Source organism: Musca domestica, unplaced genomic scaffold (assembly GCF_030504385.1).
Source record: "Musca domestica strain aabys unplaced genomic scaffold, Musca_domestica.polishedcontigs.V.1.1 57, whole genome shotgun sequence".
Lineage (NCBI taxonomy): Eukaryota > Metazoa > Arthropoda > Insecta > Diptera > Muscidae > Musca > Musca domestica.
In genome coordinates, this window is record NW_026712358.1 from 2,400,334 (window position 1) to 2,472,422 (window position 72,089).

At 36.7% G+C, this 72,089-nt stretch overlaps 6 protein-coding genes across 7 annotated transcripts; 1 reads left to right on the forward strand and 5 right to left on the reverse strand.

Annotated features, from left to right (window-relative positions):
* Positions 1–13,091: 13,091 nt before the first annotated feature.
* On the reverse strand, positions 13,092–17,799 carry LOC101894644 (uncharacterized). The gene has a single exon (XM_020035654.2). It carries the CDS (start codon positions 16,334–16,336, stop codon positions 13,472–13,474), a length of 2,865 nt encoding a protein of 954 aa, XP_019891213.2. The 5' UTR covers positions 16,337–17,799; the 3' UTR covers positions 13,092–13,471.
* An 8,434-nt stretch (positions 17,800–26,233) lies between these two features.
* LOC101893633 (histidine protein methyltransferase 1 homolog) lies at positions 26,234–27,955 on the reverse strand. The gene is given in 5 exon segments (XM_005180286.4): positions 26,234–26,694; positions 26,757–26,971; positions 26,974–27,176; positions 27,233–27,425; positions 27,776–27,955. Coding segments are annotated over 4 exon segments (921 nt in total). The 5' UTR covers positions 27,310–27,425; positions 27,776–27,955; the 3' UTR covers positions 26,234–26,268.
* A 128-nt stretch (positions 27,956–28,083) lies between these two features.
* Positions 28,084–31,087, forward strand: LOC101893469 (splicing factor 3B subunit 2). Its single transcript, XM_005180285.4, has 5 exons — positions 28,084–28,228; positions 28,289–29,115; positions 29,174–30,140; positions 30,200–30,444; positions 30,512–31,087. The coding sequence occupies exons 1-5, from the start codon at positions 28,208–28,210 to the stop codon at positions 30,876–30,878; spliced, it is 2,427 nt and encodes an 808-aa protein (XP_005180342.2). The 5' UTR covers positions 28,084–28,207; the 3' UTR covers positions 30,879–31,087.
* Positions 31,088–31,105: 18 nt separating this feature from the next.
* LOC101893132 (pre-mRNA-processing factor 40 homolog A) lies at positions 31,106–34,532 on the reverse strand. 2 transcript variants are annotated; one of them, XR_225519.4, is made up of 7 exons: positions 33,807–34,532; positions 33,496–33,743; positions 32,073–33,424; positions 31,951–32,013; positions 31,805–31,894; positions 31,381–31,744; positions 31,106–31,316 (listed from the first exon to the last, which is right to left on the reverse strand). XR_225519.4 is itself a non-coding variant. In XM_005180283.4 (6 exons), exons 1-6 carry the CDS (start codon positions 34,202–34,204, stop codon positions 31,454–31,456), a joined length of 2,442 nt encoding a protein of 813 aa, XP_005180340.2. In that variant the 5' UTR covers positions 34,205–34,532; the 3' UTR covers positions 31,106–31,453. The 2 variants fall into 2 exon arrangements, 1 of the variants encoding a protein (XP_005180340.2); XM_005180283.4 differs by having other exon boundaries at positions 31,106–31,744.
* A 2,162-nt stretch (positions 34,533–36,694) lies between these two features.
* Positions 36,695–41,610, reverse strand: LOC101894483 (uncharacterized). Its single transcript, XM_005180291.4, has 5 exons — positions 40,756–41,610; positions 38,975–39,124; positions 38,643–38,912; positions 38,330–38,586; positions 36,695–37,948 (listed from the first exon to the last, which is right to left on the reverse strand). The coding sequence occupies exons 1-5, from the start codon at positions 41,315–41,317 to the stop codon at positions 36,767–36,769; spliced, it is 2,421 nt and encodes an 806-aa protein (XP_005180348.3). The 5' UTR covers positions 41,318–41,610; the 3' UTR covers positions 36,695–36,766.
* A 5,058-nt stretch (positions 41,611–46,668) lies between these two features.
* Positions 46,669–50,115, reverse strand: LOC131805501 (putative uncharacterized protein DDB_G0271606). Its single transcript, XM_059128706.1, has 3 exons — positions 48,446–50,115; positions 47,480–47,716; positions 46,669–47,354 (listed from the first exon to the last, which is right to left on the reverse strand). The coding sequence occupies exons 1-3, from the start codon at positions 49,916–49,918 to the stop codon at positions 46,818–46,820; spliced, it is 2,247 nt and encodes a 748-aa protein (XP_058984689.1). The 5' UTR covers positions 49,919–50,115; the 3' UTR covers positions 46,669–46,817.
* Positions 50,116–72,089: the final 21,974 nt, after the last annotated feature.

A 72,089-nucleotide genomic window follows, 5' to 3' on the forward strand; every position in this document is an offset into this window, starting at 1 on the left:
TTAAGAAAAAAGAACAATTGTATTTTTTTACATTTAACAAGCTATTTCACATGTTTTTTAATGTGAATGTTGTCCAAAATAATTTATAAAGACAACCACCAACTGGCAAGAGAGCTCTTGTGCTTGAGCAGCCCCGGTGTAAATTCTTGTGTTGCTGTTTTTTAGCATAAAACTAGTGAATGATAGAAATATCGGGTTCCCCCAGAGCAAATTCCATGGTTATATATCTCTCTCTCTTAGAAATATTCTGCCCAGAAAACATGGGAATGAAAAACTAGTACAAATCCCAAAACTTGATGGCAATTTTCCAAAATCAACATATGGGAAACTGGCAATAGGATTGTCGGGTTACTTTTCCTGTAGGAATTGGCCTGCAATTTCTTTCTAGAAAGTAAGGTAGGTTTATTCTCTTTTGTAAGAAAACTGTGAAAAGTAAACAGACGGAAAAAATGTTTTTAAATTGCTTGTTCAAATATAAATTACTGCAAGGAGTAGAAGAAGAGCTACAAGTGATTGCAAGAAGAAATTTGCCCAGCAAGATTTGTCAAACTCTCAGTGAAAGAACTCTCAAAATTGTTCTCTCAAATCGCTCTCTTTTTGCAGATCTTTCATGTAAACAGACGACTTTCAGTAACAATTTGCAACAATTATTACAAATCTTAGGGTAACCAGACACCAAATTTAGAGAGCAAAAAGTTTTGTAAAGAGGGCGCCACTCACTGTCGTTGATATACATTAAATATTTTAAAGTAGCATTACTATTAATGACAACTATATACCATTCTCATTACCAGTAAGCTAAAATATAAGTATATATTCCCATAAAATTTGACAGGCAATATGACTTTTTATATTACCAACGACACAGAATAAGCACATCCGAAAACTAAACCTACAATCTCTGCTTCGAATCTCCGCACCACCGATATAAGAAAATACGAGGAATTGGCCTGTTACAAACCGAATGACAAAGTAAGTATATCCTCCTTTCAAAGTTGAGGGTTTTTAATAATTCTCAAATGGCATGTGAAATATATGTTATCCGGTTTGTCTCATTGAATAGCAAATTAAAGCAATAAAAGCTGCGCCTTCTCTTGAACGCCAATCTAAAAAATGCAGCCATTTTTTATCATCAACAAATAAGGATATACCAGCGAAGCGTATAACAGCAATACCTATTATCATCTATGAATGCAGCAAATGCCAATTAATTTATTTTTTTGAAAGAAAAAAAATCGTTTTTACCTCTTCCATATAATTTGGACAACCATTAAGGCTGGCATGACAAACAACATTGTCAGTAAATAATTCTCTTTTTTGCAGCTCGTCAAAGGGTTAATTTTGGTGGCCAATAAAAAATCACATTCAGCCACGACCAAACATCTACGTACGAGTATGTTTATATGCATGTAATTGGCTAGGAATGGCAGGCAGACAATAACAACAACTGGCATGCAGTCGAAGCATATTGAAAAAGCGTCAAATGAATGTAATTAGTTTGATTTAAAACTATTTATTTTGTCGCTATTGCCATTGTTGTTGCAGTTTTCTTTTTTTTAATTTTTGCAATTTTCGTTTGTTTTAGTTTTCAGAAAATGCATCAACCATGAGATTAATTGCCTGAGATTAGACAATGGAAAAATAAATATGGTCATGAATTTAGTGGCAGTTATTTTGAAAACTAAATTCCAAACAGCGAAATGGCCAAATGGCATGGACGACAACGCCAGGCCACAGGAAATTTCATATCTGATTCTAATTTTCAACAATTCGCGTTAAAGGACATTTGTGACATGGCCAATAATTTGATAAAAATCCACAATGTTGTTTGCGTGCAGTCAGCCAGTGATGGCCTCTAGGCTATGAAATAATTTGCAAAGTTAGAAAGAAAAAACTCTCGGCCTGTCTTTAAACAAAAAGTTGAAGACCATGTCCAAAAGGAGGTCAGTCGGCATGTATTTCGCAAAATCGATAGCCTTAATACACCTTTTGATAATGTCTGTTGTTTGTATTTCAAAGGAATTTGTAAAAAACAAAGGGCACACATACACTCACACTGCCTAAAATAAAAACACTCGTATCTCCTAAGGATACAAAGATCAAAAGCCTTACAGAGCAAATTAGGCATTGCCATGTCCTTTGTATTGTCTAGATTTTTAACATGGACATGAGAAACAAGCAGACACGAATACTTCTGAAGAGGCGGGGGGTGGGTGGTGAGAGAGTGACTGTCCTGTCCTACTTTGTGGCATTGCATTCCTCCCTTTTCCTTACAACAAACACTAACTACCAAAAAGAAATGTCTGGATTGTATTCTTGTTTAGACGCTGGGTTTGAGTGCTGTGCTGATGTTGTTGTTGCTGTTTGGTCTGTGCCTTGCAGTTGTAAGTTGCTGAAATAACTTTCACATACCTTGGGCAACAAATTAAGCCAAGTTACGATGTGTTTACGGTTTGATAAACTTGAAAAGCGTTTAATTCACCAACAACGACGTCGTCGTCGTCATCGTCTTCATCGCCATCGTCACCGTCACCAACATCATCATCATCTGGTTTGTCGTCTTCAACAACCAATGCTGTCTTCAACATCATTATCTCTTTGGCACGGGCATTTAAGAGGAGAGTTATACAAGCAGCCAAATATCTGTTGCCACAAAACGAAGCAACATTTATACAATGTCATGCTTGGCTTACGACAGTTGGTTGTAATCTAAGATTGTTGTACATCAACCCAAAACAACAAAAAAAAAACGACATGTTGTCTCTGCCTCCCTCGCAAAGAAGACTCCAGGAGAAGCAGAAATTCAGTCAGGCAGACCCACAGGTAACACTGTGTTTCGTTGCAAATCCATTCAAAGAAAAAAAGTGAAAATTATTTCGAAACAGAAAAATAGTTACTTTCGGTTAGTTGATCTAATTGAACCAAAAACATAATAGTTTGGAGTTTGAATGAAACCAATTTAGCGTTTAAAAGAAATTAGAGTGTTGGAAAATAAAAACGATTAGCTTTCTGTAAAATTACAAGAAATTAATGGCCAATAATTAACTTGAACATGTTGTTCAAAATCATACATATGGAAAGTGTTGGATGTAAAAACTGCACTTATTTACACACTGGGATTATTATTTTGAAGACACTCTCTCCTTGGAGAGGTAAGATTTGAGCTTTACGATCAATCAACCATTCAATCCTAAGTAATAGAAACCAAAGGAAACGCTTATATTATAATTAAAATTCTTCGAATTACATATGGAAACGGTGTAGAAAAGGCTTGTTCAAAAAGGTCAACCATTAAAACCGGTACTCATTTATCTCCTAGATTTGTGGAGTTACTTTACTTTTACTGTCATTATCAAGTTTCCTAAAACAGGGCCATCCCATACAGAAGCTAAGATATTTCATTCAATAATCTCAAATTTCTTGATATAATTTCCAGAGATAAAAACAATTGGAAGAGATACAAACAATTTACAAAAATGAAGCATCGACATTCGACGAAGTAGGCACCTCACCGAATTTGGCTCCATCATAATGTCACATAGCAATGTAAACGTGTTACCTCGGTTTTTTAACAGCTATGCAACATTTCTTGCCAGTTACCACAAATTTACGCCTTCCATCCAGAACAGTAAATCTATATTTCTATACATATATTCTTTCATATTTCCGATATCTGACTATACAGGGTGAGATGAAAAAACTGAAACCAACTTCAGACTGCTGTCATTTCCAATCCACTCGTCCGACAGCTGTTAAAATTCCAGTGACAGCTCATTATATTGTTTACAAGGTTACAAAAGCATTTTGGTAAGAATTTTCCAGAAAAAAAGTTATTCGTGATTGAATTCATGCGTGGTATATTTCTTTATATTTGGCTGGAAAACCACAAGTTGCTATTGTTAGAGCACTCACTAAACAGCATAAACACAGCATAAATCTTCTGTGTCTCGTACCATTGCTCGTTACCGATTACGTGATACTGGTAGCGTATCCCGACGTCAAGGAAGTGGACAGAAGAAAACAGCAACATCAGCAGAAATGGTTCGAAAAGTAAAGAAGTGACTTGATCGAAACCCGCAGTGGCCAAACAATGGCTTGTGAGCTGAACATATCGCAATATTCCATTCGGCAAATATTGAAAAATTGAAAATAAGCTCGGGGTAAAGTCATTGAAATTCCAAAAAGTGCAAGAACTTACACCGCAACAGAAAGAAAATAAACTCAAAAGAGCTAAAGAGTTGCTTCGCTTGGCTGAAAGCGTTGAACTGCCGAATTTGTCTTTCTCCGATGAGAAAACATTCGTCGTCCAGCAGTTTGTAAACTAACAAAATTATCGTGTTTACTTGCAAAAGAGGTCAGCTGGAAATATGCACCTTCGGTTGGCCACCAGAACTCAAGCGCCGGCCATGGTGATGGTGTGGGCCGCCAAAACAGCCGATGGTCGCTCTCCGCTCGTATTAATCGACCGTGGCACCAGAATAAATGCCGAATATTATCGCGAAAATATTCTGGAGTGGAGTATTAAAACCTTGGACACGCAAGACTCAGCACGCGCCACCCAAGAATGGATACAAAATGAGATTCCTTGCTTCATTTCCAACGCACAATGGCCACCAAAATCTCCGGATACCAATCCGTTGGACTATGGTGTCTGGAGTATTTTGGAAAGCAGGGTTGGCACTAAAAAATACCAAATTGTCGATCACCTCAAGCAAGCGCTCCACAGAGAATTGGCCCAAATACCGCAGAGCAACATGCGGATAGAGTGTGACGGTTTCAGGTGACCAATTCGAACTAATCTAATCTTATTCCAAAATTTGATGTTATTTCTGACATTGTTTGCTTTCATTCAATAAAATTAAAAAAAAAATTAAAAATGATGTTGTAGTTTTTTATCTCAGCCTGTATATGGCACGAAATTATCATTAATGGTCAAGGTCTGGGCATATCAGTTATTTCGTCGGATATGACATTCAACATTAATATTTTCCTGGTTGAACCGAAATTTTGGTATTTTTCACACAAAAGCTATGATCCATTTTACCCTCTACATATTATCCGATGACCATTCAAAATGGAAGGCTTCTGTCCTGTTCTTAACTCATGCTAAATTTTGTGTTAAAGGTTTTTCTATTTACAAGTAGATTGACTGTTTTTATGTTTTGGTCTGATTCAAATATTTTTCTATCATGAAGTATCCCCAACCCTAGTCCAAACTCCATGCAAAATTTCATGAGGATCGGATCGTAATTGCGACCTGTAGCATTTTTACAAATAAACTTGGACAGACGGACATACATTGCTATATCGACTTATCTTTACGAGATAAGAAGATCGATATCGTCGTGGGTCTAGGACCAATAGTTGGAAGTGTTATAAACCAATCAAATTATAAAACCCTTGCAAGCTATAAACAATGATGTGTTCATGTGGGAAATTTTATAGCTCGTAGGTTTCCTATGGATTGAGATAAAGTTCCAGCGACTTTGGCTGGGGAACTTGTCAAGTCTGATGAATATAAATACCGAGAATCAAAAATTCAAAGTTACAGATACATTTAATACGAAATTGTTGCTTGTGAGATGCACAAAATCGAGAAGTAGAGGGACTCAATTGTCCTATTTTGATATATTTCTGCAAAAAAGATTCCTATCCACAGAGCCCAAAAGATTGAATTGTGACCTATTTGAATAAATTTTCTTGCTGAAATGGTGAAAATAAAAAAATAGAAGTTGGTGGATGTAAATCTAAGCTTAGAAATCTAGAACTTAGAACATTTTAATTTCAAACATCAAAGAAATAATACAAAGATCGCTGTAAATTTGAAAGATCTATGCGAAGTACCTGTACTTTTTGCTAATCAACAATGTTACTCCCTTGATAGCGAACCAGAGGTAACCTCCAGCTTATGAGGGTAAATGAACGTACCGTTCCCTAACATGTCTCTTTGATATAATGCAGCATTTTCCACGTCTAGGTCTTATTTAATTTTGAAAAAATCAAAATTGTTGTTTGTCACTACTCACTTTATACGCTTGTTTCTCCGCCTGCCCGTATAGTTCTGCTGAATATCCACTGTGGTAAAAGGCGTCATAAGGTTGGTCCCGCCAGACTATTCTCCTTAATGGTTTAATAAAAAAATACAGTTCCAAGAAGAAAGGTCTAAAGAAACAATGGTTCTTTCCCAGAATTTGACAAAAACTGGACTGCCCTTAAAGAAATGTCCATCATCAAACTTATCTCATCATTGTCACCTGTCTAAATATGTTAACAATTTTCTTATGAAATTTAAAATGTTCACATTTTTGGTTCACATTTCCGTTGTCCTTTACCCGTCACTCATTTTACCAAAAAAAATAATAAAAAAAATAAATTGGAAAATAAATAATTTCAACAACATTTATGCAATACTAGCTAAACCCGGTGCGCTTCGCTACCCCTTTTAATTTTATATGCATTCAAAATTTTATTTACGAATATATGTTGGTTAAAAAAAAAAAACAAATTTAAAAAAAAAAATTAAAAAAAAATATATTGCACTATTTAATGCGTAAATAACCAAAACCATTAGAAAAGCAGTAACATGACATACATACACGAAGGGTTTGTCCTTTGGATTTATTTATTTCATAGCAAATTGCAAGCGTGCAGGAAACTGTAGTTTCTTGAAGATGAGTGGCATTTCTATTGCAATTAGTGAATTCGAGGTAGCAACATACTTCCCCGTAATAAGCGTATTTCAAATTAATTGTTGTGTTGTTCTTTAGTCTTAGCCTAAGGCGTTGTGGGTCAATGGTTCTTATTAAAATCATATCCCAATCTGATCCGATTTAAATATAATTTTAAAAAATTTACTTTTACACCAAATTCCGCCACAACTTTCATATTTCATTGAAATCATTCTGAATTTCATTGGAATCGGTCACATAATATATATGAAATATATATGTTAGCTATACCCAAACCTGAACCGATTTCAATATAATTTGGCAATTTTTTTCTGGTGCCAGATTTCGTCTCTCGCTTTGGATGCATCAAATATGTGAAATCGGCCGAGAATATATATGGGAGCTATAATCAAATCTCAGCGTATTTGAATATAATTTGTCAAATTTATTTTTGTACCAAATTTAGCCACCCATGCCGAATTTTATTGGAATCGGTTATACGTATCGTGTTTTGTGCATCAAATATGTGAAATCGACGGAAAATATATATGGGAGCTATAATCAAATCTCAGCGTATTTGAATATAATTTGTCAAATTTATTTTTGTACCAAATTTAGCCACCCATGCCGAATTTCATTGGAATCGGAAATACGTATCGTGTTTTGTGCATCAAATACATGAAATCGGTCGAAAATATATATGTGAGCTATACCTAAATTTGAACCGATTTTAATATAATTTGACTAATTTATTTTCTAATCAAAATCCCGTAACACATTCCCAATTTCATTTAAATCGAACATACATATCGTGTTTGGTACATCAAATAAACGAAATCGGTTGAAGATGTATATGGGAGCTATATCCAAATCTGACCCGATTTCGATATAATTTGACAAATGTATATTTGTTTTAATTTCCGCTACACATTCCAAATTTCATTGAAATTAGAGATACATAGCGTGCTTAGTGCATCAAATACATGAAATCGGTCGAGAATATATATGGGAGCTATATCCAAATCTGAACTGATTTCAATATAATTTGACAAATTAATTTTTGCTCCCAATTTCATTACTTATTTTAAATTTCATTAAAATTGGACATACATATCGTGTTTGGTGCACCAAATACATGAACTCGGTCGAAATATATATGGGAGCTATATCCAAATCTGAACCGATTTCAATATAATTTGATAAATTTATTTTCGGATCAAATCCCGTTAAACGTTCCAAATTTCATTGGAATCGAACATTCATATCGTGTTTGAGGCATCAAATGAACGAAATCGGTCGAAAATATATATGAAAGCTATATCCAAATCTTAACCGATTTCAATTAAATTTGGGAAATAACTTTTTTAGATAAAATCCATCACACGTTTCAAATTTCATTGAAATTTGGGATACATAGCGTATTTGGTGCATCAAATGCTTGAAATCGGCCGAAAATATATATGGAAGCTATATCCAAATCTGACCCGATTTCAATATAATTTGGCAAATTTATTGTTGTTCCAAATTCCGTTACGCATTCCAAATTTGGAGACTGTATCTGTAATCGATCAATAGATATGTGCATATAAAATCTAAATTTTTGGGAGGTACCTCCGATTCTGATGCTATATCTCCAGTTCCAAGTGGAAATTCTAAAATGTATATAGCCTATGTTACTTTCAGGCGATGTTGCAGTATATATGGAAAATTTCAGGAAAATCTATTCAGCGGTTTTCGAGTCCATAAATTACAAACAAACAAACAAACAAACAAACATACAAACATTTTCCTCTTTTATAGATATAGATGAATGTCATATGGGTGTTGATGGTGGGGGTGGCGATAAGTTTACGTTCTCGGTTTGCGATTATTTTGCCTTCTTTGTGTGTGTACTCAGTGTGACACTGACTGTATAAGTATGTATATGTGTGTATGTGATGACGACAATGATGATTATGTTGAAATGCTACTGATAATAATAATGGCGATGCTAATGATGGCGGTTGTGATGGTAATATAATGTAGGAGAGCGTCTGCCAGTTGTGGGAGAGGCAATGCGAGTGTGTCTGTGTATTTATTTCCACATTAAATAAAAGAAATTGAACTTAAAGAACCGTAAAAATTACGTTTTCTTAGCTCTGTATGTTATTGTGAGTAGGTTTCTTTTTACGTTAACGTAACATATAACGCTTTTGCCTTTACTTTTGGCACGAACGTATAAATTAAACAAAACAAAATGGAAATTCAGAAATTATGTTTTTTGCTTTTATTTTTCTCTCCTTTATTTATAGGCAACTTTCGTTTGTTTCTTGTAAATGTATTTCATTTGTTTTATAGTTGTTTTTCTTCTTCTTTTGTTTAGTTTGGATTTTGTTTTTATTTTCATTTAGCACTGGAAGATGAAATATTTACATACAATCTTATAATTAAATTTAATTTATATTTAATAATTATGTGCAATTATTGTTTTATAGTCTAGTATAGGAAACTTAAGGCTAATGATAATAATAATAATAATAAATTTACAGTTGGTTGGTTGCATCCAAATGCCAGCAATTTCCAGTTGCTGTACAACATGCCAAGAAGTACAAATTCCATCGACATGAAAAAGTTTCCAAAGAGCATGCAAGATGGAACAAGGAAAGTGGTTTTCATTTTCTCAGTTTTAGGAAACTATGTTTAACTAACACTGTCTTCCGTTATAATATTGTTAAAATGTGGATAATAAATATTAATAAGTTCCGAAAAATTAATTTAGATTAGGATATGTTTAGTGAAAGTTTATTAGCTATCATGTTAGCCTTCTAAGACACAATATGGAGAGGCTAACCACGTTATAATTTAGTTTAATCAATAGTTACACATTTTGTTTTATCAAGAAAAATAGCTTTCTTGAGCTTGGAATTGGAAAACCTTTTATAAAATTTAAGTTTCTGATTGGGAATACAATTTATGAAATGTACACGGGTAAATAACAGATGACATCACTTAATTGACCAATAAAATTGACCATAAAAATGTCTTCTCAAAACGTCAACGTATTCAAAAAAGGGGTTTTTTGTTGTAACAGTCGAAACCAACTTACATGGTTTTGCTATTTCGTTCAGGTAAACGACAGCATGACAAATGGAGAGTGATGAAAAAGTTTATAAGTGCGGTTGTAGAATTTAGAAGATTTTCCAAAAGAATTTTAGTTTAATTCAATTTCTTGGTTCCTCTTATATTGAGCTTACGGTCTCGTCATTTGGGTAAAACAATTTTTTGTCATAGGAGTAATTTTAAAATAACTTCTGGGGAGAATATTCCAGACAAAAGACAATGGAACTGATGAATATTTGTTACTCTTTCCGAAACCTTGGTATTCCCTGCCTTACCCCCGGTGAACATTACCATCGTTCTCCACTAATAAACAAACGTTGTTTTTTTTATAAAAACAACAATAATGACATTAAACTATTTTGCAACAACAAAACACTAAGGTATCCCGAACAAACATGCCAACATTGTTCCATAGAAGAATATAGGTAGACGCATCGACACAGCTGCTGGGACAATGAACTGTCAAACCAATGTTGAAATTGAAAATATTGAATGAAAAATTTTTTAAATTTGTAAAAATTGTTGAAAAACCCGTATTATAATAACCTCCGAAGGACGTCGTATAGGAAAACATATAAAAATCTACTTATATTTGAAAAGACATTCAAAATTGTTTGACATAACAATGTTCCTAAGTGTTGACGCATCTACCTGTATTTTTCTACCATATATTGTTCTATAAAAATTAAATTTAAATGTAGTTGAATATGTTTAAACCTTTCGATTGAAGACTATGTAGAAAAATAACATTTTTTCGTTAGCGGCCGTTTCATAAATAATCTTTTAACTTATCGATAAATTTTGCCAACTACCGAAAGCGGTTGCAGGTCGAACAATAGTTAAGCCTTTTTCTGACTTAAAATTAAAAGGTGAAGTACAATTGCAATTTGAACTTTGAACAAAAATATATCCTGAAAAGGAACATAGTTGTCAGATAACCAAACTGGTATAAACCTTAGTGCATATAAGGTCGGACTACTTTTGTCAATAAACTAGTACATATATGCTATTGCCATTTGATGGTCGGAAGTGTTCGACCCTATATAAGATCTTGATTTTCATCTACATAAAAATGTACTATATAATTCAAAATTTATGATTTGTATCGTATTTTACACTACATCCAGATTTCTACCACATTGAATATTTTTAGCGCTTCCGGAAATGTCCTGAACTAAAAGGTTCAGGTTCAGTGCAAACGCGAATTATATAAGGAAACGAGGTAGTCCTTATATAATTCACGTTTGCACTGAACCTAAGTTCAATAGGACTATAATGATGGGAGAAGTCTTGACCAAATCACAGGATTCCTTTTTCCTTGTATGATATGTAGGAGAGGTAAAAACATGGTCATCTTTGTACCGAATCTGACCAAGCAAAATCATAAATAGCATGCCGCCATTGTTCATTTTCTCTCCCCAACTAAAAAAAAATATTTCGATGTGCAAAAAATGGACTAAAGTAGAGATTCCATTGTTTGCTTTACATGCGATTTTGGATTGTACTGCAATTTTGATCATTTAACTCGATATATCTGTCATGTTCCGAACTCAAGGGCTGGATCTACTTAATCAAATAATCGCTGAATCATAAAATATAGAAAATATCATCATAACATAACAGGACCTAACATTAAAGACAGGAAAGTAAAAGCAACAATTCACATGCGATGGATTTAGGTAAATGATTTTTTTTGCTTTCATTAAAAGGATGAGTAATAAGCACGTAAAAATTGAAATATTCAATATTTTGAACCAATTAATATGGATAATTGTTCAATCATTCATTATTTGTCAATGGTTTAAGGTTCAAATATCTTAAAAAGTGTCATAGTTTTGTGATTTAATCCCTCAACACTGGTTAACGTACATTAGTTGGTCTTCTAGTTTAATAAAAAAAGAAAAAAATGGTGACTTCTTTCCGCTGCAAAATATATTATATTTTTTTAATAAACGATTTTCTCCCTTCAATTACATTTTTTAAACAAAATGACAAAATATAAATATAAAATACAGAATTTACACAATATTATTTTTGAAAGGCATTTGGTAAAATTACTACAAGGTTGGCTATATCTACTGAAAATGAAAATTGTGTTTTAGGGCACTCAGAAGAACGACGGAATAGAATTTTGTGATTGAATTGCAGTACGAAAAGTAAATAAATAATAAACAACGCGTAAACAAGTGCGATTTTCTAATATTATTTTCTTATTTATTTATTTTCTTAAATTATCTATCATTTCCAACAAAAACGGTAAAATTCAACCTCAAATGTTAATTTCAAAGTAAAAACCACTTATCAGAACCTTTTCTAACGTTAGCTCCTAGAGAATACTTTATTTTCGTTCTTAACGTAACAATAAATTCCGACAGCTACCGAAAAAGTGGCAAAGTGGCTGCAGAATTGCCGGTTGAACAATAGTTAAGACTTATTTTGGCATAAAATTAATGTTGAAATTCAAATGTCATTTGAGTTCTAAATAACATAACATAAAAGAAACTAAGTTGTCAGCTAACCGAACAGATATAACCTGAGCCCATATAAGTTAGGACAAAGAGTCTACTTTTGACAATAAATTTAGCATTTCTATGCTATTGCGATTTGAATTTTATTGAATTTCAAACCAACGTAATATTTTTATTAGAAAATTTAATGGTCCTTAAGGTCCGATCTTATATAGCTCTTGATACAGACTTTGGTTTTCATACATGTCACAAAATGTAAAACAAACATGCAAACTATCAATAATTTTAGTTGGCTTTAAAAACTAATATGTTTCCAACTTTTTGATATTGTATAGAACTTCACACTAAGTTAAGATTTCTACTACATTGATACTTCTTAGCGCGATTGGTCAACTATCACAGTTAAGGACTTCAATGTAAACGTTGCCTTACATTTAAATCAAATCAGCTGGATTTGCTGCAACCTTGTAATACATATTGCAATCTTTCAATAAGATTGACCATTTGTCCTTTGACCAAACTTGCCCGGTGTTGTGAATACTATTTTTTTACTCATAACTTTAAAATATTCCAAATTTGTATCCCACTATTCCTTGTTCCATCTACCTAAAATTAGTGCTGGAAGAATTGGAATTGATTGATATGTAACAATGATTAGAATTATCCACTTGAACTCACATTGTCTGGAATTGCTGGAATTTGGAATGGAATTTATTTTACCCCCCCCAAAGAGGGTCTTGGAAACATCTTCACTTTCCACAGTTGTTTTTTTTTTACACAAACTAATTTATTTTCATATTTATATATTTATTTGTTGTTTAACTTTCATTCAAAAATTAATTTAATTATTCCTTTACAAAATTATTATCTATTTACGCATACACTATCACATTCCTGTTAATACGCAATACCTTGCATATCTTTACACATTTTTTTTTTTTGTTTTTGGGAGGAGAGGAGGGGTTTATTGTTTCCTCATAATTTGTTTTTGTTGTTGTCGCTTTTTGTTTTGTTTTTGGTGTCCCACATATATCAGTATCAGTCCACACATTCTGACTTATGCCTAAAGAATTTTACAATTATTGCTTAGACCAAAAACAAGTAGTGGCACAGGGTGGCCGGGGGTAGATGCAACTAAAATTCAGTCAGGCGCATTTGAGATGCTGCCACAGCAGCATTCTACTTTCAAGTTGAAGAACAAAGCTTGGTTTGAGAGATTCAAAGAGTTGGGTGCGCTTACACATCTGTTCCACAGCCCTCCTGATATCCTTCGTCAGGCGAATTTCGACTTGTGGTGCTGATCAGGGCCCGTTTTATTGCTGTGACCGGAGGAAGAACAGGAACACCGCCCTTCTGCCAGACACGTATCGTTTTGGCATTGACCGCTGTGTTGTTGTGATTTGTTGTTATGTTGTTGTGTATGGGAGACGTTCGGGACGTTGTGCTGTCGAGGCTCGTGTTGTGAGGCCTCTGACGTGGCAGTGTCCGGCTGGTGTATGGTGGACTACTTGTGCTTGTGGTGCTGGTGTAACTACTTGAGGTTAGGGTGGCTCGACACAGGGGGTTACTGGCACCTGGCCGGCCCAAGGTTCCGCCCATCAGCTGTTTCTGCAGTGGATTCATTTGCAGGTGATGCTGCAGCTGCAGTTCGGCCCCAGGCACAACCGGCAGACCATAATCATTGGGATAGCCACCGATTCCCCCCATAATTGCAGAACCGGAATTGGAAAGATTCGTCGTTGTTGTTGAGGCCGTAGATTCAGTGTTCATCTGGCAACTGCCATCATTCGAGGGGAAGGTGTGATTGAACGAGGTGCGCGGAAAAGTTTTACTAAAGTTATCCGCACTGCTGCCGGTTTCGTGCAAATCATACAGCTGGGTACTATCCATTATCGGAGTTTTGTCAGAATAACGTCGCAAAAACAGATCATCCGCCGAAGATGTGGTACAGGCTCCCGCACTTATGTCTTCCCACAGACCAGAGGGATACAGGGAGTCACAGCCTCCAGCCCGTTTGTACTCGCCATTTGTACTGAGACCGGCTAGTTCCGAGTTCAGGGCTTTCGTCAAAATTGGGGGAATCTTCAAATCGGTAAACTCGTCACCCTCAAAACGTTTGGTGTCGTTGATGAGGTCAGGATTATTGCCTGCGGATGCTGTGGGCGAAATAAAACATGGTGCAGTCGACAAGACGCTGCCATTCGTGGCATAACTCATGTCCGTGAGTCGCGGAGGCTTTTGCAAGGGGTTGGCGCTCTGAGTTGAGGCTGAGTCCTTTTCGCTGAGATCCATTTCATCAGCTATGATTTTCGCATCGCCATTATTGCCATTTCCCGAACCCATGGTACCATTCAGGCCGTTCGCCTGAGTTTTGTTTCCGATCATATTCTGCTGGTTGATGCTGGTAATCACCTCCATGTTGTTGGGCGTTTTCGAGACATTATAGGGTTCCCGCTTAAGGCGCATCATGAGGAACATAACAAACAGGAGGACAAAGATTATCAATATGACCAGGGCAGCACTGAGACCCACAATCTGGCCACTGCCCAAAGAGGCCATTCCAGCAGCTCGCATACGCACATGTAACGTGAAGTTGGCCTCCGAGGAGCCGGCACGATTTTCGGCCACACAGTAGAATTCACTCGAGTCGATTTCTTGGGCATTGGTCATAACCAAGCGAGATGTCTTCTCAAATCCCCCATGCTCCAAAATGTGGAGTCTTTGATGGGAACTGAAGGCTGTGTTATTCGTTAAGAGACGTCCATTCCAGTACCAGTTGACCACCGGAGCAGGTATGGCCTTGGCTCGACATAGAATGGATGCATTCTCTCCCATGGTCGCTTCAACATAATGGGATGAGGGTAAAATTTCCGGTTTGCATGCAAAGTCGTCAATACTCAGATCGGCGAACGATTGATCCAACACACGTTCCGGTCCTCCACCACATACCGGCGCCACCGGGTAGGGTATGTTCTTTTGCATCAGCCATAGCTTCGCATCGCGCAAACGACAATCGCACATCCAGGGATTGTCGTGTAATTCGATGCCATGCAAGCGACTCAAGGTCTCTATGGTCTTTGGCACCAATTCGCTCAGCTTGTTGCCGTTCAAACGCAGCAGTGTAAGGCCCTCCAGCCCCTCAAACGCCTGGGGCGCTATCGTCTGAATGTCGCAGTGGGACAGATCCAATTTATGCAGAGCCGGGGTATCCACAAAGGCATTCGGTTCTATCTTCTGTATCCGATTGGAGGCTATGGTCAGGTCTCTCAGCGATGAAATGTAACTGAGTGCCATTGATGGAACGCTGAAGAGGAGATTTTGAGACAGATCCAATTCGACAAGATTGGTGAGGCCCTTAAAGGTCTGTGGTTCAATGTGTTCGATGCGACAGTTACGCAGATACAGCTTTTGCAGATTCAACAGATTCATGCGCACAAACTGTTCATTGAGCATAGTCTGGAGCCGGTTGCCTGACATATCCAGAACTTGGGTGGACGGGTCGATATTGTCGGGTATTTGCTTCAGCTCGCGATCGATGCACTCGACGGTCTGTTTGCCGCCCTTCCATTTGCAGGCGCACACCGTTTGACAGGTGCTCATCTGTTGATGGTTGACGATGACAGTGTTGTCGGGCAAATGGGGCTGGGGAAACGGATCGACATATTCCTCAGATATGGTGGGACTATCCAAAAAAGAGTAGCTGCTGCTGCTGACAGCCATGTTATCTAAAGGAAGTTGTTGTTGCTGCTGTTGGTGTTTACGGGCACCTATGTGGCGGGAACTTGAGCCGTAGTGGTGATGCTGCTGCTGCTGTTGATGGTGATGTGCCCTATCGGTGGGATAGGATGACGCGGAAGCCGAAGAAGAAGAATAGGAAGAACCAACAGCTGATGACGAAGCCAAGGCTTTCGTAAAATGATACGATGTACCGGAACCGGCATAATGTTTTATTTTTTGAGCACGTCCATAGTGTGACGTTAATGAGGACGACGACGACGACGATGATGACGGCGATGAATGGGAGGAAACCCCAAACACCAGGGTTGTTATATGCAGGACCAGCAAATGGATTAGAAATGTCATCTTCCAAAGTTTTGTCATGTTTGTACGTCGCCTTAATGACTATTGACATCAAACGAACCAACGAACGAAAAGGGTTCGTTAGCAAGCACTGGTATCCTGTTATCCTTGCTTTGCGGGGGCTGAGAAGCAACCCGTGTTTCCGTTTCCTTAATTTTTGTTACACAACAAGAGTCGTTTTTGTTTATTTGGAATTGTTTCCTTTTAATGGATTCTAAAGCACATCTTCTTCTTCGTGGGACAACATTTCGAAGAAGTTATATAATTTATTGTTGTTGTTGTTGGCGTTATTGTGACTTTACGGTTTTTGTTTTTGCGGTACACATTTTGTCATGGGTTAAACTACACTTAATTTGTGAATATTTTCTTAATTACTTTACAACTTTGAGCATATTTTTGTGATATCCTTTTTTAGGTTAGGTTGCGCTAACAACTTTTTGTTGTGGGTTTGTTTTGCATTTCCGTCACTTTTCCTCTGAGGATTTGTTTTGAAATTAAATTTTCTCCATTAATCATATTTTGTTGTAGTTGTTTATTTTTCACTTCTTTGCTTTTCACATCATTCTTTGCTGTTACTGTTGCAATGATATTTTCAGAATTTAATTGGCCTAGTAACGGTAATTAAATATTGGCAACAAAACTTCTTCTCCTGCCCTTCTAATTGGGTAGATGCATCTCACAATCTCACATGGACCCGTACACTGACACACACCAATGCAGGGCATCGGACACATGCACACCGTCGTACTTCAACACCGCACAACCGTTTTTCATGCTTCTCTTCTTCTTGTTCCGGGTTTACGCAATTTTTCGTTTAATTTATGCCAAATCCGTTTTAGAATTTTTCAAGCGTATCCGTTTTCCTTCTTTTTTTTTTTGGTTTGCTATTTCGTTTTGCACTTTAATTTATTCTCTTTTTTGTTTTCCTGTTAACTGGTATTTTTGCACGTTATACGCGTTTTCTCCGATATGTTTTTTTTCTGTTTTTTTGAAAAGTGAATGATGATGACGCTTATGATGATATGCTTGATTGCTTTTTTGTTCTTAATGTTGTTGTTTTTGTTGTTGTTTATTCTTGTTATTCTCTTTTGTATGTTTTACATGTAAGCTTCTTCTTGCTCTTCTTCATGCACATCTATATGTATGATATTTTGTGAGATATGTATTTAAACTATGATTTTTTAGGAAACGCTCAGTAACGACGGCTTTAAACACCCAACCATCGGCAACGGCTAATCGAAACGAACTGAATTATCATCGTCCAACTGAAGGCAACGTCTGTGTGCCTCGTTTCGCATCTTCATTTTCGACCAGTCATGCGTGCAACACAACGTGAACCACAAACTCCAAGTGAAGAGAGAGCGATGAGTGATACTTCTTTACTTTCCAATTGGAAAATTGAGGCGAAGTAACGAAGCCCAGCAACATTCGACCAGAAATGTTGAGAAACAAAGTGGCATTTCGAATTCAACCCAAAACCTTGGAAGTAACAATGTTGCGTTGATGTCCAATGTTAAAACTCGTCTAAAAATGTTTTTATTATCATTAGCGTAGAATTACAAATTCAGAATTAATTTATTAGCGTTTAAGATGTGACTTCAAATATTTGACATTGTGAGTTCCATATCTACCATACCTACTAAAACCAAAATCGACAAATATGGAAAAATTGGCAACAGTTGAAAGTTGCAGTGCTAAGACCTTCGTTACGTTTAAGTGACTTATTTTTATAACCTCCACTTTGAAAAGGAGGGTATATTAAGTTTGTCATTCCGTATTCGTCATAGACCCCGGAAAGGCGATGTCCGTCTGTATGTTGAAATCATGATAAAGCCCACATTATTTGACAATGGCTAAACATTGTATATATAGGTCCACGTTTTTCTATAACGCTGAAAAACCACAAGTGGCTATCGTTATTGCACTCCAGCTTTTAAATATGAATAAATTTTTTGTGTCTCGTACCACCGATCGTTACCGTGACACTGGTAGCATAGCCCGACGACAACGAAGTGGACGGAAAAGAACAGCAACATCAGCAGAAATGGTTTGAAAAGTAAGGAAGCTACTTGATCGAATGCCGCCATAACAGCCGATGGTAGCTCTCCGCTCGTATTAATCGACCGTGAAATCAGAATTAATGCCTAATATTATCGCGAAAATATTCTGGAGGCTATACTAAAGCCTTGGGCACGCAAACATTTTGTGCCGTAGACCTTGGACATTCCAACAGGTCTCAGCACCATCGCACTCAGCACGCACCTAAAAACAGTTACAAAATAGCGCAGAGCAACATTCGGGCAGCGTGTGACGGTTTCATAATTCGTGCCAAAGGTAACCAATTCGAACAAATCTAAACTTATTCTAAAATTTGTTGCTATTTGCAACATTTTTGCTTTCATTCAATAAAATTTTAAAAAATGTAAAAATTATGGCGTTTGACTTTGTTGCAGTTTTTTTCTCACCCTGTATATATCCTCGGTAGCAATAGGGCTAAAAGACTTAAAACTTGCAAGTATTTTGTTCGTTTATATAAATTTTTCATTTTTGGTATTTATGGAAAATATTTATTCATTTGAATTAGAGCATTTCAAAAATTATTTAAAAGGTAAATATTTATCTTCATAAGTACGGCATGATTATTAAATTACGAAAAATATAATGAAAAAGATAATATGTTTCACAACTCCGTTAACATCTTGGAGGCCAAATTGTTATATGGCCCAAAGATAAAGATCTTTTAAAAGATTTTAGAAAATATCCGTAAATTTCGATATTATTGTTGTATATTTTATCTCAATTTAAAAGGAATTCAACATGAAATCCAGGTTTTTGCTTGTATTCCGTGAAGTTTTACGCCACTGACACTTATGACACTTATTTTTCTTACATTTGCCTAAAGGCTTTACTAGTTTGAAGTTTGGGTCATATTTTGTTCAATACATATTATAAAAGAAGTTTAAATACATTTTCATAGTACATATTATTAATTGAAGTCCGCGGCGATAATCTCACTGTCATTACCCCATATACAGATACAAACATACATACATTCTACATATATCTGTATTTTCTATCTATCCATCCACCCAACCCGAAATGCACTGATTCGTAACATCTTAAGTTAGCTACGCTTTCTTGCTGTTGTGCCACATCATGTCACTTTTGAACAACAAAACTCCTCTCCATGGAGTGCGATTGTCGTAGGTTAGTTGTGTTGTGTTGCATGCTTACGACACTAATTTTTTGGTAAATGATTTTTTTCCTTTGGGTGAAGAAACTTTGATTGCAATTTACGTTGAAGGGAAAAGACAATCACGTTATGCTAGGCTGGCGTTACACCCCAAAACGAAGGTTTGTTGTATTCAGGGTCAGTGATACCGTTGTATTACTTCAATAATAATGGCTAATAAAGCAAAAATTGGAAAACTACTCATAAGTATGTAAGTATATGCGTTCAATTCTTTAAAATGTACGATACATACTTGCTCTGTTCCAGTACCTGCAATAATCTACTTGTTTGGCAATTTTCTTCAATATCATAAAGGGAAAATCGGTTATCGTAGTAAAAACTTTTACATTCTTGCAGTTCTGGAACAGACCAATTATTGGTCCCTTGCTTACGCTACACAGACTTAATTTAAAAAAAAAACATTTAAAAAAAAGCTGTAAGTTCGGCCGGCCCGAACCAACATTCCAACATTTGGAACGAATTTGGCAATTTTCAAAAAAACAATAAAATCCGTTAAACATTCTGTTAAAATATGTTAAACTACCGAATGTAGCTGTTATATTAGGGTATATACGACGAAATTGACCTGCATAGGTAACTTTTGTCATAAGCCATTGCAATATTCAAATTCGAAACTTAAAAAAAATTCGGTGAGTAATGTAACTAAAATAATCAAAAATCGAATATAGGGAGGTACCGTTATATGGGGTCTTTACGAAGACGTGGACCTGCACAGACAATCTCCTATCATAGGTTGTAGCATCCATTACGAACCTCAAATACCAAATTTGAAACATTTCCGGTGAATAATGTCGCTTAAATCACCAAAATACCGAGGTACCGTTATATGGGGCTATACCAAAACGTGGACCTACATGGCCCATTCTCAATACCAAAAGTCGTGCAGACATAATATACATTTGAGTAAAATTTTATCAATCTACTTCATTTCGTTCGGAAACTATAGTGATTTCAACAGACGGAAGGACATCGCTAAATCGACACAGATTTTTATGTTGATCAAGAATATATACACATTGTGGGGTCTAAAATGTATATTTCGAGGTGCTACAAACGGATTGACAAACTTAATAGACCCTCGATACTATGGTGGAGAGTATAAAAAACATGGACATTGTTTGGGATAATACTTACACAGTTTTTTACATTTTATCGGATTTAGTGAACCCAGATGATTTTAATTGCCAATTCCATAGCATATAGGACAAATTTTTGTAAAGTAGGTTTACCCAGCAATATGCTCTAACATAAACATAATTTAATTTTTCCATACCTAAAATCTCTGTCCATACTATACCAACAGCTGGATTGGTTTAACAACAATACCACCCTTACTTATTAGCGCATATGAACAATTTATTTTTTGTTGCTTTTAAATTAACGTTATTATATTACAATCGAAGCAACTTCAACGATTCCCAATAAAACATTTGTCAAGTTAAAAGTAGTAGTAGATACCTTTTGTTGCATACATGTGAAAATATACGATTACATGCAACCCGGATACAACCCTGAATTTTTAAAATGTAACGAAGTTGAAGATACGAAGCCAACCTGACAAGGCGTACTAGTTTAAGCTCGTATAATTGATTTTAATAAACGTTTGTGAATTCTTAATTTAATATAAAAACGGTCGTTGTATTTCATTTGAGTATACGGAAACCAACAGACTTCAATCGATCACTTGACATTTTTCTCAGAAGTGGGATACGACAAGTCTTATTGGAAGAAGCGTCTACCAACAAAAAATATGGAGAATTTGCACAAATGCACGGTTAAGCAGTTGCAAGCGAAATGCAGAGAAATTGGTGTTTCTCAAAGTGGTAACAAAAAGCAATTGATCGAACGACTTGAAGTCAACAACGAAAGCGAGCTGCACGGATTCGCATCTCCTCATGATATGCAGGAGCGAATTTCGCATTTGGAAGATATGGTAACTGAATTGCGTTCATCTATGGAGCAACGTGGACAATCAGAATTTGAGCCGAACAACGCATCATCCCCTTTGAACACGTTTTCGACACCGGATGGTAATATGTCCCTGCAAGGCACACGGCCTAGCTTGCCAAACGTGGCAAACGTTGTGACAATATTACCGGAATCACGTTCGATTCCATCGTATGTTCAAACGAATACTTCTTTTGGTGCATTTCAGACTACGTCAACAATTCCAACGGTCCACACGTGTGCTTCTGCTGGTTTACCAACGTTTACACCTTCATTGCACGGACATGCTCAACTTCCACGAAATACAACGCAAAATGTAGCGACGTCATGCTACAACGTACCAACACATATAACGACACATTCGAATTTTACAACAGCAACACCGACAGGAGTGTTCACGCAGCCGAACAATGGATATGTTCAATCAACGCAGCCCTACAACGCATATCTACAACCGCCGATATTTGCAACAAGTGTCTATTCAGCGCCGCCGCAGTCAGAAATAGTTATGCAGCCTTCACAACGTTATGTTCAGCACAACCCCTTTGGGAACGTTAAGGAAATAATTCAACTTTTGCCAGAGTTTAATCCGTCATCTGAAGAATCGATTAATCCTTCACAATTCGTGCGACGTGTGGAATTATTGAAGACAGCTTATAACTGGGACGACGCATCAGTTATATTTGCAGTGCAACAGAAAATGGCTGGCCCAGCCAAGTATTGGGTTGACTCACTGCAAGAGGTATTTCTGTCTTGGCCTCAGTTTGTTAACAAATTTCTTTTAGATTTCCCTCAAAATGTAAATGCAGCCGATGTACACATTAGAATGGCACAGACAAAACGGCAGTTCGACGAAACGCCGCAGGAATATTATTACAGAATGTATGCTATTGGAAAACGGGGCAATATAAATGAATCATCCATAGCACGGCATATAGTCAACGGAATTAATGATCAAGGATTGAAGCAGAAAATATCTAACGAGTATATTACCTGTAATCAACTTTTGAGTGACATCAACGCATACTGTAGTTATAACGAGGTAAGAAGAGTGCTGAACCCGATATCGAATAAGACGAAACGTAGCAATGAAAATAGAACTGCCCCAGAAAGGAAAAGCGATGAAAGAGTGAATAAATTCAAATGTTTTAATTGTGGTAATACTGGTCACAAAGCCGTAGACTGCCCAGATCCACAGAAGAAGAATAGATGTACGATATGCAAACGGACTTCACACGGTGCAAGTGAATGTCCAACAAAAACCCTGAACACAAATGTCAACAATATAAGGGACAGCGTAAAGTCCAACGAAATACTATGTAAACGTGTCAAAGTAAAGGACAAGGAGTTTGAGGCATTTATTGATTCGGGAAGTGATCGGAGTCTGATCAGACGAAGTTTTGCAATGATAATTGGCGAAACGGAAAATTGCAGTATGGTTTTAAATGGCTTTGCTGGTGGCAAATACGAGTGCACAAAGGTGGTTAAAGTGCCAATTGACATTGATGAGACGAGTTACGACGTGAACCTTTATGTTGTGGAAAATTCTATGATCCCGAATGATGTTCTTTTAGGTCGAGATGTTTTATGCCAAAAAGGTCGACGCACCATTATTGAAGGAGATGAGTGTTGGATGCAAAACGTAAATGCGATTAGTATCAACGAAGGCTTAACATCTGAAGAGCATAAGAAGTTGCAGTTGAACATTCAAGAAAACCGACAATGTTTTTCAGAAAAGTCAAGCGAATTGGGTAAGTGTAACTTAGTGAAGATGGAAATCGAAGTTACTACTCCAGAACCAATACGATGCAAGCCATATCGACTAGCATTTGCCAAACGTCCTATTGTGGCAAATATTGTGAAAGACTTACTGGATAACGAAATCATAAGGAAATCGAATTCTCCGTATGCATCGGGAATTGTTTTGGTCGAGAAGAGAAATGGTGAACACCGTTTATGTATAGATTATAGACAGTTGAATCGAATAACCGTACGTATAGCGCATCCTATGCCTGTACTGGATGAACAGATTGCACAACTCGCCGGAAATCGTTATTTCACCACACTCGACTTACGTATGGGTTACCACCAAATTGAAGTAGAGGAAGAATCGAAAAAGTTCACAGCTTTCGTGACTTCAGATGGTCATTATGAATTCAACCGGATGCCATTTGGTTTGGTAAACGCACCTGCAGTTTTTCAGGCAACGATGAACCGAGTTATAAGCTTTATGAAACCAGGAGAAGTTTTAGCGTATCTGGATGACGTCATAATTCCCAGTAAAACAGTCGATGAAGGTCTGGACCGAATAAAAAGATTTTTGGATATCCTTAAGAAATGTGGTCTCACGTTACGATTGGCGAAATGTTCGTTCCTAGCCGAAAAGATTTCTTATTTGGGACACATAGTTACACGTGACGGAATTTTACCTGGAGAAGAAAAAGTAAAAGCGATTAGAAATTTTAAGGTACCAACGAATGTAACAGAAGTACGACGATTCCTTGGCCTAACTAACTTCTTCCGAAAATTTGTAAAGGATTATGCAGCCATTACGAAACCTCTTGCGATGTTGACACGAAAGAGCGAAGAGAATAAATTTCGTTGGGACGTACACCATGAAAACGCATTCAGAAGTTTAATCCAAATTTTGTGTAGTGAACCAGTTTTAGCAATCTACGATATGAAAGCAGATCACGAGGTGCACACGGACGCTAGCAGTCTCGGATTAGCAGGAGTGTTATTACAGTCCGATGGTAATGGTAATTGGCAACCAGTGTTTTATTTTAGCCGCCACTGTTCTGAAACGGAATCGAAATATCACAGTTACGAGCTGGAAGTTTTAGCTGTGGTTGAAACGGTGCAGCGTTTCCGTATATATTTACTTGGAAAGCCATTCCGAATCGTCACTGATTGTGCCGCAATTACTAATGTGAAGACAACGAAGGAATTACAACCTCGAGTAGCACGATGGCTGATGAAATTACTTGAATTTGATTGTGAGTATGTACACCGACAAGGGTCACGTATGGCTCACGTGGATGCTCTCAGCCGTTCACCGGATCAGCCACAGACGGAGATTGAACCAGCAGGGTTCATAATGAATATTGATAGCGATGATTGGATTCTCACGATGCAGCTAAACGACGACCACATAAAGAATATTATGAGAGTACTGCGAAATGAATTGAAATCTGAGCAAGAGAAACAGATAAAATCTGAATACTTATTGGAAAAACATCGACTATACCGGAAAACGAAAAATGGACTACGATTGGTCATACCGAAGGCTATACGATGGCGCATAGCTAAATACTGTCATGATGATATTGGCCATTACGGGTTGGAGAAAAGCCTCTCACGAGTCGAACAAACGTTTTGGTTCCCCCGCATGAGGAAATATATGAAGGAATACATTGCAGCGTGTGTAGAGTGTTGCTACAACAAGGCAAAAAGTGGTAAACACGAAGGAGCTCTACATTTTAGTAATGTCGAACCGCTACCATTTAGGCAAGTACATATTGATCACTTGGGACCGTTTATAAGAAGCAAGCATGGTCATACACATATAGTGGCAATCGCCGATTCCTTTACGAAATTTGTGGTTATTAAAGCTGTAAGGAATACGAAGACATTGCCCGTCATCAACGTTTTAAATGAGGTTAGTGGATACTTTGGTTTACCTCGAAGAATAATTTCGGACCGTGGGACAGCTTTTACGTCAAAAATGTTTGAGGAATATTGCGATCGAAACAATATTCAACACATTAAGAATGCCGTTCGTACACCAAGAGCCAATGGACAAGTTGAGAGGGTCAATCAACTTATCCTGTCTTATTTACGAACTACCACTGAAGAACCGAAGGATTGGGACTCGGCACTTCACGTTTTACAATGGTCAATCAATTCAACCAAAAATTCGACAACAGGTTACAGTCCGAATGAGTTGATTTTCGATTACAAGCCCACCGACTTAATACAAAACCGATTGTTAGCAGCTGTACAAGATGATGTACAAAACGAAGAAATTTCCATCAACGAAAAACGTATCATGGCCGCAGAAAACATCAAAAGCGAACGAGAACGATGGAAGAAAAGATTTGACAGCAAGCATTCGAATCCGAAATTGTATGTGGAAGGTGACTTGATCCTTATACAGAATGAACCACCAGCGACAGGTGAATCCCGGAAGTTAGAACCTAAATACAAAGGTCCATACATAATAGCACGAGTATTGGGCAACGACAGGTACCTGATAGAGGACATTCCTGGAATAAACATCACGAATAGGAAATTCTGTTCCGTATTCAGTTCCGACAAGTTGAAGAAATGGTGTGAATGTTCCCCCGAATTGGATGTTTCAAGCGAAGATGAAGCCGAGGACGACTTCAGGTCAGGAAAGGCCGAGTTGTCAAGTTAAAAGTAGTAGTAGATACCTTTTGTTGCATACATGTGAAAATATACGATTACATGCAACCCGGATACAACCCTGAATTTTTAAAATGTAACGAAGTTGAAGATACGAAGCCAACCTGACAAGGCGTACTAGTTTAAGCTCGTATAATTGATTTTAATAAACGTTTGTGAATTCTTAATTTAATATAAAAACGGTCGTTGTATTTCATTTGAGTATACGGAAACCAACAGACTTCAATCGATCACTTGACACATTATTGTCCCATTCTTTGAAGACTTTATGCAAAATAAAACTCCAAAAAACGTACTAATAGACTTCAATGTATCCATCTATTTTGTATTAATTAATTTTTCTTAATTCTATTATTTCTCTATTTACACCTTCCGTTGATAACCATAGCGATTTGAATGTAAATCGTTTGTCCTTTTCAATTAACTGCTCAAATTGACGCAGTCCTCCTCCTACTCCAAAATAGTACGTCTTAGCTGCCACATAAATCTTTCCGTCCGCTTTTAGTTTAGCATGTAGGCAATTTAGCAACTTTTGTTGATTCTCTGGATTATAAATAGTTTCGGAGGTAACAATAACATCATACAATTGATCACATTTTGGAGAACTGCACCATTTTTCCCAATCACCTGAGAAATAACGAGTTTTCTCTACTAATTTATCAAAATTATATATGTCTTCCTCATTTTCATCAGATTCTTCCCTTGTATTTAAAAGCACATTTGGTATTGTAATCTTTTCAAGTACATCCTTGTTCTGAAAGAAATAATTTGTTAAGGACTTGATAAAACCGTGACAAAATATTTGCTTGTTCATACATAGTCATGAAAAGTAACATTAGATCCATTGTTGAATGCATATATGCCGAGAAGTCCAGAACCACAGCCTAAATCCAATACATATTTATCATTCCATTCCAGGGTGGGGATATTTTCGGCAAAGTACATTAGCAGATCTTCGGTGCATTCCCATATTTTGGCTCCGCCTTCATATACCGCCGGTATGAGATCCGAATGATTCTCTTCAGCCTTTTTAAATCTGTAACATCGTCAGCATTATTCTTGATATCTTCCAAGAGAAAGCCTGAAACCATATAACATAGCGAAACGCCCTTATAGTCTTTGCTCAAAGCGTTTAACTTGCAAACATCGATGTTTTCCAAAATTTCCTTCGACGGTTTTATTTCTTCGGATTCGTACCACTCCTTAAAGCTCTCCTTGTCGACATACGCTGCTGGACTGCAATAAGAGTATGTGTGTTAAATCGTATATAAATATTCTATTATATTTTTTACCTTTTTGAGTCATTGAATCCTTCTTTAATAGCAAACGGAGTGTCATCAGCTTCAACTTGAAAGTCAAACTTGAACATTATGTCTGTTTCCCTGTACAATTTATCAATAACTTCTTTGAAGCAAGTGATGTTTTGAAGGAGAAACCATCGAGGGGGAATTATTGAAAGCAATGTATGGCGAATGTTCCAAAGAGCTGCAAGAACAGACAAAAGTCAAGATCAAGATCATTTCAAGATCTTCCAGGGCAGAATCATTTATTGGGCATTGAAAGATTTTCATAACTCAGACAGTTATTCTATGCAGAACGTTAAATAGTAGCTTGGACAGATAAAGGCGTTTGATTGCAGGCAGACCGTGGTACATAACAGCCAAGGTTTCCTGCGGTCCAATAGGACTATGGTACATTGGGTAGCTCTGGTAGATTCGAATCTTCCTTTTGTATTCTTACTCTCTCCAGTATATTTGTAGAAACATGCACCATTCTCAACAACCACTAACTCCTTTAATCTTGAATCAATTCATAATTTGAGAAATACTACTTACGTCTACTGCCTTGACAATTCTGGTAAGCGGACTCTAAGGAACCTTCAGTTCAATTTCCTCGGATAAGCTCCAGAAAGACAGCGAATGCCGACACGTGCGAAAGGTTCCAGCTGATTGTGTTTTCCTCTTGTCTCATTCGTAAACAACAGAGTTAATCGGAGGTCTTCTTTTCTGTTTATATTTTATCAAATTTATGTCTTGCCTTAATGGACGTGTGAAAGAGAAAGGAATACACTTATTAAAAACGCACAGTTTTTCTCTTTCTTAAGCATCGACTCTTTGTTATTCTCATCTTTCGCATATTTTACTACTAATTCATACAACCGTGATTTACTTTTAGATGGCGTTTTTACAGGAAGAATAACCACGACATAGAGATATTCGGGAACATTGCATTTATAACTAGGAAAATTTGTTTAATTTTCATCAAATATGTCAGATCCCTATGGAGAGGTAAGTCACGTGAATACCGTATATTGCTCTTCATGTCCTTCACATATCTGCTATTTTAAGCGTGCCAATTTACCGCCTATTGGAAATGGAGCACCACCACCGCCGCTTATGCCTTTGCCGCCTGGCATGAGGCCGCCTGCACCGACATTTTTACCAAATATCCAACAGATTCCGCCTCCTCAACCTTGGCACAATACAGGACCTCCTGCAGAACAAAACACCAGTCAAGTTCCGCCACCAACTCAGCAGCAGCAACCACAACAGCCCCCTCCGGTTACCAATCAAAATGAGGTGGTGAATGGTAATTCTGATTCCGGAGACGGATCTTCGAATGGCGAGAGTTCAAATCAGGATGGCAAAGACGGTGCAAAATGTCCTGAAGTTGTACTGCCCAAGGCATTGGAGGATGTGCTAGCCTTAAAGGATCAGAGAGCAGCAGAGTTCGATGTGAATACTGAGGATTTTTCCAATGTTGATAATACTGGTCAACCTGCTGGACATTCTGGGGGCGTTATAAGCAATGATTATGCAGATGCTGGAGAAGATTCTGATGATGAAGGAGAGAATCTAGTAAATGGCAGTGCCCCGTCTAAAGCAGGCAAGTTAAGTAAAGTAGAAAAGAACAAAAAGAAAAAGCGGCGGAAGAAGCTGAACAAACAGATTAAAAGACAACAGGAGCAGGCACGCGTTGAAGAAAAATCTAGGGAGGCGGAAACAGTTGGAGATGATACTGAAGATAATCAAGAAAAACAAAAAGAGGACAGCTCCGAGAAGGAAGTAAAATCTAAGGAATCCAAGTCTAAACACGGTGACAGAAAGAAGGAGACTGAATCTAGTAGCAACGGCAAAGGCGACATCGAAGCCACCGCCGAAGATGTTACCATTGAGTAAGACCATTCAATCAATCTAATATTTAATAATGTAACACATTACCCTTCCTCCTAGGTATGTCCCTGAAAGAATTACTATCGCTGACTTAGCACCCATGTATCGCCAGTTTTATAGAGTATTTGAAATTTTCAAATTGGAAAACAAACCCAAGGTTTCAGAAAAGGAGAAAGCAGCAGCAGAGAATGCAGAAGCAAACTCCAATCAAAAGAAAGCTCTAAGTCGTGTTCCGGAAGAGGAAGAAGAGGAGGCCGATGAAGATAAGATCGAAGACAAAGAAAAGCTGTCAAAGAGAAAATTGAAAAAACTCACGCGCCTCAGTGTAGCTGAACTTAAGCAGCTGGTCTCCCGACCCGATGTGGTCGAAATGCATGACGTCACTGCCAGAGATCCCAAATTGTTGGTGCAGCTCAAGGCTTACCGCAACACGGTGCAAGTACCAAGACATTGGTGTTTCAAGCGAAAATACCTTCAGGGAAAACGGGGTATTGAAAAACCACCATTCGATTTGCCGGCATTCATTAAAAAAACGGGCATTATGGAAATGCGCGAATCGCTTCAAGAGAAGGAAGATGCAAAATCATTAAAGAGCAAGATGCGCGAACGAGTGCGTCCAAAAATGGGTAAAATTGACATTGACTATCAGAAGCTGCACGATGCCTTCTTCAAGTGGCAAACTAAACCCAAAATGACCATTCATGGCGATCTTTACTACGAGGGCAAAGAATTCGAAACACGCCTCAAAGAAAAGAAACCAGGAGACTTATCTGAAGAATTGCGTATAGCTCTGGGAATGCCTGTTGGGCCGAATGCTCACAAAATTCCACCACCATGGTTAATTGCTCAGCAGCGTTATGGCCCTCCTCCTTCGTATCCCAATCTTAAGATACCTGGTTTGAATGCTCCCATTCCTGAAGGCTGTTCATTCGGCTACCATGCGGGTGGGTGGGGTAAACCACCTGTTGACGAAAATGGCAAGCCATTATATGGTGATGTCTTCGGAACAAATATTGTGGATTTGGATGTGAGTATAACCAAGGTATTTCCAAAAATTCGTTTACAGAAATAATTCAATTATTCTAGAATGGCATTGATGAGGGTGACATTGAACGCAATCAATGGGGAGAATTGGAATCAGAATCGGAAGAATCTTCAGACGAAGAAGAAGAGGACGGTGAAGATATGACAAATCAACCCGACGAAAGTGGTTTGGTAACTCCGGCTGAGGGTCTGATTACGCCATCAGGACTCACCAGTGTGCCGACAGGAATGGAAACGCCCGAAAATATTGAATTGCGTAAAAAGAAAATTGAGCAGGAAATGGAAGAGTAAGTACTCATATTTTTCGGATCACCAGCACATTTTACTTAAAAAAATATATTCGTTTTTATGCAGCAATGAGACACCAGTTTTGTATCATGTTTTGCCTGAAAAACGTACTGACCGCATTGGCGCATCGATGATGGGTTCGACACATGTGTACGATGTCGGTGGGGTAAAACAGGCCGCAGCGAGAGCTACTGTTGCATCGGGTAGAGAAGGAACCGTTGAATTGGCCTTGGATCCCTCGGAGTTGGATATGGATAATGACGCAATGGCCCAACGCTACGAACAGCAAATGCGTGAACAACAAAATCATTTACAGAAAGAAGATTTGTCAGATATGTTGGCTGAACATGTTGCTCAGCAGAAATTCAAACGCAAACGTCAACAAGCCGACCCAGCCAAGACAACCAAGAAGTATAAAGAATTCAAGTTTTAAATCCATACGAAGGTACATTAGTTATTCGGTTCAATTAGTCTTAAATATTAATAAAGAGAATGTGGAAATATATTCTATCCATTCCCAAACAATGGATATACAAAAATGAAACGGATAATGCATCCCAATAACCTTACAAGCGATGAAACTGTGGAACACAGTCATTGTTTCCAAATAAAGATCAATGTTCCCAACAACTAAAAAAAAAATAGAACACCAATAACTAATTAATGTATTTAGTTTTTTGATTATATTTAGATTTATTTAAAGGTTTATGAATACTTAGTTCATAACGCTGTGACTCAATACCGATGTCATATACTTAAAAAAAGTTTAATTCTTGATTTTATAAAAAATAATCTAAAATAATCATGTCCAAACTTACCGCATTTAATATTCGGTAAAAAGAACCATAAATTACGTGATTACAGTACGAAACTAGAAATGTTTGGAAAGCAAACTAATATTCAATGTTCGAAAATGATATTGATGTGAAACATACATCTGATGCGGCATTGTTCTGTATCCTCATTATAGCGTACTTATTTAAATATTTACTAGACGATCAATCCTAATCATTCTTCCATTTGTTCGTTCAATTGGGCTAACAGAGCGGCACGTTTCGACTCCAACTCTGTTTCACTAAGCGCCTGTTCGTCATTTCGCGAACTATGAGACCGGTTGCTGGCAGCGGGACTAAGAGGTGTCACCGACCGTTGTTTGTCGTGGTGATGTTTGCGTTCCTTGTCTTTTTTATTCTTTTTTTCTTTCTTCTTTTTCTTGGGCTGCGATGCCAAGAGTTCTTCAATGGCCAATGTGGTCGGAGAACCGTTTATGGAGTTAGCGCGTTCTGATTCACATGATGACTGTAATGAAAATTAATTGAAAAACAAATAATAACCAAAGTTAACATTTTTTGCACTTACGTCTCTGGAAGATTTCTTGTTCTTCTTCTTTTTCTTCTTCTTGGAAACCCTGTCTATGCTATCAAGGCTCACACTCGAACTAACTGATATCTATAAAGACAAGAATATAATTAAAATGTAGTTAAAGACCATACTCATGTGCTTACCGATCTGGATCGTGATTTTCTTTTGCGTGGTCTCTCAATCTCGGCAGGATCGTTTTCAATATCCTTTAACAGAAAACAAAAAATTAATTATATTTTCTGGAAATAATTTTATTTTTACTTACAGATCTAGAACTGGATCTTAAACGTTTTTTGTGTTTCTTATTCTTTTTAGATTTCTTCGACCGCGAATGATGGTGTGTGCATGCATCTTCACTTTCTCTAACAAAGTCGTCCCAAATCTTTCGTACTCCAAGCTCTTTTTCATAAATAGCATAGGCTTCTAAATGCTCCACAAGCTTTTGCGCAGAATCGAATGGTTCATGTGGCGATACGTTCGCTTCCAACCATGCAGCCTTGATTTCATTCTCCAATTTTCGCAGACGCTTGGTTTCTTCTTTCAAACGTTCCTTTTCCAATGCCTCGGCCTTTTCAAGCAATGAGTTGTATGTTAGTTTAACATTGCCCGCGTCTAAAGTAGCCGACCTTTTATCTTCACACACAACAGTAGCAAAGTCCTCGAATGTAGTATTGGCCTTAACAACGAACTGTTTCTCTTTAAGTATTTCCTTGATGATTTTCTTTTCATCGTGATACCTTGCTTTCAAGTCTTCTACATAAAATTTAAATAGATCTAATGGCGTTGAGCCTGGTTGACCTAACATTGCAGAAAATCGAATGTCAGCGGAAATTATTGGGTAAAGTTCCACCCATAACGACATTGAAGTTAGCTTCCCTTCCTCATGTAGGGAATCTAGGAGTGTTAAGAAGTTGTCTCTGTTCTTGCGTTGCTGCCTCTTTTGTCTCTTCTTTTCCCTTTCTTTGTCTTCATCCTCTTCACGTTCAAGTGTGCGTATGTGTTCCTCAAAAACTATGAGAGCATCCTCTTTGTCCATACCTAGTAGATTTACGTCATTCTTAAAAGCAGAGTTCTCCAGAAGCATTACTTGGGCTTCAGCCCACGTGGTTGAATATGTTATAGAGGTCATAGATTCCAGAAGCTCTCCCAGCACTTTCATGTTTCTCTTTTTCATCATCCGAGCCTCCTCCTTTTCACGTTTTGCCAAATTAAAAATGCAATCCTCATAAATATCCCTTCGATCTGGCTCTGGTACTGATGTCCAAATTCTATTGCTGGCGAACAACTCTTCACACTTATAGTATCTTAATGTTGAGTTCATTTTATCACTGGTCATGAGAAACTTTTCCAAATCCTCTTTGGCCTTCTTAGCTTTAAGTCTTGCCTCCTCTTTCTCATCTTTTAGTTTTTGAGTTTTGTAGGCATTGAATGTCTGTTTCTTTTCATTTAGATTTTTAAAAGAGTTATAGCGGGGATCCTTTGAAAGAATTTTGACACATTGATCCCAGTTGGCGTTGGAGGGAACATTCTTCTCTTTTAAGAGCTCCTTAAATGCTTCAATGGCTTCTTTCTTGTCTTTAAACACAATTTTGTTATCATCTGATGATTCTTTCTTATCTGGAAGTAGAAATAAAGTCATACGTTAGGAAAAGTCATCTTCATTAAACACCAAATTCTAACAACTTTACTTTCTTTATCCTCTTTGTTGGAGGTTGGAATTTCAATGGCAGCCAAAGTTGCCGCCATAGCTTGGTCCAAAGCAGACGAGGAATTCTCGTTACTACCTGGGGTTAAGGGCGAATGAATATCGGGTGTATGAATCTTTGCTACGGTTGGTAGGGTGGCAGGCAATATACTAGCTAGTGCTGCGGGTGGGACAATTCCGGCCAAGCTGGAAGAAGTCATAGCAGCAACCGCTTTTGCTGCTGCAGCAGCTCTGAAATAAATACGTACATAACAAATTCGTTCATGCCAACAAAAAATACACGAAAAATCTTACTCTTCAGCTTTTACTTTTGCCTGCATATCTAAAAATTCTGGCGGCGGATCCCATCTAGATTCTTTGGTGGTTACATTGTGATAGTAGACTTTCCCTGCATCCGAGCGATACTCCTTCCATGGACACTGATGCTTCAAGCGTTCTGCCGGTGTCATTAAAACCTCTGGCTTCTCCCAGGAACTTTGCTTGGTAATGTTGTTGTAGTAATAGGGTCTGCCATCGGGAGCCTTGTGTTCTGTCCATTCAGTATTTGGCGGGGCTGAACCAAATGCAGCAGCCAATTCAGCTGGTGGAGGAGCTCCAAATCCAGGTGGAGGTATATTGAACTGAGGAACTACAGGTGGAAATGCCATACCGCCCAAAGCAGGAGGAGCACCAGCTGCTGGTGGTAAATTCATTTTAATACGTTTCTCCCAAGCTACCGATGTTGACAGTTCTCAGTTGTCTTCTTTTCTCTCTCACTTTTCACCGTCTGATATAGCTTTTTTCAGCATAACCTCAAACTGTCAATTGCAGCGTCGTCTTTCCCGACACTTTTAACAATAGGCTTTCAGCGAACTTTGTGTTTTCCAATGTTTTCTTTAACTTGATATAGTTTTTTGAACAACAATATAATTATTTACAAACTGTACATTTTTTTATTGGACAAAAAACAATCGGAAACCATTTACGATACGCCGGAATCAGACAACGAAGCAGAACGATTTCCTCGACGGCGGCGGTGTTTCATGTGTCAAATAAATGACGGCGGCGCGCTGTGTTTTCAGTGTCTCATTAACAAGCTAATGCAAGGCATACACGTTATGCAAGCCACATAAGGTACAACTGCTGGTACAATAAACTGGCAAAGTTTTGAAATTGAAAGTTTTAAATGAAAAAATATTCAACTTTGTAAAAATTGTTTTAAAAAGGAATATTATAGCTTCCGTTTGACATCGTATGGAAATACATATACAAATATACTTAGTTTTGAAATAAACCTTAAAAATTTATTGACATATGTATCAATGTTCGCAAGTATTGATGTATCTACCTGTATTCTTTTACCGTAAAACTTGGGAGAGGTTGTATTCAAATCAGTATTGTTTGTGGGCTAGTTGTACGAAGATGTGTCTAGGATGTACAAAATTTAAAAAATTCTGATTTTCTGCTCGTACCAGTCGATAGCAACGTTCGCAAAAACCACACGGATAAACCATAGTACGCACATTAAAATTATAGAAATAAAATCACGCAATTGCCAATTATAAAGGACACATTTAGTTCCGATGTCATCATAATTTAAAATGAATAAAGTTGTTCCAACTGTTGTAACGTATATGCCTTGCATTATACAAGCATACAATAATTCAATACCCTCAGCACACAGAGCCAACCTTTGTCGAAGAATAAAAGTAGGTGCATCAAAGCTAAAATTTTTCAAACTTTTTGTAAAAAATAAGTAGATTATTATATGTTTTTTTTTTTTAAAAACGAAGCCAATCGAAGGGTTATTATGATATGCATGTTTCAAAAGTTTTTAAAAATTTCAATAATTTTTCTTTGAAAAATTTTAATTCCAAAATTGGTTTGACAGTTCATTGTCCAAGCAGCTGGATCGATGCGACTACCTTTATTCTTCTACCATGGAGACAACACACAGAAAGCTGAATGTATAGAAAGTGGAGAAGGAATAAAAATTACGAGTGTCAAATGTATGTGTTCACTGAATGAACGAAGGGGCTAGTATCAAAGAAGCACCCGTTTACATAGTGCTAACAGTTTCTCTGTTCCAAAATTTTCCTTTGCGAAAAATTGTAGATTCTTGCATGTTCTAAACAGAGCAAATATGAATATTTTTTTCAAAATTATACATTTGACAACATATTATTGTCAAAATTTTAATTTATAAATTCATTGGATGTTGACAAATCAGAGATCGGTCTTTTTTTCAATGAAATATAAATTTAACAAGTTAAATTACAGAAAAAATACAGAGCTGAATATTATTGTTTCATATGAGGATACCTTGACTTAATTGTACCATGGTATTACTTTTTATTCAGTTTTATGACAGTTTCTCAGAGATCAGAGACTTCTAAATTCATACCACGTCTATGGCCAACATTAAAACAAACCACTACGGTGTATATTACATAATCAACATAATGTATAGTGAGTATTACCGCTGAGTAAAGGGTGCAAAAATACCGGGATCTTCACTACCGACGTCATTTTCAAAACTGCAGGATTCACATTGAATTTTGTGGCTTTCGTCGTAATTCTTACAACGGCTCTTTGATTTGATTTTTAAACACTTTCGATTTATTAAACTTTGAATTGTATAAAGGCTCGATGGTGCCACAATTCAAGTTCTTCATGAGTTCCGGGACTATCCCAACAAAAAAACTTTAGGCCCCTCTTTAAATAACAAATTCCATTGGTTAGGAGTCAAAAAAGTATCAATTTTGATGCCAACTAACTTTTTACGTTTTCAGGTTATTCTTGATTAAATTTACATTCATTATTTTTTTTTATGACACCAAAAAAAGAGAAAAAATATCAGCTGATACTTTCGCAATACCTTTTTATTGTACCATGAAAAAGACCTCTACCATCAGCACAAATTTAAAAAATTTGCCGACAGCTGATTTTAAACTCAATCCAAGTCGTTATTTGTCCCGTAAAAACAGGCAAACAGTTATTTAAATTAAAAAATTTTTTCGCTTTTATTTTCGCGTTATAAAAATAGAAACAAATGGCCTTTGTAATTTTTAATCGTTATCATTTTAATTTTTATTATTTCTGTTTTACTTTTCATTTCAACAATTTGTAAAAAACTTAATTTTTGGCCTTCTCTTACAAGGATAGGTCTTGAAATATTTATAAGGTAATTCAATACACAATGATAGGATTTGCTCCAATTTTTAATCAGTTCGCATTAGACCTTTTCTACAATTCTATTCTATTATTAAATTTAATCACATGCACTGAATTTGTTGATAACGAAGGCAGGCACCGATATTATCTTCTGGACTGCCTTTACCTCTACCATCACCGAAATGTATTCCCACATAAAAGGGTGTTACGGTCGATTCAATGCGACATGGCCACATCCCATTTGAGCAGAACTGCATGCCACAGTGCACGGGTTCACAACCGGGCAATGGTCCAAGACCAGTTCCAATGAAATCTTCCACAATACATGGCATTGTTATGCGATCACGACAACTGCTATAAAATTGCCGTTTTTGTCTTTCTGTTAAAAACTTGGCCTGTCTTGCACTGCGAAATCTCATTTCAAAAGCCGTTCGTAAAAATCCCAATAAGTCGAACCCCCCACTTGTTGGGCGCGGTCGCTTAGAGACATTCGATGGTGTCGGTCGAAATCTGGTATCACCATCCTGTCCATCGCCGGAACCTTGAACATCATCACTGAGAGCTGCGGTTGTAGAAGTGGTCGATGGGGTGGTTGTGGGTCTGGTAGTAGTAGTTGACAACGACGTGGCCTCTGAACTTTCTTCGGGATCATCTGCACTTGGCGACGACATAGTTGATGCTGTCGTATCTGATGTTGCAGAGGAAGTTGCCATCGTAGCTGCAGTGGTCGCCATTGTTGATGATGAAGGTACTTCTGAGCTTTCATCCGGGTCATCGTTAGAAGGAGATGTTGTTGTTGTTGTTGAAGTTGCAGTTGATGTTGTAGTAGGGACTGATGTCGTTGTGGCTGTTGGCGTTGTCGTGGCAACAGTTGAAGAAGACATAACAGCTTCGCTAGATGTAGCAGTCGACATTGTGGCAACAGAAGTCGTACTGCTTGGAGAGGCGGTTGCCGATGTTGTGGCTGTGGTCATCATGTTCATTATATCCATAACATCGTCCGATAACACCTGCATTTGCATTTGATCCATTAAAGGCATACTCCCCATCGATGGCATATTCATAATACTAGATGGCATTGTTGCTGCTGGGGTAGCTCCAGCCCCTCCTCCACCACCATTTTGTGTTGGACTAGAAAACCTCATTGGCGTTCTAGGTCCGATACGAAATGATTGATCGTCGCATGGTTGGTACACGATGGAACACATGTCAACCTCTTGTCTCATGCAAATTCGATAGTTTTGATTGGCTAGATGGCGACCATTATCAGCGAAATTGAAAGTCTGGAAAATTGAAAATTACACATAAAATCGTTTACGAAAGTATTTTTTAATTTTAAGTAAAAAAGTTGAAAAATAGAACCGCTAGCGGTTTTATTTTATTTACTTAGGTCAATGTAATTTTTAGCATTTTCGAAGAAATTTAAACCCGTAATGGAAAAATTAAAATGCTTGTAATTTCGGCAATTAACAAAAGTCGCTAAGACCTACCGATAGATACCAATGTTGTCAACTTTAACTTCGTTTTTATATCAATATTTTGGGTTTCAAACTTATCGATTTTTGTCGGTAACCATAAAAAAAAGAGTTATAGAATCCCACTACCGGTGTTTATTAAACTACCCTTCAATGAAAGATTTCAATGAGCATAGTTCACTTAATTACCTGGAAAACTCCCTCGGCTCCATTAAAATACTGCAAACATCCAGCTGGGGCTCGTTGACTAAATGGAATTTGGGCTATGCGGATTTCCCACAGACGAGTTGGCAGAAATCTGGGGGCAAAGTGCAAATTAACTTCAATCTCCATGCTAGTATCTCCGGTTAAATTACGCCCCGGATATAAATCTTCATAGCGCAATGGTCTTAAGGAACCGTACAGGGTTTGTCGCGGAACCATTCGCCCACCAACGTCGTAGTAAACTATGAAAATTATACAGTCCATTATAAAATAATTTCTTTATCTTCATTATACACACCATGCTGTCCACTATTTTGACCGCACAAGGAAAATGTACCGCCCGGACCACCCGTTATATTAAAAACATCTCCATCACATACCCCAGTTCGGCGATTGGGCTGGCCCAGTATGAAATGATAGAAGTCAAAACGCAACTGACTGATGTCATCGTTCATTAGTTTTATTTTTAATTTGCAGTTGGTGATGTTGTTGGGCATGAAGCTGGGAAAACTGGGCGACACAAGGTAGGTAATGTTGTTGCTGATCGTTTCATTGCAATTGGCAATATCTAAAAGAAAGCAGTAAGTTCAATAAATTTCCTATTAAATTTCCCTAACCTCGGCTACTTACAAATACAACAAACTCCGAAACCATGGGCGCATTCACCTTTTGCCTGTCCACCTTTGTTGCGACACTCATAGGCATTGAAGCAGGTGCCAGTGCGGCGACCGTCGTTCGATAAGCACTCTCCATCCACGGGTACGGGGAATAAATGAATCACTAAAAATTGAATAAATTACGTTATCGAACTTCTAACTTTACTATATTACGATGGACATAAAATGAACTATATTTTTGTTTTCAGTTTTGTCTTTTTTTCTGAATCAGACAATAAACTAATTGTTTCTAAAACAATACGCACGTACTTTACAACGGATGTAGAAGGTAGTTAGAATTTACTCAGTATTAATTGTACCATAATTCTGTGCTCTGTTTGCAGAACTTGCAAGATTTTAAAAATTGATGTGCGACAACAGATTTTTCCTTCATGATATCGTAAAAAAAACCTGAGCTATGGTACTCTCGGACTTTTTACGAGTTGACGCCTGAAAGTAACATAAAATTTCGATTTAGGTAGAAGGTGTCAAAAGAAGAAATTTAAATTTGAGACGTATCCAATCCGAGTAAAAACTCTTCCTCTATACTACATCAAATAAAACTTATTTTACATCAAATTTCATTCCATAAAAAAATAGCATACATTTTTGTTAATAAAAGCCTTGTATTTTTTCCAAATTCGCTGAAAACTCTTTGATAATTTCACTGCACAGTAACCAGTTTGGGTTGAGGACTTGATAGTAGGTAGAAGGTTCTTAGGGCAAATGTTTTTTAACCATTATATAGTTTTCACCATATACAATAGGATCCCTATAGTTTAAGGTATATCTATTTAGAATAGAGTTTATGCAGATCTTTGGATTAAATTTAGAATTGTTGGTACAACAATCAGTCATACCGCCGCATTTTTTGGTATAGTCCCCTTATACGGATAAATCCGATTCCAAGCATTTTCTAAGTTTTGGTCATATTTTTCCTTTAAATTTACAAAATTATGGAATTTTGAATTCTTTTTATGTTGAAACACTATTTACATAATAGGTCCACCTCTTGGCAAGCCCTTATATAATGACACCACCTAACTTTAGATATTGCAAGGGTCCTGGTCATATTTTTCAATTTCCAATTCAATTCTGAACATTTTTTTTTTAACAAAATTATCGTGAATTATGAAATTTTGTGAAACAGTATTCAGTTTACTTCCTCTTAAGGCAAGAAAAAGCCAAGTTCTGAATTTGTCTATTTAGCATCTTATTAAATTGACACTTTTTGATTCTCAAACTAAAGTTAGCGACCAAATTTTCAGCAATTAAAGAAATTTGTCGGTATGTTAGTCGTTAAGACCTACCGACAGCTACAATGTTTTTAAATTTTAGTTCCTTTTTAAATGAACAATTTGCATTTGGAAGTGATAATCGTCTGTAACGGCAAAAACCGATAGCTTTAAAACGCACAATATTCGTGTAAATCTTGAATTAAAAGTTAGCAACGCTATTCCCGTCCGAAGGGGCTTAGCGACCACTTTATTTCAGTTCAGAAATTTTGTTAATTACGAAATTATAACCAATTAAAATACTGCTGTTATCGATAATTGTCGTTAATTGCGTAGTTAACTCATTAGGAATAGTAGTGCTGTTTATTGCATACTTTTAGGTTATGCAACGAAAAAAATCCATTATACCATGAACTCCAGAGTATTATACAAATTATAATGTATAAAAATCGTATCTATTTAAGTCTATAAGAATCCACAAAAAATACAACATTTTCTCATTAAACACTCTCTCTCTCACCTCTTTTATGTCGTTGAAAACTAACATCTTTCAAGCTGTCGATGATGGAGGACGTCGATGAGAAATTCATAAACGAATACAGATTCCAATTAAAATCCCTTGGAGTTTGCGTTGAGTCATTGGTTAGCGCATGCATATAGTTAGCCTGATGTGTTGGATCGGCATCGTCATAAATTCTGTAATCATCAGCACCTTGATGTTTGATGTCGGTTGCCCCTAAATCCTGTAGATCACCGTTCCAAATGTCATGATGCTTCAGAGGAGGCCAAGCGGCACGATTGACTTTGTTATCACTACTAGCAGCATGTGGCGGCGCCGCACCAACTACTGCCGACAACCAGGCTATTATCATTATTATTGTTGTTGTGTTGCATTTTAGTAAAAGGTATTTTCTTGTAAAATATTTGTAATGAGCACTGAGGTGGTTGTGTTGTTGTTGTGGTAGTGGCTGGCGATGATTAGCTATTTTGAAAAACACTTTCTTCTTCGTCTTCTTTTCGGCTATTGTATTAAAAATCGTATCTGTCGTTGTGTGTGTTATTGTTTTCAAAGCGAGTTCCATCGGTTTTGAATTTGAATTTAGTAATTTACTACGATTTCTTGGTTCGTATTGTTCTTCTTCTTTTCCTTGAGTTGTTATCTATGACTCTCGTTTTCGTTTCACAAAATCGACAACAGTTATTCTTCTAATGGACTATAAAATGTTTTGAATACTGAGTTGCGAATCTCTAATGGTTTTTTAAACGTTCTTTTGTAAAAATTATTAACAACAAAGAAACAAAAAACAAATAATCGTTTTCACTCAATGCGTGCTTGTGCTTTCCTTTTCACCGTCAATTTGAAAATAATCCATTGCTGTGCAATATTCTGCCTGCACACTTCCATGGACCACAGAGCCAAGAGATGCTGGTCAGCCAAACAAATGCTGGCTAAATGCCCATTATCAGCCTTGAAATAGACACAACGAGAGAGAGAGCTGAAATGCGTTAGACTTTTGCAGTATTGACATTACAAGTATTCACTTGATTTTGGCCAAACACACATACAGTCATACATTCATTTTCTTAGTGTAACATATACTGGGTTTATTTCTATTATTTGTAAATATGGAAATTGAAGAAATGATTGTTTTGTGGTTGTTGTTGTAGTTATTGTGGAGAAAACAAGTTGGTCACTTTTAGTCGGTATAGAATAAATTGTGTATGTGTCTTAAGTCTTTTGTTATTATCAATGAAAGTTTGCCTCTCAAATATTTCTCTAGCAACAAAGGAAGTTTGTCAACTAAGCGTTTCTTTATTCAAATTGTTTGGTTGTGATGCTTGAAGTATGTAGATAAACAATTGTAGCCTCACAGAGGCAAGTATTTATTTTCTTCTAAGCCAAAAGAAATTATAGAATTATTGTTTTTATTATTCTTAGCAAAAATCTTAATTTTAAGGAAATATACACTTTCAGAATTGTTTTAGAGCCAGGTTAAGACCAATATTTTTTATACACTCCACCATACATAGTATGGAGGGTATATTAACTTCGTCATTCCGTTTGTAACTCATCGAAATAATAATTTTAGACCCAACAAAGTATATATACTCTTGATTCTAAGACGATTTAGTCCTGTCCGTCCGTCCGTCTGTTTTAATCACGCTACAGTCAAAACAAATAAAGATAAGAAGCTAAAATTTTGCACAGATCTGTCTTTTGTTTTCAGGCAGGTCCAGTTCGAAGATAGGCTGTATCGGTCCACGATATCGTATAGCTCCCATATAACGGTACGCCCGATATTTCAATGATTTTAGACACATTTTTCAATGGAATTCTCTGAAATTCTACACAAGGAGTTCTTTGTGAGTACTTTAACCCCGATATCGTATAGTCCCCATATAACAGTTCCCCCGATATTCGGTATTTTGCTATATAGGTCCACAATATCATACATCCCCAATATATCGGCACCTTCCAATATTCGGTATTTTTAAGATAATAGAATTTTTAATGGATTTAATTTTTTTGAAAATTTCCTAATTGGTTGCAAATGGTGGAGGGTATTCAAAGTTCTTCCCGGCCGAAATTACTGCTTTTTTACTTGTTTTTTTTAATTGAGAAAGTTGAAAAATACTCACCGTCAAATAATATTGTTAAAAATATTTTTTTTTGTCAAATGAGTAGGGATTTTTTCTGAACGAAAATATTTAAAAAATTTGATGCTTATTACAGTGACTTAATTAAAATTATTAAACATTTTTACTCAGATCGTTTTTTTATCTTTGACTGACACCCACAATTGTTTAACTAAGGCTCTAAGGAAGTTACATGTCAATTATAATTTTTTTTTTTTATTTAATTTCCATTGTGTTTCACTATATAATGCCAATTATATTTAAAACCGTTATGTTAATTCCTTTCACATAATTCTGAAAGGGGAAAACCTTATTATTTGTTTATAAATAATGAAGACAATTTTACTTTCATAAAAATGAAAACAATAATGGAAATTATCTCACAATTTGAATGCATTTTCCCATGTCATGCCGTTGTACATTCCTGTTTATGTGCAGTGCAGTATGCTCCCAACTTCCGTAGAAACAAACATTAGCTAATTATGACACACCCGTTCATAGCCCACAACTTGCTTGTTGAACTTCAAAGATGATCTCTCAGACGGAAAAGTATCTCAGCTTGGTCTTCTCGTTTCGTCTTCATTAATTATGTGTATACGAACATTAATCGCGATCCACGTAATTATTTTTTCGAGCAGGAGATTTGTTTGTCGTTTTTTCTCTCCATTGTTAGCGAGTAACCAGCAAGAGACATTATCTCTGACAGTTTTGCGTTTCATTCATAACAAAAATAACAGAGATTTGTGAGAATCTTCAAAGAAGAAAAAAAATTCACTTTCATTGATTGTTTCTTGTAAATTTCTTTTGGTTGCTTTGGAAAAAATTGCTTAAATTCCGCTTTAAGCACCAATGATGCTGCAACGGATATTCCCACACCACAAATACATGCATGTGTACATATGTATGCGCTCGCGTTAAACATTGTTGCAAAGTCTACCGATTCTGCATTTGTATGTTGTTCATAGTTTCTGGAGCACATCATGGTCAACGCTGATGCATTTTTTGTAAATTGTTTGGAAAATTCCAGTTTTTCGTTTCTTTTTTCATTTAAGCTGTAATGATATGATTGTCGTGGGGTCGCAGAACAACATCTTTCCTTCTCGGTTTGTCTTTGTTATAAATATATTGGTCTTCTTCTTTGTTGAAGTATTTTTTTAATTTTCTTGTGGCTCACATTTATTCTCTTAAGAGGATGGAAGCGGTTTGGAATGGAAATGGGAGAGGTAGCGATATGGAAATTAAGTCCTAATTTATCAAAATAGTGTGAAAATTCTAATTACATTTTTCAAATTTGAACTGTATTTAAAAATAAAAATGGTAATAGTGCAACTAATTTTTGAAAGAAATTTAACAACGAAAAGTTCATTTTTTTAAGTCAACTCATCAATTTGTGATGGACAAATCTATTTAAATTTAATTTATTTAAATAAATGTAATTGCTATTTTCGAAATACTAAGTTTATATCTTAATTAGCTCTTTGACAAAACGGCCTTAACATACTGCACTAAAGAAGGTTGTACATAGGATTTGTTAGTACATGAGTTATCATGTGGTCTGTTCCGGAACCTGAAAAGAATCTAGTAGTTTTGCGAATTTGGAGTTCTGGAACAGGTTTCTAATTTTTTTTTTTCAAAGTGTGTGACTTTATATTTAATCCAAACAAAGAGACATATAAACGGTCAGGTGTATAACTCCTATAAGTTAACCCTGAAAATAGCTATTTTCGAGACTCTAAGATTTTCATTTATATCGTGACCACATCTATGAGATCGCTCCTCGTCGCTATGAAATTGTTGCAGGCATAAGTTTTGTCATTGCCATGTGATGATGTTGTTGTAAGTCTCAGATGTAGTTGTTGGAAGAAAAAATCAGGTTAAACAGCAACCGCTACAAGACGAATCGGCTAGCAACGGCGGCAGCAAAAACTGCCACTTATTGCAGTAACAAGAACATCAAAAGAAGAAAGTTTTTTACTTTGCTTTGGAAAGAAGTTGTTGTTGTTGCTGGAACTGGTAGAATAATGTACAATGAAATCACTTAAAAATATCTGACGCTGAATATACAGAGCATTTAATAAGACGACATTGTATGAATCTCACATAACCGTACAATGTTGGTTTTGATTTTGTTTTTGCTCTCATGTTGCGGTCAGGATGACACAGAAAAAGTAGAAAATTACCAGTTTAATTTTCATTGAATCTTTAAATGATGTCTTTTATAAATATCCGAGGTTTGCATGTCTCAAAAACTCTATAGTTTGGATCAAGGAGATAAAGAGGCATTTTTGTCTAGCAAACAAAGCTCAGTTAATGACCTATCGTAACGATCCTATATTTAAAGTTTTGAATGACAACCTTCCTTTCTAAAATACTCCAGACACAATAGTTCAACGGATTGGTATTCGGAGATATTGGTGGCCATTGTGCGCTGGAATTGAAGCGTGGTAATGCTGGAGTGCTCTAACGATAGTCACTTGTGGTTTTCCAACCAAATGTAAAGAAATCACACTATAACGCTTGAATTCCATAATGAAAAACTTTTTTTCTGGAAAATTCTCCCAAATTCTCCCCCACACTCAGAAAAATTGTATTCAGCCGTTTCATCACCATACCTCTTAACCGTATCATGGATAGAATTATTGAGAGATAATCTCGTGCAATCATAATTTTATTTAAAAAATACCTTTCTAAATTGACAAAGAAAAGCCATACTTACACAAACCAGAGATGAAACCTATTTTCTATGAAATTCAATCATTTAAAATTTTTGATTTTTTTGGAGTTGACTTAAAAATTTAGAAAACTCATTTAGATTATTCTTCGCGTTTATTCTTATCGTCATACAGAAACAGACCTTAAGTCAGTACTGAATAACATAATATTTTCCGTTCTTCCTCTATGATATAAAATAAATATAAGATAAAATAAATTATTCAAAATCATATGCATTTTTGAAATTCTAACCAATTATAAAAAATAGCTTAAATTTGTTGCAGACTCTGGATATTTCCTACTCTTTTTAGTTTACTTTAATTCCTATCTGGTTATCCTTTTTTTCGACAACTTCAGCGGGCCATCAAATCGGTAAGCATACCTACCTCTTTGCTCTCCGCCGCCCCTATGCGATTTATATTTTAAGTACAAAAACACCATTGATGTTATATTTTGAATACATATGTGTTTGTAGGTATGTATGTATGTTTGTTTATATTTTATTTCGATTTTTTGGAAGTGGGTTATTTATGTAGTTAAACTTACATATCTATAGCTAGGTTCAGTTAATAATAAATTAATAATGAAAAAAATTACAGCGAAGTAATAAAAAAAGGAATAGAAAAAATGCGAATTTCAAAAGAATTCCAATGGGGGAAATTCTAAAGAAAATCTATTAAAAATATACAGTGTACCCTACACTGCAATAAGCAATGTAGTGCACATCGATAATCACAATTATATATTGACAAGAATATATAACCGATTATTTGCTCAGGGGTTTTGCCTTAATGGGATAACTTACGATAGTATCGTAATTTTTATGGACAACTTAAAAAATATCGCAAAAATATTAAAGCTTAAATAAAAGACCAATAATGAGCCTTGCTAGCGGGCCTTTGGGCGCAATGATTAGTGGATGGGGTTCAGAAGTAAAGTTTTAAGGGGCTACAATGAAAATCTTCTCATATTCTGATATTTTACAAAGATGAAACCAATGCCCAACTATTCAGTTGCAGAACTTTCTAAACAAAGATGTTCGTCGTCGTTCAGCCAAAATAAGTATTGGCGAGATTTTGATTTGTTTTTGTTTTGGGAAAGTCTGGTGGCAGGTTTCTGGCAGCTTGGGTTTAGTTGGAAAAAGTTTGCTTAAATTTACAACAGAAGAGGTGTGGTGGTGGAAATGCAACGGCGTGTGTCCATCGATGTGTGTTTGATTGAAGTTACAAGCTTCTATAGTGGCTCCAGTGTCGTCGGACCATTTGGACTGGCTTCCAGTTTGCGCCAAACAACATTACACATCTCGCGTACCAAAGCCTTTTCACCGTCATCCATTTGATCGATGGCATTGCCGGTTAGATGGCCCAATCTATCGCGTTCTAGTTGTTCTCTGACTTCTAAAACTTGTAGAGCTCGTACAACAGCTTCTGGCCGACCAGATATGGGATCAACTAAGCCATCATTTAATGCAGATGGCGACGACGATGTCGATGTTTGTGTTGTTAGTTTTTGGTTTTGGTGATTTGTTACTGCTGTTGTTGTGACATTTGTTGGCTGATGCAGTTGCTGCTGATGCTGTTGTTGCTGCTGCGTCGTATGCTGTTGTGATGGTCGATGTTGTTGCTGCTGTTGTTGGCTTGCCATGTTGGCTGTTGTTGCCGCGTTCGTAGTGTTGGTCAAACGTTCCTCCTCCAATTGCTGTATGCGTCGTTCCAAAGATCGCACGTACTGGAGTGTTTGGTCTTGCAGTGTTGAACGTAAATGCAGATCCTGTTAGAAAATACAAAAACAAAAAAAAGAGAACAAAAACAACAACAAACAATAATTGTTAGCGAATTTCTTTCCTATGGCATTTATGGTACATGGACTATATTCTATTCTAGTTTTGTATTTACCGGTAATTGCCTCTCGTAGTTTCTCAAAGCAGTTATGTTTTCATCGGCATTTGTACTTGAACTTGAACCGTCGCCGTCGTCTCTCAACGTGTTGCGAGTAGAGGCACCACAGTTCACACACAACGAATTGGCCGCAATGTGAGCCCTCTCTTCGTCCAAATAAAGGCAGAGTTCTTTCAGTTCCAAATTATCGGTGATGAGTTCTTGTTGTTTATCATCCAGCTGACGTAGTTTATTCTGAAATGGAACAGAGGAAAAATATCAAGTTATCAATCAGTTGTTTTAGCAAAAGGCATAAATGCTTTATTTAGAGCGACAACAGCGGCCCAAGATTCTATAATTTCAACCTTCTGTTTTTATTAGCTAACTGTCGGAAAATGAACTTCAAGGGAATCCCTTTTCTATAGTTTAACAAATTTTTGAAAATAGTTTAACTTCTTCTTCAACTGCTTTGGAGGAGCCTAACAACTTTAACAACAACTTTGTATCTCACCCTCCCGTTTCTTTCACCCAAAATGATGTAGTCCAAAATCGCTTGGTCTCAAGATAAAATTACTTCTTTGGAACCAAATAGTTGGCTGGATATATTTGACATTCGAATGGGTGTACTAATCCGTCTTGCTCTCAAAAATCTGTCTGGGAAAACGGTACTAGATCGGCGTAATCGTAATGATACGAATAAGCTTCTCAGATTTTGATCTAGTTTCAAATGGATAGTCCTCTAAACAAAGATCCTAATTTAAAATCCTATAAAATAAAATTTGCTAACATTCATTCATTTGTTCAATTTTTTTGATGATCAATTTTCCAAATCGGCTCCGTTAGCAGTTTTTAAAGCTGAGAAAATTCATTCAATAAAATTACATATGTAGATCTATGCTTTTAAGACCTTTTACAAATAATGTATGCCCTGGATACAACTGAAATCGTTGTTTATTTCAAAAAAAAAAAAAAAAAAATACCCACCTGATATGCTGCCACCTCTTGTCGCATTACACTCGCTGTATAACGACCAAAACGCTGCCATTCGCGAGCTAGTTTTCGACCCTTCTGCCGGTCATCGTCCAGAAAACAACACAAATCTCGGAGTTCCTGATTGTCATCCATGAGCCGTTGATTTTGCTCTTTTAGGGCGCGCAATTCATTGATCAGCGACTGTAGCTGGCGATTCTGCTCGGCAGTCAGGCGGCCAGCCGTCGACGGTATGCCACCTGTACCACTGGACGTGACCGAGGCATTTGGTGAAGGATGATCTTGATCGGATTTGCGTACAAATTTTAACATATCCTGTTGTTGCTGTTGTAGCTGCTGTTGCTCCGTCAATGCCGATTGATGGCCGTTTAGCAGGTTGTTCGGGTTGTTGTTGCTGTTGTTGGTTGTGGTGCCGTTCGTTGTTGTTTGATTAACACTCCGCAATCGCTGTTGCAGTTGTGATTGATTAGTTTGTTGTTGGTGTTTCTGTTGCAAGTAACGCGAGTTGCTGGCGGAGGCGTTCTTCAAGGAGTCGGGTATGAAGACGCTGGAGAGTTGTGGTATATCCGGGGGATATTTTAGGTTGCCCAAATGACCGTTGCTCTGAGTCTCCGGAAAGTATGATGTATAACCGTTGGAGGTGCCCGTACTGCTCTTGGTGCCGTTTGTTAATCGTTGCGAATGCAAATTCTTCAGAATGCCAGTCGTGTGTTGTGGTTGTTGCTGCTGGCAGTTACTGTTGTTGGTGTTGGATGGCTGTGGCGGTGGTTGATAGCGCGGCGGTATGGAGTGGGCTGGAGCCTTTAGATTTGTTGCCGATTTCAGAGATTGCAAATGATAAAAACTTCTTCTGTTCGAAGGATTCGTCAATTGGTCGGTGTTGGCGCCACTCAGAGCTGTTGTTGTGCCCGCCGCCGTCGTTGAAATCGTTTGGGTTTGTGTGGTACCCACGGCCCCTAACGACGATGACGCCGATTGGACGGTATGCAGTTGTTGGCCTGGTGTGGATGGCTGATGTATTGTCGCTACTGTTTGTAATTGATTCGCTTGGGGTGGTTGGGTGACCGTACCAGACGTTGCAACCGTTATATGTTGGTGTTGTTGTTGTTGCTGCTGCTGCAACGTTGCTGAGGGAATAAAGGAACGCCTTTGATGTTGTTGCGGTGCCTGCAATTTGCTTAAACCGATGGCCGATGATGATGACTTCAAATTTGTGCTGTGCTGCGACTGATGCTGTTGCTGGAGGCTATTGGGAGAAGGTTGTAGTTGATTGGTGGCGTGGTGTTGGTGGTGCTGATGACTCGATGGGTGGGGGTTAGTATGCAAAAACGTTTTGCTGGATGACGATGATGATGCCGTGGTCGTTGTTGTTGCTACTGCAGCATTTGCGTTTGCACTCACAATCAAATTTCCATTAATTTTATGTGTGTTGGTGACGGCAGACATTGTCAGTCGTTGTGTTACCATTTATGGTGGCACAAAATGCACGTTGCCGTTTTGGTTTTTTGTGTTGTTGTGTTCTCTGGAAGAGCTTTAGGGTTTATTTTCGGGGGCGAAAAAAACCCTACTTAAAATACTTCTCTGGAAATCATTATGTCGGTTGGTTGCATGCACATTTTTTTTTTGGTTTTTTTGGGCAAAAAGCGTCTCACCACAGCTCCAACCTACGAAAGAGAGAAACAGAAAACGAGGAAAATACAATTATTGCAATTAGTTGCTGACTTCAGTTGATAGTAGTAGCTAGTAAATATGATGCAAGCAATTCGACGGCACAGTCATAAGCAGACTAAAGACGCACATAAATGATGTGGTAATTTTTTTTAGCTTATTTTAACCCTTTAAAATGTGGTTCAAAATTTGGCGCCGTGTTCGTTATCAGCGAATGGAATATATTTCCTCAAAATGATTTGGAAAACAGCTATGTTTTAAAATTCATACTCTTGGAAAAAACACTTTTATGCACTCTAAGGATTCAGATTGTTTAACGTTGTATACTTTGTTCTTTAAGATTATTTCAACACAAACAAGCGTAACTCAATATATAATATTCAATGTGTATGGTACCAATGTTGTAAAAATTCTTAAACATTGTAAAAATACAATTTTATTTCGATCCATTATTTTCAACTGCCGGCAGAACATACTTTCCGCAGTCATGTGCGTTTCGAAAATGGACAACTGACCTATCGTGCGCTCGATCCACAAATGAATTCCCATGCCAGTAGTCACGCAATTTTGTGAGTGCAACTCAAATATGCAGTTGTTGACAGGCTTTTAAACACATTTAGTTTTTGGGAAATGTGTATATTAAAAGGAGTATCATATCATTTTGCGGCCATGCAACAAAAAAAAATGGTAGTGAAAGAGATGGGTTGTAAGCATTGTCCTACAACAGTCAATTTGAAAAGAGACCTAATTTATTTCAAATTTGTAGAAAATGTTCGAAGAATAAGAAGGTTCAAACAGTTTTGACAAAATGAATTTCAAAACATTATTTCGGCAGAGAATGGACAAACTCCCTCAAATTTGTACATAGTGTGAAACTCATTCGAACTTGAGCGGTAGCGCAGAAATAAATCAAACTCATTTTTTCGATGTCGCTCGAATAGGAGTGATCAAGTTTTCCTCGTTTTTGAGTAGGAAAAAATTCGCTCGAAATCGAGCAGATTCTACTTTTGTCGAGCATTTTTTAGTTTTTGTCATACCGTTGCTGTAATTCCGAGTACGTGTATTTTTTCTATACACGATCTCCCCCTCCGCCACTCTTTTTTCTTTTTGTAGAGAAGAGAGTGTCATAGAGACAAGTCTGAGGGCCGATTCTAACACTCGATCTCAAAGAAGAGAATGATAGGATAAGATTAATTCGTAAATGTTGCAGATGGGTTATTGATTGATTGATTGATATGGAACTGTCAAAAACATGGTTTTCTTCCAAAATTTACAATACATAATTTAAACAAATTAAAAAGCTCTAAATTCGGCCTGTTCGGAACTTTGAATACCCTCCACCATTTGTAACGAATTTAGAAATTCTCAAAAAAAAAAAATAAAATCCGTTAAAAATTCTGTTAAAATCTTAAAAATACCGAATGTAGCTGTTATATTAGGGCCAATACGACGACATATACATTTGAGTAAAATTTTATCAATCTAGTTTTGTTCGGAAGTCAGAGTGATTTCCACAGACAAACTTAATATACCCTCTATACTATGGTATGGAGGCCATGCCAATTTAAATGATTTCGATCGAATCTACTCAATATCTTATCACATAATCTATTCCCTCTTCCTCCTCCCTAATGTTTTTGTTAAACTTCGAGTTCCAAGTTTAGCTCATTGCAAGAAAAGCTAAATAACTAAAATTTAAGATATATTTATTTGCTGGCAATTCGGCCGACGTTCTCTATCACATATTAGTTGTAAGTTTCAAATATCCTTGTTTCCCTTGGCGTAATGTAAAATTAATAGATACAGAGAAAACTCACTATGTAAGGATATTCGTACTCGTACAAAATGTATCCCTTCTGAGTTGTTTTGAACCATGGAAATAAATACATTATAATAATAATAAATAAACAATTTGCTTTTTAGCTTATATCACGAGGCCGCCCATGCCCCACTCACACCACATGGATTAAGTATACAAAAAAAAGCAAACCTCTCCATTTCGGGACTAGGTCTAATCTCTCCATTTAAGTCAGTGGGTGACTAAATCCAACGACGACGATAGCGAGAGCAACTCACTCGTGTGGCAGTATTTGTGGCGCCATAGCTGATAATTTTTTGCTTGCTTGCATTTTCTGCCGATTGCTACACTTTTTCGTTGCCGTTCAGCAATGCTGTAATTAAATTGTCATCAACATTTACTTTGCCGCACAACGGCTGTAGAAAGTGAAATGTGACTTTAATTATTTGTTAGTTTTTTATTTTTTAGTTGCACCAGAGAAAATGGAAATTGTTGGCAGGTAGAGCATACGACGAAGAGGATGTCGATTGGGTGTTTAGCGAAGACAGTAAAAGTATTTCGATTTATGGCTAGAGAGGTGCACACTGCGTGGTGAAGTCACTCAGCCTGGACTGTTGAGTGCTACGCCACTGCCGATTTCCTCCAAATGAAATTTCACATTTTCATTGATGACTACAACATGGACAAATATACAATTCCGTGAAAGCATTTAAAACTAATTGAATTGATTATTAGTTTCCTTTGCTCCACAAGAATTAGCACTGTATCTGCATGCAAAAGCAAGGAAAAGAAAAAAATACTGGTCGGGTCAGATGTTCAATAGGATGTCGCAAAACGGAGCTATTGCTTCTCTTAATGCCGTAATGTGACATTTCCTTTTCATATATCAATCAAATGGCGTGCAACATTTTCTTTGTCGGAAATATCATCGGCTGATGGAAATAATCCAATGTACATATTATTAATTTCATTTTATTTCACAACAATATGGGATCAATGGAAAGCTCTTATGATAGCTTGTGGAATTCATAGGGTCGCAGCAATGCTAATCAAGAATCAAAGTCAGGTTTGCTATCAATTAAAAGATGGTTTAATAATGCAATAGCATGCAACAAGCATAAACAATGTCAGGTTATATACATTAAAGTAAATAAATATGCAATTTCATCAACATAAAATGTTCTTCTTCTCTTTTTGATGAAGAGAGAACATCCTTAATTTCGATTCCGAACAAATTTCCACACACCAGCACTATGACTGTGGTTTTCTGATCCGTTTTACATTTACTGTAAATTGATGTTATGGTCAGAATGGGGTTATGGTCAGAATAAAAGCCTATTGCTTTTGGAGATGATCGCACAATATTTAGGGGTTAAATGTACCAGTTGTTTTACAGGTTGCAATTATAGACCAATCGACGCGGAAGTTAGCATGGGGCTAGGGCTTAGGGCTGGGCAGAAGCCTTCAAATTAGGATGGTCATCGAGTAATATTTAGTGGGTTAAATAGACCATAACATTTGTGTTAAATAAAAGTCAAATTTTCAGAAATAAACAAAAAGGTTAATTCAGATCGTTACGTAGATGCCGATAGTAAATATATCGGATATATATAGCGAAAAATATACAATGTGTATATACTAAGGAAAGGGATGTTAGCTAGAATGCTTGTATCACAAGAATGATTGGACAAATTTTGACAATTCAGAAAGCCCTCTTGGCATAAAAGAATAAAATATTAAAAAATCGCTTAAAAATATGTCAATAATGATGTTGATATAGATGTTGTGGTATTTTGTGACTTTTTTATTTATTTCATATTTTTTATTGCATGCGATTTTTTCAATTTGACTTAGAATATTGAAGTATACATTTTACAATATTTTTTCTCCTCACAACACAGGTTGGGGTTATTGTATAAAGATTGCAATTATCGTCCGATCCTCACGAAATTTTTTTAGAAGGGTAGCGTTAGGCTCAGAATATATTTGGGTGTATATATGGACCAACTACTAAAAATGTTCCTGATTTGCAGGACTCGAAATCTCGCGTGTAGTTAGAGTTTATGACAGCGGGTAGAATGGACAATGGAAAATACACAAAAGGCGAACTTCTGGTTTTTTATGCTGATTTCGTTGACGAATACAGCCAAATATCGCAGACAAGCAAATCATATGGATGAGTCAAAATTTAGAGATACAGAGGGGCCTCTTGCTTTTAGAGGTGATCGTAAAATATTTAGGAGTTCAAATGAACCAAAAACAGAAAATGTTTCCTATCACACAATTGAAACCAATCGACACGGAATTTTACATGAGAAGAGAGTTAAGAACAGGGAAGAAGTCTAGCATTTTGGATGACCATTGGATTACATTTAGCTGTAGAATGGACCACAACAACTAACAGCACGACAGAGTGCGTAAATATTGGGCAAATGTCCCTGGTCAAAAAGCTAAAGATAATACTGGACAGTGTTCCGTGACATATTTTCAAAAGCAAAATCTTCCAGAATGGATTTGGTCATAAGGGGCCTTCTAACATATTGTAGTGTTGTAGGGTATCACATGGTCGGTCCAGCACGATTGTAGCCTTTACTTGCTTGTTTTAATTTATATTTTATTTATTTTTATTTTCTCTTTTGTTTTGAATCACTAAAATCATTTATTCTTTTTTTTTTTCAACTGTATTCTCTCTGGGAAAGATTGAATGACCCAAATTTCGTCCCATAGTGTTATAATACAATTTACGTAATGACGAGCCAACGGAGCCAAGAATGGAGGAGCTGAGACGAGACTAAACGAAACAATTGCAGTGCAGTTGTGCATGGTTTAATGCACATTTTGGAAAACGATGAGATAATATGCCTACTAAGATTGTGGACTAACTATGCAAACGCTGTGTTGCGGAGAATCGGGGCGAGACAATAATGGCAAAAACAAAACCAAGTTTACAAAACAAACGGGCAAAAATTAAAACCCAAGGAAAGATTTTTTCCGCGACAGGGTTAACATTGTAGACACTTTGTCATAGCTTCCGACCAAAAGGTAAAATTTCACAGTGCCATACATTTTTATGATTTAATATATGCAAAAGATCGCAAGGAAGATTCGAAAAATTAAAATATTAAATGTCCAATCAACCAAAAAAATGATTATTTTAATTTTAAACTTCATTTTGAAACATCCAAAACGACAACTCTGGTCCCACGAAATGAGAATTTATGGAAAATACATCCGTTTTTCTTGTTGCTACATGTTTGTTTCTTTGTTTTTGTCTTTTTTGCTCTCTTATGGTGGCTTCACATGAATGAAGGCTTTGTTTTGTCTTTCCGTTTCGTATGGATTCTTTGGTGTGGTACATATTGTATCTTTTTATTGGCCATTTCCTCTGTAAAGAACAACAACGACAGCCATGACAACGCCACAAAAAAGAAAAAACACAGCAACAATAATAAACAGCAAAATAGAATCAAAGCAAAGCTTGTTTAGATATTCCTACTCCTCAAAACGAAAAAAAAACGATCTTTGCATCGTATTTTGAACAATTGTGTTGTAAATCATCGAATTACTCATGTATTTGATAAAACATGGCTCAGACCAGGCAACCAGCCAGCCCGTCCGCCAACCAACAAAACAAAAACAACAACACCGCTAAACATTCCTCAATAACAACATCAACTCTGTTTGTAATGGTGAATAGAGGCCAAAAGATCTCCAAATGCTAGGTACGTAAGAGCTGAGGAATTACCACCAGCACCGCCACAACCACTGCCAGCAACATCATCATCATCACCAACATGAGCCCCACAACAAGCCCAAGATGAAAACGAAAGGCAATTCAGTTCAGTTTTTTTTCTTCTTTTCTGACTTGAAAAAAATGTAACCAACGAACGAATGAACCAAGCACTGGATATAAGCCCTTTTTTTGTAATTAAAACCAAAATCTCTGAACCCATATTTGGCTGCAAATAAAAGAAGATCGAAATTGAAAAGAGGCAACATTGTTTAGGGCTTTAAATAAGACAAGACTCTTTTTGCAGCCGCTGTTGCTGTTGTTGTTGGTGTTTTTGTTGCTGTTGTTGAGAAACAATAAAAGTAGATTACAGCCGACATGCTTACATTCGGAACAATGTGTAACAGATACTTGTTATTGCTGTTGCAATGCAAGAGACCTGAGACACGAATTGGTAAATCTTACAGTAGAATGAATATGTCAAATTCAGATGCATCGGACGTACAGGATTCGGTTTATTATGGTACAAGTGTTGTAATAAACGCCGGTTGACATAAATGTAGATTCGTTTATCTGTATTCCTTGTCCATCAAAGCTTATTTTGGAATTATTTCAATGAATTCCACATGCCTAAAAGAACTTCATGTATTTTTTAGGGCTAGTTTTCACATAATATTGGCGTCATATTTGTACTCAGCTTTTTAATGGCATACTTTCACTACAAGAATATTGGGACAGGCTGACATGAAGAAACTGCCTCAAAATTTTCTCCGACGTCAAGGAAGTGGACGGAAGAAAACAGCAACATCAGCAGAAATAATTCGAAAAGTAAAGAAGCGACTTGATCGAAACCCGCGTCGCAGTGGCCGAAAAATGACTCGTGAGCTGAACATATCGCAATATTCCATTCGGCAAGTATTGAAAAATGAGCTCAGGGTAAAGCCATTGGAATTCCAAAAAGTGCAAGAACTTACACCGCAACAGAAAGAAAATAGACCCAAAAGAGCTAAAGATTTGCTTCGCTTGGCGGAAAGTGGTGAACAGTCGAATTTCATTTTCTCCGATGAGAAAACATTCGTTGTCCAGTAGTTTGTACACAAACAAAATTATCGTATTTTCTTGCCAAAGAGGTCAGCTGAAAATGTGCAACTTCGGTTGGGCAACAGAACTCAAGCGCCGACCATAGTGATGGCGTGGGCCCCATAACAGCCGATGGTCGCACTCCGCTTGTATTAATTGACCGTGGCATCAGAATGAATTCCGAATATTATCGCGAAAATATTCTGGAGGGTGTATTAAAGCCTTGGGCACGCAAATATTTTGGCCGCAGACCTTTGACATTCCAACAAGACTCAGCACCATCGCACTCAGCACACGCCACCCTAGAACGGCTACAAAATGAGGTTCCTCGCTTCATTTCCAGCGCACAATGGCCACCAATATCTCCGGATACCAATCCGTTGGACTATTGTGTCTGGAGTATTTTGGAAAGCAAGGTTGGCACTAAAAATACTAAAGTGTTGATCACCTCAAGCAAGCGCTTCGCCTGGAATGGGCCAAAATACAGCAGAGCAAACATTCGGAGAGCGTTTGACGGTTTCATTGGCCGTTTGAAGGCCATAATTCGTTCCAATGGTGACCAATTCAAACAAATCTAAACTTATTCTAAAATTTGATGCTATTTCCGATATTTTTTGCTTTCATTTATAAAAATGTAAAAAGTATGGTGTTTGACTTTGTTGCATTTTTTATCTCACCCTGTACGTCAAAAACTATTCTTTTTTTTTTCAGAAATCCTTATTATTAGTTAACATTTCTATTTGCTGAAAAAGTCCATCAATTTATAATTCTGTAATGGAATGGGTGCAGAATTTTAGGTGGAAATGTTCCTTTAAAAGGCTAATATAGTTTGGTTTCGAAATACTGTGTTGGTTCGGATGACAGTTGAAGACAAAGATAACCAAAAGCTGAAATGTGAGAAACCTCAGTCATGTTTTATGTCCAAATCATTGTCATCGCCAAAACCACTGTCAAGAAATGAAAATACTGATTATATTTCAGGGCGCGAATATACACATTTTTTGTAGAAAATTGGTAAATTAAAAACGAAAATTCTTCCCCACGCTTGAATCTTGAACATACAAATTATAGTTCACACCAAGTATTGACTCTCTTATACTCCACCTTATAGGTCACATGAAATCTAAATAAAAACATTTTTTATTTAAGACCTGTTTCTGTGTGACGATACGTAAATAAATGCGAAAGCAAGACACAATTCCAAATGTTTTTTTAACACTTAATATTATTTTGAGAAAAATTTAAAAACAGACCCTTATAATCGTTGGCATTTGTCACAAAACTATTTTAGCTGAAATTCTTTTCAATCTTTTTCAGACCATTAAATTCCGAAGCCTGACGTCGTGGACTGCAATTATCAACATTATTACCTTTCAGCTATACAACATTATCATGCCACAAACAAAGAATTCTTAAATCTGTCAGGAGATCGCCACCAAATCGCAAATACCAAAGACAAAAGCAAAGGAAAAAGTCACAAAGCAAAGTTAATCGCCAAAAAAACGGAAACAAAGAAAGACAGCCATAAAAATAACATCATCGGGGGTCTCGGCAGTTACGGTAATGAGCAGTAATGCCACATTGATTACCCGGCTGGTTGGTCGATCGGCCTGGCCGCTGCTTGCCTGCCTGGTCTGACCTGATATGACCGACTAGCAGACATTCCATTACAAATCATTCATTCGTCGACACTGTGACGGCGGAAATGTAGAAACATTAAAAAAAACGCTCCCAAAACAACAACCAACAAAAAATATTTTTCACACAACGCCAAAGTTTCCAAAGCAGACATTACTTAAATTTTGCAAAAATGTAGTCATCTCGCAGCGTCTTCATTGTAATGTCTCTCATTGTTGGCCATGGACACCCAACCGTACCGTGCCATGCCATCCTACCTTCTCGTCGCCATAGAATTTAAAATATGTTGCCTTACATTGATGTATATTTCGTAGTTATTTATGTCCGTCGAAGATTGACGTTGGAAGCCATCTGTGCCTGTGTGTACTCGGTTTTGGCTGGCAATTGAATAGGGGGAAATGAGTACTCCTTAGTAAGGCGACTTAGCGAAGGTGGTCCGGACCGGCCAAGCAAAATGTGGGGGGGGAGATCATAATAATGCTGATTGATAGCTTTTTATAGTTTTATATCATCGGACGTTGCTGTTGTTGTGGTTGGTGGTGTCTTTGTCGTTTCTTTTTTTGGCGATCTCACGCTAGGGGGAAATCATCCGCAAACAACCATGGCCATTATCGTTTTAGACTTCTTTCAAATAAAATAAAGATGAAAGAAATGAAACTTAATCTCTGTGTAGAGATGGTACTGGCGGTAATTGTTGATTGATACACATACAGACATTTGTATTTCCAGTAGGTTTGAGTGTGGTGGTGGTGAATGGCCTTCATAGTATAATTTGATCAGATTTTAAGTATTTGAAGTGGTTCCCATATGACTGTCAACATCCATAAAAACGAGGTATGCTGAAAATTGCTTTGATTTCTACGCTCATTACGATTTGGATCGCTACATTGTGTATCTTGGTTTGTCGGATAGTTTGTTGCGCACACAGTGATTCTGGAATGGGGTTTCTCGGTTAATTATGTAACAGAAAAAAAAAACGATCAACGTAAAATGTATGCGAAAGTATATATGGCCTTTTTCCAAAAACATTACTCCATGCCTAGTCAGGTATTAACACGTAAAATAGTATCATTCGGTTTTGCTGACAAATGTATACCCCCAACCTTAAGTTATGATTGTTTAAACTGATGACCCTTCCGAAGCAGTTGACCAATATTGATCTAACCTAAGACTGATATAAATATTACAACGCTCCAAATTCGGATTATATTGACTTGCTTCTATACAAATTTTTCATATTAGGTAACAGATATAGCGGACCCAAATAATTCATTTTCATACTTCATCCAATACAGATAAAAAAATATTGGTATGTGCAAAATTTCAAGGAAATCGAACATTTATATCCAATCTTATGCGAAATCATAAAATAATCATACAAATTCATATCAGATTTCTGGTTAAGAAAAATATTTAGATATAGCAAGTTGCAAAGAATCGCAGACTTGTTTCGCAAGCAATGACAGATTTAAGTAGTGAAAATTGTGACCCTTTGTGGGTGAGGTACCAGAAGGGGTTGGCAGTTATATATCATCTTCACAACAGATCTTGCGTTAGCAAAAATATTTGGATGTGTAAAATTTGAAGAGAGATTGATGCTTATTTCGCTTTCTTTGAGCGTTTTGTTCTTCAAAATCTTAAAACATATTTGGGGGAGGTACCAAAATAAATGGTCCGATCTCTACCATATTTTAAACAGATTTTGTGTCGACAGAAATATTGAGATGTGTTAATTTCGCGTTTAATGAACTTTGTGGATATTCAAAATTTTGACCCCTAGTGGGTTAGGTACCAGAAGGAGTAGACCGATATATTCCATCTTCACAGCAGATTTTGTGTTGACATTGTGATGTGTGTAATTTGAAGGGAACCGGATGCTTATTTCGGATTTTATGATATTTGTGGGGGAGGTACCAGAAGGAAAGGTCAGATCTCTACCATCTTTATAATAAATCCTGTAATTGTAGTAGCAGTGGTCCGATATATCCTATTTTCACACCAGACCTTGGGTGTAATTTGAATGAAATGACATTTACATCACATTTTATAAGAGGTATAATTATTCAAAATGTTGACCCTTTGTGGGGGAGGTACTTGATGGGGTTGACCGATATTGTCCATTTTCGTCCTTGAAGTAGCACTGTGGCAAATATTAGGATTTGCAAAGTTAGAACAAAATCGGATTATCCTTTCTCTTTCTGTGCAGTTAATTATTTTCTTGGAAAATATTATCGCTCTAAGATTGACAATAATATTACGATGTACCAAGTTTGGATCAAACCGGATACGAGAGTTATCGTGCGCACCAGCAAGACAGGCAGACGGACATTGCTAGATCGACTCCAAATGTCCTGAAACGGATTTGGTCCAAAGAGACATAGGGCTTGAACAGTTATTTCGATGAGGCACGTTTTTGCTTAACGAAAGTTTGAGTTATATTAAAATGTAGCACCTGAGGTGAACGGAAATATATCAGCTGGCGTAAACCAATGAGTCATTTATTTTAACTTTTTCCATACATTTTTTAAAACGAGAACCTAGTTCACGCATTAAAATAGTTAGATCTAAATTATAGCCTAACATAGCTTTAATGCTTCTGCCATGGAAACCTATAAATATTTTTTATATTGGCTACAAAAATCAAGTTCTCAATCACTGTTCGACGTTTAATCAAATATTTACAGTGTTCTCAGGAAAGAAGCGTGATTGGATTCAATTCATATTCAAATATATCCACCATTAATATTATCACTCTGGTATGCATCAAAATTGACCGCTAACATTACCAACGTTGAGTTCGATGTATGTGGCATAGAAAAGTCGTATCCACTCGAACTTCAGTTTACATTACAATTTAAATATCGAATATCACTTAGCATTTGTTTATATTATTGCTTACGCTGGAGCTAAAACACAAACAAATATTGCTTATCATTCATGTTAATGTGGTCAATATTGTCATTCTCTCCGTTTGGTAGGCATTATTCAAAATCTCGTTTGTGAATGACAAAGCCATATCAGTTGGATATTTACTTAGCGTTTTATGGATCTAAATGTGGCTTTAGACATCAAACTGAATATAACTTTTAATTGTTTAAATAAGTTTCACGCTATGTGTTGATTTTTCATGATCATAAATATTAGTTTGCTTGTAAAACATTCTACATTTTTCTCTCTCACCTTTTCTCAGGCTTATAAACAATTTTTTAATGCAACAACAATTTAATTTTTCATTTCTTAAATCTACCGAATCCAAAAAATTATTAACAATTACACATAATTTGTTTGTTTACATCTCCTCCTCCAATTCCATTCCCTTTTCTACCAAACCCGTCTAATCAAATCAACTTAACACTTAGGTAAGAAAATCATCAGCAACCTTGGACATAATGTGAAAAAAAAAAAACAACAAAATTATCAAATCGCAATAAAAAAAGGTGTTCATAGTTTTCCCCCGTTCCTCTGTACAACGATCTACACAACGCATAGCAAGTTCCACAATTAATTTACTCCCAAAGGTCCATAAGATTTCCATTTGTTTATTTGAAGTTGCGCACATCCCAGAGTCTTTCGTGGCGTTTTCCTTAATTAAACACTCATTTCATGGTTCGAATGGTGTTGATTTTTGTTCAACGTTCAACGTCTATACCAAACAAACAACATTCATTTGGATTTCAATCCAAAGAAGAAGAAGATGAAAACAAAACAAAAAAATACAAAATATTTACGCATGTTTTGATATTTGAATGGATACACTCTACACTCAAAGAAAAAAACATTGGAACAAACTCAAAATAGAAAGTAGAAAAGTGTGATTATTACCCCCCAAGCTACGTCACTGCCTTCCAGTTGTAACACACAACCCATTCATCATCGCACTGGAAAATATATGTCCCGAGTTCAAATTAAAGTTCTTGGAGAATTGAAAAATAAGTAATTAATTTTACCCTCCAACAATGTTAATTGATTTGTGTGAATGTGCCCGGCATAATTAGCTGTTTACACGGCCAACAATTTACTGCTGCTGTCCGAACATTCGTTTTCATATGCAGTGGCAGACGCCCAGTGGTTTCTTAACAAGATATGAAGAATGATCTAGCCATTCATTGACTTTCTCCTATTGAGGAGCCAATCACCGCAACGACCTGCTTAAGAAGCGCTTTTGTGATTCGGAAAACAAGGTCAGAGTGATTGTTTGAAATTTTATTAATGTATTATTATCTATATTTTTAGACTTATGAATACAGAGGGTATTGATGTGTATATCATTTGATATGGTCAAAGATGCGGTTGTAAGCCCCATGTCATTTGGGATAGAGATTAATATCGATATAGTGGCTATCTTTCGGTCTAGCTGACTAGTTCTTACAATAACTCTAGATTTGTTCCAAATTTTATACATGGTATTATTTTTTTAACAATTAAAAAATTGGCAATGTCGCTTCAATTATTCTCTCTATCTCTCTCGCTCTCTCTCTCTCTCTTCCAAAACCACCAACAATTTCAACCAAATATATACCCAAATATATAGCTTTCTACATTTCGGAAATGTCGAATGTCGGTTCTTTTCCTTCGGTGCATTACAAATGATTACTTGTTTTTCTTCAAATTTTATTTTTTTACATTTGACCGTGAGGTAAAATAGATAATATCGGTTAAGTACTTCCACTAATCCCCGTTGGTACATCCCGTGTAATATTTTAAATAATGGCAGCATTTTTTATTGATATTGTTGAAACTGCGCTCTTTATGATATTTTAATTAAAATTATAGAAATTTAGACACATCGCCCAGGAACATAGAATGTATAGGACCACGTTTTCGTATAGCCCCCACATAATAGTACCTCCCGATATTCGGTATTTTGATCATTTTTGCCACATTTTTCCACGAAATTGTATTTGTAGTTCGTAATGGGTCGTAACTTCTGTGCCGAAACATAGTATACATAGATCCACGTTCTGGTATAGCCCCCATATAACGGTAACTCACAATATTCGGTGTTTTGATGATTTTTGCCACGGATTTGTTCAAAAATTGGTGTTTGTGGTTCGTAATAGGTATAGCTCCTGTGGCGGAACATAGTATGTATAGGTCCACGTTTTCGTATAGCCCCCACATAATACCGAACTTAATGCTTTTTATTTACTTTTTTTTTAACTATAATTTTTGAAAATTGTTCCGTTTTAGTATTGTTCCAGGTGCAACTTACAAACGAAAAAGGCAGGGAGAATAACGTAATAGAGTTAACAAATATTTGATATAAAATGCAGGTGTTTATGAAAACTTTTGACAGCTCTTGGTAATTTATTTGGTACTAAATACCGTTTTTCTAGTATGGTCTGACTTAAGCTTATTTTTTTGTGTTTCAGTATTACCAACAACAAAAAACCAAATTCCACATGATTTTATGAGTATTAATCTTTAATTGACATTAAATGTAACCAGATTTTTATTTCGAATACTAAGAAACATATAACCCGTTGCAAATTAATTTTTTTTTACCACAATAACCGATTTTCCCTTTATAATATCGAAACAAGTAAAAAAGCAGCTAAGTTCGGCCGGGCCGAACTTTTAATACCCTCCACCATTTCCAACCGTTATATGGGGACTATACGAAGTCGTGGACCAGCATACGATATTTTTTTGTCATAGGCTGTAGTGCCCATTATGAACTTCAAATACGAAATTTGTTACAATTTCGGTGAATAATGTCACAAAAATCATGAAAATATGGAGTATCGGGAGGTACCGTCATATGGGAGCTATACGAAGACGTGGACCTGCATACTAAATTTTTTTGCCATAAATTGTTGTAGCACCCATTAAGATCTTTCAATACGAAATTTGAAACGATTCCGGGAATAATGTTGCTGAAATCGTCAAACTACCGAATATCTAGAGTTACCGTTATATGGAACTATACGAAGAGGTGGACCTGTATACGAAATTTTTTCGTCATAGGCTGAAGTATCCATAACGAGCTTCAAATACGAAATTTGTTACAATTTCGGTGAATAATGTCACAAAAATCATGAACATATGGAGTATCGGGAGGTACCGTCATATGGGAGCTATACGAAGACGTGGACCTGCAAAAAAAAAAAATTTTGCCATAAGTTGTAGTACCCATTAAGATCTTTCAATACGAAATTTGAAACGATTCAAATTACCGAATATCGGGAGTTACCGTTATATGGGACTATACGAAGAGGTGGACCTGCATACGAATTTTTTTTTGTCACAGGCTGTAGTATCCATTACGAACTTCAAATACGAAATTTTAAATAATGTCGCTAAAATCATGAAAATACCGAATATCGAGAGGTACCGTTATATGGGGGCTATATGAAAACGTGGACCGACATTTACGAACTTAAAGTAGGCATGTGTGCAAAATTTTAGCCTTCTATCTCAATTCTTTCGAAAGATAGCTTGATTACAACAGACAGACGGACAGATAGACATCGCTAGATCGTCTTAGAATTCTACGCTGATCGACATATATATTATGAATATTTCGAGGAGTTACAAACGGAATAACAAACTTAATAGAATGGTGGAGGGTATAAAAAATGCAAAGGCAAAATTGCAGATTCTGGAACAGAGCAAGGCTTAGATGATTCGATACTATCTTCTATAATGAAATTCCGTATATTATAGCTCTGTTCCTGAACCGGCAAGATTTTACTAGTTTTAGTTGTTTACAAACAACATTTTTCTTAAAAAAAAAAAACAAATTCCACTTTTGCTGCCTATAAAACATAACTAAAAATTAATTAGACTTTTCCGCTAAAGCCAATAATATCTTCATTTTTATATTCCTTCAATGCAATTTAAAATAAAATCGTTCATCGTAAATTTTCCTGTAGGTGTACACAACTCCTCAATTTACCACTTTTAATTATGAATCTCTCTTCAATTCGGCCCATTGCCTGTGAACCAATGTAAAAGCTACGCATTTGACAAATGCATTTGGTGGGTTTCCCCTCCATAAATTGACAGATGCTTAGGAGTATCGTAAAATGTAGATTTTTAATGATTTGCATATGAAAAGCATTTGAAAGAATGACGATCCAAGTCAGAGCGAAGACTGTGGCATTTGAAAAGTGATATGAAAACTGTAAAGAAAACTGAAAACGTCGACTGACTGGACGAGAGGACCGGCAGGCAGACGGGCGGGTGGCAGGTAAGACAGCCGATCATGCCAACAGACATAATGGGGATAAAAATACTCCCACCAACGCGCCGGAAATGTGACACTAAGTCTGCTCACCCACACACAATGCTTTTCATTCACTCCCGACTCGCTCGTTCGCTCGCACACTCGCTTGCTTGCTCTGTTCGGTGGGTTTTTATGTCGCCTGGCACACAATGAATAGCACCGCACAAAGGCGTTGTGGCGCTGGAGAGAGATTGACGATGCTAGTTATGATGGTATGGAAGGGAGGGGGAGGGAGGAGGTTATGTTCAAACACCGATCGGTTTTCCTTAACGCTCCATTAACCAGTTTCCAGAGTATCCACAACGAATTTGTGAACGAAGAAACATTGTGAACAAAGTATGAAGTGAAGCTACGAATGTATGATTGGCATTGTTCCCCCGATCATGTAGCAGAAACAATTGCGACTGTAACTAGAGTGAAGTAATGGGAGGGGGAGAAGGTACACTCAGATCAACCGATGAATGAGGCTTCGTAAATAAAAAATGCCAGCCAGTTAGCAATGAAAACAAAACAAAAAACTCATTGGGAGTAAAGTCAGTCAAACGTTTCGCTTAACTGCTCGTCCACACAACAGACAACACACGTCACTCACTCACTCAGTCACCCATTCAGTCAGCCAAATCACACTCATTGAAGGAGAAACAAAAGTTTTCCACCAAAACAAGGTTCCTGTTGATGATGTTGCCTTCATGGTTCGATCAAATGACAAATGATACACAAGATGATATTGACTTTTATGTGCTGCAGCATGACAATGCTGTTCGCCAGTTGGCTGACTGGATGGCTGGTTGTTTGTTTGTCTGCCTCCCCAGGTTGATGATGATTCAGTTTAAAACGCAAAAAAGGGGAAACAGAAGAAAAAAATCAGAAGGCGACATAAGCATTTGAGCATTCATTCAGTTATTCTTTCGTACTGCCCCCTCGCTCTGCGTGTCGTTTACGTTATTGCGAAGCTATATAAAGTTTCATATTGCAAATTTTAAAGATTTGAATTTCGGAATGTTTTTCAACTAAACACTAGACCCGTTTTAATGCTGGGGAACGATCAAGAAAATATATATAACATAAAACACAGAAAATTCTACAGAAATGTTAACTATTTGACATTGTCAGGATTCATTCTGACTCTTGAATATGTCGATGATTCACTTCACAGAAATTTTGGGCTTTTGGCACGGTGCCACTGTCAATTTGTGTTATGGGAAATTCTAAAAAGTTACCAACGTCTTGGTATAACTCTAACATAAAGATACCATTTTGAGGTTCTGCGCCACGTTTTCCAATCGATTTAGCTTAAACATCGTGTCATGGTTTCTCAGAGCGTAGAACATCCCTTCACAGTAAATTTTCAAAGGGCGGCTCAGAATTTTAGTTATTTTAAAGGTCTTGGCCACATTTCCCAATAAATTTGGCTAAAAATTTGTATTTTGGTTACTTCGGAGGTAGAAAAGAATCCTAGAGAAGATATTCAATATAGATATATATTTCGGTACAGCTCCTATGTAACAGTGCCTCTGAAGTCCACATTGCCAACATATTTTGTAAGGGGTGTGAGAAATTCTATGTTGGTGTGATGTTATTAGCAGAGAAGAGTAAAACTCCATAAGGTTTTCGAATAATCAGTCCAATTTTTAACTTTATGGTTCCTTTTAAATACAAGTTTACATTGGAGACCCTTTGTCTTTAGTTCAGGTTAAATTTATAGAGCGCCTCGGAATTCAAAAAAGTGATGCTCTTCCCATACTTTGCAATTTACGTCACTTAAAAAATAGAACAATTGGTATCCAAGTCTGGGAAAATACTGAAAGTAGGACATTAAGTGAAACAAGTAAAAAAGCAGCTATGTTAGGCCGGGCCGATCTTTTAATACCCTCCACTAATTGGAAAGAACTTGAAATTAAAAAAAAAAACTCCCGGAAACTATTACTTAAATGAAGACTATACGAAGTCATGGACCTGCATACGATATTTTTTGTCATAGGCTCTAGTGCCCATTACGAACTTCAAATACGAAATTTGTTACAATTTCGGTGAATAATGTCACAAAAATCATGAAAATACGGAGTATCGGTAGGTACCGTCATATGGGAGCTATACGAAGACGTGGACCTGCATACAAAAATTTTTTGCCATAAGTTGTTGTAGTACCCATTAAGATCTTTCAATACGAAATTTGAAACGATTCCGGGAATAATGTCGCTGAAATCGTCAAAGTACCGAATATCGGGAGTTACCATTATATGGGGACTATACGAAGAGGTGGACCTGTATACGAAATTTTTTGTCATAGGCTGTAGTATCCATTACGAACTTCAAATACGAAATTTCAAATAATGCCGGTAAATAATGTCGCTAAAATCATGAAAATATCGAATATCGAGAGGTACCGTTATATGGGGGCTATATGAAAACGTGGACCGACATTTACGAACTTAACCTGCCTACAGGTAAAGTAGGCATGTGTGCAAAATTTTAGCCTTCTATCTCAATTCGTTCGAAAGATAGCGTGATTACAACAGACGAACAGACAGACGGAGATCGCTAGATCCTCTTCGATCGAGGAGTTACAAACTGACTGACAAAGTTAATATACCCTCCATAGAATGGTGGAGGGTATAAAATGTGGTTTATTCCTTCGGAATACCTATAAGTGGGTATATGCCGTTCTATGAAGCTATTTCTACATCTTAAATTAAAAAAAAATCGCAAGAATGTTGCAATAAATAAAAAAGCAATGACATTTACTGAGGCTGAAAAATACGACCAGGGCCTTGAAAACCCCCAAATTCACCCAATGCCGGTGTGTAAATATTATCTAAAAAATATAGTCAGATATTTTGTAAGGTGAATTTTTATCCACTAAAAATCTTATATGGAGTAAAATAGACATAAATCTTTGGAACTTGTTGAAACATTTTTAACATACAAAATGTCAAAGAATTATACCCCAGTGAGGCCCGGTTAAAACAGCCAACCGAGTTGCGCCCACATAAAAACAAAATAATTCTCAAAATTTTGTTGTGTCTGCCACTCGAAAAATATGATTTTTTTTTTCAACTTTTTAGACCATATTAGAGCCGACCATCCCCATTTCGCTAAGTGTTTCAAATCCAGGAATTTTTACAAAATGTTTCCTACCTATTTAAGAGAAAACCCAGTTTTTCCAAGAAAACAAAATTGATTTACAAATTGATAAAACTGCACGTGACATTCCAAAATTCCCCTATTCTCATATAAATACATATGTATATGAGTTACGCTCCACATATCACACACCGTATGTGTATATGTAAGACAAAACAAAAAATGCGAAAAGAAGAAATCTTCTCAAAAGTACACAAATTTACAAAACAGATTATTTGTTGCCGAAACCGACTGCACGCAACGTCAGACACCTAAGTAAATGAACTGATCAGCGGCCAAGATAGGAACAAACAAAGCTGCTACTTTTTGAAATAGGCCTACCCAAATGCCGAGCTTTTTATACCCTACAACACTATGTGTTGGGGGTATTATAAGTTTGATTGGCCCAAAAATTATGTAACACCTCGAAATATTGGTTTCCCACATAGGAAAATATATATGGATCTTCCTAGCTCGCCGAGCTGAGTCGATCTAGCTATGTATGTCCGTCCGTCCGTCTGTCCGTCTGTCCGTCTGTCCATGTTAATTTGTAATCACTCTACAGGTCGCAATTATGGCCCGATCTTCACGAAATTTAGAATGGAGGTGGGACTGGGGTCAGAATAGAACCCTATTTCTTTTGGAGATGATCGCCAAATGTTTAGGGGTTGAAATGGACCAAATACTGAAAAAATGTCGGATTTTGCAGTAGCTATACAGGTCGCAATTATAGACCAATCGACGCGGAATTTCGCATGTAGCTGGAGTTTAGGGCGTGGAAGAAGCCTACCAATTTGGGTGGTCATCGGATAACATTTAGCGGGTAAAATAGACCATATCTTTTGTGTTGAAAAAAATCAAAATTTTTCATTAAACCGTGAATATTTTAAATCCCGGCGAAATCAAAAAGCCATCACAAGGTTACTTCTGACCTTTACATTGATGACAAATCGGATATATAGCAAAATATGTGCGATATATATGTTTATCAAAGAAGATATGCTTGAAAAATCTCTTATATGTCGAGAACGGCTGAACTGATTTCGAAAGTTCTCATTAGTTTAGAATGGCCTCTTGGCAGGAAAGAAAAAGCGTCTAAAAAAATCTCATAAGAATATCTCTCTAAAGATGAAAATATTGATTTTGTAAAATTTTCTCATTTTTTTTCAATTTTGTCATATTTTTGGCATATTTTCATTTTGAATTAAACATTTGGTAATATTTCTACAGCTAACAAAACTAAGTATTTAGGATATCAGGATATCATATACAGATCGCATTTATGGCCCGATCCTTACGAAATTTTGCATGGGGATAAGATGAGGGTCAGAATAGAAGCCTACTCTTTTTGGAGATGATCGCCATATATTTAGGGGTTGAAATGGACCAAAAAACTGTCCTCACGCACATTTGAATGGGGGTTACCGGACATTACAAAAGCCAAGCAGTTTTGGATGACCATCCAAAAATATTCAATGTGTGAAATAGTTTAGGAAGACCATTTACGTGCAACATCTACCAATAAATTGGAAATGAGCAAATTAGTTTAAGTTGCTATTATTCGAAAATTAGAGAACGGAACCTGATGGGTTTCTTTTATTATTTGTCACAATATCTTGTGGAATTCTTTCGAGTATCTCGCCTATATCAACTGTATGGTTTATTATAGTGTTGTAGGGTATTCAACGGTCGGCCCCGCTCGACTGTAGCCTTTGCTTACTTGTTTTAGTTTCTGTTTGGGGTAATAAGACAAACACATCGTGTTGAAAAGATGCTGAAAGGCCACTTTGTTTGTTGGCTCGTTACTGCTGAGTAAGAAAATGTGTTTGGTCTCAGGAATACCCTTTCCAAAAAAAAAAATATAATAAAAAATAGCAAAGCCTAATAACAATTAATCATTTACACAATTCCCAACTACACAAAATGTGCAAATTTGCAAAACGTTACAGCCAATATCTAGACTGTATATTGCACAGTATCTCCCTGTAACCTCCCAGCAACTCATATGTAAATTCGTAAAGCAAGACAGCGGTTGCTAACACATTTGTAATACTTCTACTAAAATAGATATACATATGTTCAGCGTATGCATATGCATATGTATCTTAAGACCATTTAAGTCTTCTGGTTGTAACAAAATCGAAAGTTACCACACAGCTTAAGAATTGCAATGCCATTAATACGGGGGGCATAAAAGGTTCAAACATACGCCCTCTCCTATGTAGCAAAATGCAAATATGATTGCACTCGAAGAATTTTGCAGATGCAAGTATTGTAACTATTATTAATAAGACACAAATGTCGTATAGAACAAAATGAATATATAGCATTTTCTTATGAATGAACATTTGTAGGAACATTCGCATAACGGAATCTGTTTTAATTTCATATTTCAAGTTCTCAGCAGACGGTTTCGGTTATTTGAAACCTTTAGGGTTAAATAAATACCCTGCCTGTGCCAAATGGTTAGCTCCCATTTTGCAATCTTTGTCAAGGTCAAGTACACAGCTAACAAAGGCTAAAGTCGTGAGGGGCCGACCATGTGATACCCTACAACACTACAATATATTGGAAAACCTTCATAGGTCCAAACACATTTCAGTCGATTATTTCAAAAATTATGCCATATATAATTATAATAATATAATTCGAGGGCCGTCCAGAAGAGAATTGTCAAAATCCGTCCAGCCGTTTTTGAGTTATAAGCGGTCTAACTAGCACCCCCTTCATTGATATAGGAGATTGTACATATTTTGCTATTTATATCATTGATATGAGCATCAACGTAACGGTCAGAAGTGACATTTTCGTGCATTTGTGATTTCGCCAAGATTAAAAATATTCGCGGTTTGATGGAAATTTCCATATTTTTTACATAAAAGTTGTGCCCTATTTAACCCGCTAAATTTTGTCCGATGACAAATTGGTATGCTTCTGTCCAGCCCTAAACTCTAACTTCATGCGAAATTTCGGATTCGATTGATTCTTAATTGTGGCCTGTAAAGCAACAGCAAAATCAAAAAGTTTTTTTGTGCGATCATCTCAAAAAACAATAGGCTTCTATTCTGACCCTTCCCCCATTTTCAATTTCCCCACCTCCTATAGAGTGATTACAAATTAACATGGACAGACTGGACATGGCAGACGAACGGACGGACATTCATCGACATCGACTCAGGTCGGCGAGATAGGAAGATCCATATATACTTTCCTATGTGGGAAACCAATATTTCGAGGTGTTTCATAATTTTTGGACCAATCAAACTTATAATACCCCCAACACATAGTGTTGTAGACTATAAAAATGGGAAAAATATTTCAATGTGCCCAAAGAAAAAAAATTTATTTGTGGTTTTTAAGACCCTATTGTAAT

Coding starts and splice junctions, on each gene's coding strand:
- LOC101894644 (XM_020035654.2), bottom strand. CDS start 16,336: ATGACAAAACTTTGGAAGATGACATTTCTAATCCATTTGCTGGTCCTG.
- LOC101894483 (XM_005180291.4), bottom strand. CDS start 41,317: ATGGAACTCGCTTTGAAAACAATAACACACACAACGACAGATACGATT. Junction 39,125..40,755: donor TTTTCAACGACATAAAAGAG/GTGAGAGAGAGA, acceptor TTCAATTTTTAG/TGATTCATTTATTCCCCGTA. Junction 38,587..38,642: donor TCAAAATAGTGGACAGCATG/GTGTGTATAATG, acceptor TAATTTTCATAG/TTTACTACGACGTTGGTGGG.
- LOC131805501 (XM_059128706.1), bottom strand. CDS start 49,918: ATGGTAACACAACGACTGACAATGTCTGCCGTCACCAACACACATAAA. Junction 47,717..48,445: donor AAGAGGTGGCAGCATATCAG/GTGGGTATTTTT, acceptor GTTCCATTTCAG/AATAAACTACGTCAGCTGGA. Junction 47,355..47,479: donor ACTACGAGAGGCAATTACCG/GTAAATACAAAA, acceptor ATTTTCTAACAG/GATCTGCATTTACGTTCAAC.
- LOC101893132 (XM_005180283.4), bottom strand. CDS start 34,204: ATGAATTTACCACCAGCAGCTGGTGCTCCTCCTGCTTTGGGCGGTATG. Junction 33,425..33,495: donor CAACAAAGAGGATAAAGAAA/GTAAAGTTGTTA, acceptor TTCTACTTCCAG/ATAAGAAAGAATCATCAGAT. Junction 31,895..31,950: donor GAAAATCACGATCCAGATCG/GTAAGCACATGA, acceptor TTGTCTTTATAG/ATATCAGTTAGTTCGAGTGT.
- LOC101893469 (XM_005180285.4), top strand. CDS start 28,208: ATGTCAGATCCCTATGGAGAG. Junction 29,116..29,173: donor GCCGAAGATGTTACCATTGA/GTAAGACCATTC, acceptor CCTTCCTCCTAG/GTATGTCCCTGAAAGAATTA. Junction 30,141..30,199: donor CAAATATTGTGGATTTGGAT/GTGAGTATAACC, acceptor CAATTATTCTAG/AATGGCATTGATGAGGGTGA.